This window comes from Vicia villosa, linkage group LG2, assembly GCF_029867415.1.
Source record: "Vicia villosa cultivar HV-30 ecotype Madison, WI linkage group LG2, Vvil1.0, whole genome shotgun sequence".
Lineage (NCBI taxonomy): Eukaryota > Viridiplantae > Streptophyta > Magnoliopsida > Fabales > Fabaceae > Vicia > Vicia villosa.
Genome location: NC_081181.1, coordinates 208,199,822 through 208,271,910, shown reverse-complemented (window position 1 = coordinate 208,271,910; position 72,089 = coordinate 208,199,822). Strand labels below are relative to the sequence as shown.

Below are 72,089 nucleotides of genomic sequence, written 5' to 3'. Positions count from 1 at the left end.
GATCCACGTCCACATCGTCTTTCACACGATCCCAATAATACATGTACGTGCCTTCAGGGTTATTATCCGTCAACGTAATGTATGGACATCGGTAATCTAGCTGTTTAACTTTTCTGGTTGGACCATCTAGTTGACGAAACCCAGTGTTGATGGCTCTAACAATTCTCTGGAAATTCCAGTGAGGGTTAAGGCAAACCCGCATGTGACTACCTTCCTCAAAGAAGACCACAGCCCAAACTGAGTTCATTTTTTAGTGTTTACAGTAAGAATGAAAGAAGAGTTAGTACTTCAACTCCACGCACACACTTCTATTTATAGCGGGTGAAAGACAGAGGGAAATTTTGTTGCTAACTATTAATAACTTAAATAATAATTGGAAACTTTGTAACAATAAAAAAACATTTCATTGAAATATGTTAACAACATTTAATTGAACGGTACAGATATGCTAAGAGCATTTAATTGAACGGTACAGAAGTTACTGAAATGATAAAGAAACTGTGGCGTCTAGGATATTACAACGGTTAAAACAATGTCTTCTCTGTCCTCCATCATTAGAGTGCATTGGATGTCGTCTTCCATAGTCTCCCACCGACGCTGCCTTTCGAGAAAAACACCTCCCCTTGTTCTAAGTCTCTTGATAGATCTGATTTGCTCGCATGGACTGTACTCACCGTCGAAAAACCTAAGGATGTTTCTCTTAAGCTGGTCCATGGTTTGGATATTCCAAAACATTACCTGCATGGGAGGTTTGACGGCAGAGAAGATAACGTATCCGTTCCTTCTACGAACGTCCGGTTGATAGTCCAAACGCCTCACAGGTGGTGGAGGCTCAGAAGTCCGGTGCGAGCTATCTGGCCTTATTCGAGATCTCATTTTTGAGTGTGTGTACTAATGCACACACGAAACCCTAATTTATAGAGGCATGGACGCCTTGCCTTAGGTCTGTATCACAATTAGGGTTTCATCTAGGGTTTTACATACAAGTAAAAAACGTAAACCCTAATTTTTGAAAAAAAAAGGGTCCTACTAATGAGCCAAATGAAATGGCGCATTAGTGCATTTATTTAACAGGAATGCGCCAAATGGTTTGGCGCAAAAGAAGGATTTTTTAAAAAATAGCCAAATCATTTGGCGCATATGTATTGAATGTGGTCCCCTCCTGGCCCCACATGGTCCCCACCTGCATGCGTCCGAAACGAGTTACTGTAACCTAGCATGCGTCTGAAACAATTTCTGAAACGATTCCTGATAAGATTCCTAATAAGATTCATGCCACGATTCCTCCTACTACTGCATGCATGCTACCCGAGCTGTCACCTAGTTATGAGCTGCATGCATGTCTTGTCACCGAAAATTAGCTTGCATGCATGCCAACAATTTCTGCAGGAGCAACACCTAGCAATTATGGCTGTGTTGACATGTCCAGCATGCAGCTTGTTACCGTTTTTTGCCTCATGAATGTATAAACCACTTAGAACTCTGCAGAATCTGCACCACTTTCACTCATCTACTCTCACAAGAATCCTTTTGCAATCAACTTCCAAATTTTCATCCTTCAACCATGTCTCTCCTAACAATGGGCGAAACACACAGAGGAACCCCCCAGAACATCGCTACCTTCGTAAGTATATTAGTATTACTTTAACAACATGCAACTGTCCGTGATCAACTAACTAAATTTTTTTGGCATACATACTATTTTCAGAACGCTCAACGTTTTCGCACTCGTAGTCACTCTACCATCGCTCCGGACGACCGCATTAGACCATACCTGGACGTTGCTGGTTTCGGTCCGATTAGCAGAATCGCCGAGTCTTCTATTGACCACATGTTTGTTCTTGCGTTGCTAGAACGCTGGAGGCCCGAGACACACACCTTCCATCTTCCAACAGGGGAGTGCACCATCACCCTTGAAGATGTTCATATGTTACTAGGCCTTTCAGTTGACGGTAAGGCAATTAATGGCTGTGTAATGCAGGCGAATTCCTTATGCTTTCAGGCAATTGGGATAGACTTGATAGATGGAGCAGTTGGTGCTAGGGGGCAAGGTGTTAACCTTAAGAGGTTAAAGACTTATTATGACAATTTTCACTTGAATGACGCGTCTCCCCAAGAGACCATACTCCAGAAAACTAGGTGTTACCTACTCTTGCTTATTGGAAACGTTTTGTTCCCAGATAGCACTGGTAACACTGTTAACTTTATGTATCTTCGTTTACTAATGGATTTTACTAGAGTTGGTCTATACAGCTGGGGGTCTGCAGTTCTGGCTACGGTGTACCAATCATTGTGCAAGAACTCAAGAGCTGATTCTTGCACATTCTATGGATGCGCCCTGCTGGTGCAGGTGTGGGGGTGGTGGAGGATGCCCATACTGGCCCCGGTTAACAATGGAAGTTGGGCCTTTCCGTATGCGCTGAGGTAAGTTTTTAGTATACCATTTTTTTCGTACACATTCTACTCCATTCTAACTAAATCATAATATTTTCGTTGTAGATTTTGTGTGAAAAAAATGGACTTCACACTTAATCCGCGGTCAAATATCACAATGTACCGCACGCTAATTGATCACCTTGGACCCCATCAAGTATTATCTCTAATCCTTTTCTTTCTTTTTTTTGAGTATTTTTTGTAAATAATTTTTCCCGAAGTAATGTATAACTCTCATGCATGCAGTTCATATGGCGACCGTATCTCGAATGCGAGTATGAGCCTAGAGCTCAGGATGCAGAAATTTGGACGACAAAGTGTTGCCTAATCCGGTACAACATCATAGAAATGCATCAAAGTGACCGGGTAATGCTTCAGTTTGGGATGCGTCAACGGATACCCGACCCTCCAGTTGACTTGGGAGTGTGGCACCTCAGAAGAGTTAACCATCAATGGACACACCAAAACTGGAAGGATTTTGCACCCGATCACCGCCAGATGTGGAAGGACCGTCGCCAGTATGTCCTGAACTTCCCCGTCAGTGACCATGAAATGAAACCTTCTCCTGAATACATGAGTTGGTATCGTACAGCTACATCCCCTAACTTGTTTATTGCAGCTCCGTTCTATTTAATTGATCCCCGTGCACAAAACTACATCTTGCCACAACAACAACAACCGGAAGAGGAACAACAACAACAACAACAACTACGGCAACAACAACGACAACAACAACGCCTACAACAACGCCAACAACTACAGCAACAACAACTCCAACAACAGCAACAACAACAACAACTCCAGCAACAACAACAACTCCAGCAATAACAACAAAATCTTTTCAGTACTCCATCTCGTTCGACACACAACTACCGACAATCAAATATTTTCCAATCCCAGTCTCAACCATTACAAGAATATGAAGACCACCATCATTCCTCGGACCAATATCAGACCCAATCACAACCATTCGGATTTGCAGCATTTGCAGGGTCCACAAGGGGATTCGGCCAAAACCTTACTCCCGGTTCATCTAGCCTTCATCTTAGTCCCGACGATGGTCCTCATGGTGAATCCTCTTACCGTGGCACCCCCTCCGGCTACGCAACACCTTCAAACCAATTCGGCTTTAATCAGGGTAGTTCTAGTGCTGCTGGATGCTACGAACCTGAAGTCTTTTCCCAACCCACTCCACCACCACGACTTAACACGTTTGAGGGGATGGGTAACCGACTTTACAACAGCGGTTTTCCGGATAATTATGGGGTCGTCGACGAATTCATAGACAGCGATCCACGAGACATCCCAATTCCAGGCCCAGTGACACAAACCCAGCAAGAAGCACAAAGGGGCAGAGGTAGGGGTAGAGCTAGGGAAAGGGGTGGTGCCAATATTCGCGGTGGGATCAACGATCGCGGCAAACGTGTCATAACAAGACGAAATTGCAGAACGGATGGCTATCTTGGCAATGGACGCCATTGATCATTTTGTTGTATTTTCTTTAATCAATTGTATCGTTTCTCTAATTATTTGTAATCGATGTTTCGTTTCTTTATTATATTGAAATCGATGTTACATTTTCGGTTTACAAAATGTCAATTTGCATTTTGTGCACTACATTTTTTAGGCTAAAAAAATATTTTGAAAACTTATTTATACATATATCTTAACAAATAAAATAAAAAAGGATTTTTAAAAATAAAAATATTAACAAATGTTAACTAAAATAAATAAAAAAAATAAAAAAAAAGGATTTGGCCTTATACGCCAAATGGTTTGGCAATTAGGGCAAAACCCTAAACTTATGCGCCATTCCATTTGGCGCAAACACCCTCAATTTTAGGGTTAGCCAATTGGTTTGGCGTATGCACCAGAATCCAACACTTATACGCCATTTCAAATGGCGTATTCACTTAACCGGTGCCCCAAACCTAGACAGTTTGGTAAATACTCCGAAAAGCTGGTTTTTTCTGTATTATTTTTATTAAACATGGTTATTTTAATTTTTTTTCACTATTTTTTCTCCAATGATAATTATAAATAAACAATATATTAGGCCCCACCAATTTTTATTATTATATTTGTACTATAATTGACAACCAAATTTCATTATGATTTCAATTGAATTGTCTAAAAAATAATAATATTTAATGTTAAATTCTCAACTTTTCAAGTTGCTTCATGAAGTTTTATCCCTTATATTTAAGCAATCAATGGTACCACATCATCACACTCCAATGATAAAAAATGCTAAGGAATAGAACTTAAAAGTTAAGCAATATTTAAGTTCCCACCATTGCTGATGCTGATTTTAACTAACCGGCATTTCCAAATAATTAAAACCCTATAACGATTTATTGTCCATTGCTCCAAAGTTCAACATCGTACATAGGACTAAAGTATTCATGTTCATATCCCACAGTTAATAAGCTAGCTTCTTCATTTGGAGGAACATATGAATTGTCTATCATATATGGTTCTGTCCAGAAACTATCACTCAAAACATCCATGTATAAAGGAAGCTCATAGTCATCAAGAAATGAACTTTCATATGATATTGTGGCTGCTGCAATGTCCATTGTTATGGAAGAGAATCCACTTGAAGATGGGGTTGAAGACAATGTATTTGTAATATTTGGAAAAATATTGTTTTCTAATGCTCCTTCAAGTTTATTGGCTTCTTCCATTGCAGGGTGTTTGATAGAGAGTATTTAGTTATATTTTAATATTTTTAGTTTAATTAGAATTATTAATTTAAGGTTTTATATTAGTTGGTATTTTAGTTCAATTGTTATTGAATTGGGCTTCCACTAGTATTTGGGCATTTTAGTTATTGGCCCATTAGTAACATTATATATGTAGTGTCATTGACACATTACAAGGCAATCAATGAAAATCAAAGTTATCTTTTAATTCTATTTCCTTAGTTTGTTTACTTGTTCATCTTAGAATCCTCCCTCTCTGAAGCCGACAACGAAGAGAAAGTTTCAGGTTTGGAATCTTGTTCGGAGTTGGATTCTAATTCGGATAATGAAGATGATGATATTGAGAAGAAAGCTATGGACGAAACAAGGGAGAGAGAGAAAGAGGATGCCGAAGCTGAAATTGTTGACATTCCACATCCCGTTTCAGATCCAGTGCCAACACAAGAGGAACTCTATCATCTTCCCGTTCATTTTGCTGGAAACAATGCATCGCAAGAATTTTTCGAATCGGAGTACAAATTTCTCGTTCAGGATATTTGCAAGGAATATTGTGAATTGAATTCGGAAGATAAAGATCTCGTTAAGGATCTTTGCAAGAAAGCGAAGCTTGACGAAGGTGACCTCACTTGTGCTACGGCGAAGGATCTTTGCACGAGAGGAGTTTCTGATTTAGATGAGGAATTAGAAGAGGTTGCAGAAGCAGATCTGAAATCACAACTTTCTGATTCGCTACGGGATCTGCCACCATTCAAACAAACAAAAGCTGAATCGTTAAAGTCCATAAAGGTATCTTCTTTCCTTGATAACTCTGAAAAGAGTAACTCTGTTATTGTTGAGGAAAACCCAGAAGAACAAATGGAACTGATATGTTTTTCATACAAAACGTTTCCTGCTTTTGGTTGTTCACTCCATTTTAGAGCCATGGTTGAAACCCATAACCTCATTCTCCTGTACACAGTAGAACCATATGCATCTCAACAATCTTCACCAAACATATTAATTGGAAGTCAACCTCATTTCATTATCTATTTTGCAATTTCATTTGACTCTCAAATGATGACCTTGTTGAAAAATATTTCGGATATTGTTGCTCAATCCAAGAACAGGAGTTTTAAAGATGAAGTCAAATTTGTGATTCCACCAAAACCTCAAGATTTGCAAGTGACTACTGATAACTCTTGAGAATCGCCATATGTTTTGTTGATTTCATCTATAATTCATGCCTCAGAACAACTACTAGGAGTTTCTACAACCAAAACACACAACTTCTCTCCACTGTTGGATCTTCACCAAATTTCTTTGGATAAATCACAGCCATTAACAATGCTTGATTTTCCTGGAGGGAAAGTTAGATTCACTTCTGAGATAAGATTCATCTATGATACTTCAAACATAAGGGTTCCTTGCTATCGTATTCTTAACGACGATGGCGAGCTCATGAATCACACCAATCATGTTCCGGTTAGTAAAGAATTGGATGAGAGAATGCATTCTGAGATGGTCATTCTTCTAATAATGGATAGCATATTCTATGAGTTGCATAGGCAGGGAAGAATTTCCTTCTACCTCACTACATCAGGAGAAGAAGCTGTTCACATTGCGTCAGCACCTCCACTTTCTTTTCATAATGTCTTGCCTCAGTATTGGGAGCCTGGAGTTCTGTTATGGCGTGGTTACACACTGCAACAATTTCCTCACCAATGCTATGGGAATACAACTGATTGGAATAAAGGAAGACAAATACCAATACACTACGGCTCTAACAAACTCAATTACTTCATATTTTCATCGCCTATTGCAACACAGCTTCCTCATTTCATCGCTTATTCGCTTCAAATGAACAGAAAAAGTGCTTGTGCAGTCACTTTTTGCGGGGATGGAAGTACTAGTGAGGGAGATTTTCATGCTGCTATGAACTTTGCAGCAGTAGTAGGAGGTCACAAATACCTTTCTAGTGTCAACGGAGTTGTTCTCAAGAATATTGATGCTTGCAAACAACTTTCTACCATTACTGCAACTTCTCTTGGCCCAAAAGCTATAAATAAAATGGTTAAAATAAATTGGGACAAGTTTCTTTTCACACATGATGTGGTAACGATGATGAAGGCTTTTGAAATTCAGCATCATGCTGCCAAGATCTTGGTTTTGGCTAGTAAGTTTCAACAAGATGGAATTGAGGATGGAGAAATTTTGGTTATTTCTTTTGATAGACAATTTTTGCAACCAAAACCTTCAGCTTTCTTTATCTTGAAGGAATTGAGTATCAAATGTGGAACATGTACAATTTCCATTTTTTACTCATCTTTTTCCCTAGTCACACTAATTCCAGAACTTGAACTTAGTGTTCAAAGAGACTTTGCTGCAGGAGTGTTGATGCATGATCAAGGAAAGAGTAATGTAGCCACAACAATTATGCAGTTTAAGTGTTATTTTACAACTTTGAGGACAAGGTTGTTTTGAAGGGGTTGGCAATGATAGAGAGTATTTAGTTATATTTTAATATTTTTAGTTTAATTAGAATTATTAATTTAAGGTTTTATATTAGTTGGTATTTTAGTTCAATTGTTATTGAATTGGGCTTCCACTAGTATTTGGGCATTTTAGTTATTGGCCCATTAGTAACATTATATATGTAGTGTCATTGACACATTACAAGGCAATCAATGAAAATCAAAGTTATCTTTTAATTCTATTTCCTTAGTTTGTTTACTTGTTCATCTTAGTTTTGTAAACTTTGTTAGGGTTAGCATTTTGCATCCTAACAGTGTTTATTTGAATTTGAAGCTTTGGTTTTTTCTGTTTCACGTTTAGTGTCAGACTTATTATTCTTTATAAAACGCTTTTTTAAGTTGGTGTGCCAATGATTCTTTATCTCGTTATCTGTTCTCCCTGGTAAATTTGCAGCAATCACTCTCCATCTGCATTGCAAAATTTGTTTCATCCTCATAAAAAAAACCCTAAAACATTATGGCAAAACGTTTCATTCCATGTAGGAAATAAATAATGTAGAAGGTGATAGTGCATTGACATGTAAATGATACCTATTACCAAGTTTTTCATGAAGCTTGATGATAGTCTCTTCTTCTTGTTGAGAAAAGTTTCCTCTTTTGAGATCTGGTCTAAGATAGTTCAACCACCTTAGTCTGCAACTCTTTCCACATCTTTCAAGACCTAAAAACATTATTTCATTATAACACATAAACTAGAAGAAAAAAACTAACCGACACACATGAATACATAATTATTTGTACCTGCAAATTTAGGTATTTGTCGCCAATTCCAACAGCCATATCTAGTTACATAAGCAATCAACTTGTTGTCTTCTTCATGAGTCCACTTGCCTTTTCGCAATCTATTTTTGTCACCACAAGAGCTTCCATCCATGTTCTCTTACTACCAACAATTCTGAGTATGAGAGTGTGTTGCATGTGGTATCCTATATATTATGAAAATTAAAAAAAAAAAAAATTGTGAAGTATCCTAGAGTTTATTTGGGTTTTGATTTATCTACCAATCAACAATTTATTGTCCTGTTACACTCTATATTAATTTATCAATAACCTGCTCGTTTGAGCGAATTTGGAAAAGTAAATCTGTAAAAAAACACAAATTTTTCTTAGCTTTTGAAAAAATTTTCAGTCTAAACCCTCAATAAAATAAAATTAGTCAGCAAATCTAATGATGTGGCGCTACTACGTAATATTTTTATATATTTATTTATAAAAAGATTTAAAATGAGGAAATATGAGATATATGTATTTCTTTCATATAGGGATTTTTCAAAATTCTCTAAAATGAAGGGGACAAATAACTATTAATCTATAAATTATTTAATTAAAATTTCAAATATGATTTGTTTAGAGAGAACTCGTATTCAACTAAATTTGAAAGTAATTAAAATTTATATTTATTAATTTTGTAATAATCCTCCATAGATTTTAGTAATTTAAAATTCAGTTGATATATATAAATAATATCTGACTAACAATTATTTCACTTAAAATTTTAATTTAATTTTAAAAAGTTCACTTTAGATAAAATTTGTTAACAAGTTGAGCTAAAATGAGTTGAAAAAAAAACGTGTTGGTTTTAGAATAAAATTGTAGTACAGACTGATATAGACATGCATGTGATATAACTACTAGTTTATTTCCTTTGTGTCATAGTGACCATAAGTTTTGAATATCTATAACTACGGATGATATTAGAACATGGCTCAGGCTAGGCTAGGTGAGAGGACTCTTTAGGTCGGTTTTTTTTTTTTTGGGTAACCAATTTTTTTTTAAAATTTAGAAATAACCAACATTTTAAATTAATTACACAAATAGCCACTTTTTTACTAAAAATACACGTTGTCGGCAGGGGGTGGCGACAACACTTACCTTTCAAAGTAGTCGCCAATGGACTTGGCGAAGATGTACAAAAACTGGGTGTTGTCGCCACCCCCTGGCGACAACACCTCCCTTATATGTTGGTATTCCGACATGTTTTTTTTCTTCAAAATTTGTAGAAGTTTTTATTAAAAAAAATTTATAACGGGAGTTATTAATCTCGAAAAAATAAAAATTTCTGCAAAATAATGATGAACAAAATATTTTTTTTATGAATAGTGAAAATAAATAGCGGAGTTTTTTTGAGGGGATTCAAAACCCCCGCAATAATTTTGCAAATACACATAAAAAGATGTCTATCATGTGAGAGACCTATGAAGGTCATGCACCGTAGACGGCACCTTAGTACATTATATGTAGGGTCGGACAATAGGGCGATTTCGGGCTCAAAAGCCTCACCCATCCCAACCCGCAGTTGAGTCATATAAGCTCATTTCTGCCCATTTTCTTAATCGATTTGGACGGGTTGGATTGGGACGTATCGCGAGTTATTTCAAACAGTTTACAATAATACCCCTAAACCAAACTGCCGGGGCGAACGGCCCTAACCTTTACCTATTAGGCGTTACCTATAAGTCAAACTCAACAATCTCCACCTTAGTTAATGTCAAACCTCTATGAAGATTAAATGGATAATGTCATATCGTAGCAACTGGGATTGTGTAGTTCTTTCTTAACACTAAGAAACGTGTTACAACACTACAAAAAAAGCTTATTAGAGACGTGAAAATCACAACACAAAGTGAAAAAACACATCACAAACCAAAATTTGTGACGTGAAACATTACGCCGCAGGAGGCAAGGTGGAAACTCAGTAGTGACTTGATTTTCACTTCACTATTTAATGAAGTGAAAATCACGTCGCTAAATTTGGACCAGATATTCACACATCTTAAAAAAAATTCTAAAAAATGTTAATAAATAATTTAAGAAAACAGTTTAAAAAATAATAATAAGAAATTAGTACAAAAAAGTTAAAAATTAAATAAAAAATTTAAGGAAAAAAAATTAATTAAAAATTTTGAGAATTCCATGTGGCTCTACAAAAAAAAATTAGAATCTGGACAGAAATAGTGTAGTCAGGGCTATAACGATGGAATCTAAATCTAAATATATTAGAATAAATAGTGTAGTCAGGGGCTACGATGGAATCTAAATATTACGAGAAAGGTTTTAAAAGAAAAAACTTTACGAGGGGCTAAAATCAAATCTCGCTAACATTACTGGAAAAATTTATATATTTAACCCTAAAAAAAATACTACATTACATGGTATTGTTCTTAACTAACAAAACATTCTTTTAATAAATATAACATATAATTATATGTTATACTTTTAATATATATTTTAATTTAAGAAATATAACATATAATCATATTATATTTTATTTTATTTTAAATATATATATTTAATATATATTCTACTTTTAATATATATTTTAATTTTAAAGAAATGTATTTTCAATTTAATAACAATAACATATATTTTAATTTAAGAAAGATAACATATAATCATATTATATTATATTTTATTTTAAATATACATGTATAATATATATATTCTACTTTTAATATATATTTTAATTTTAAAAAAATGTATTTTCAATTTAATAACCATAACATATATTTTAATTTAAGGAATATAACATATAATCATATTATATTTTATTTTATTTAAAATATACATATAAAATATATATTCTACTTTTAATATATTTTTTAATTTAAAAAAAAATTTATTTTCAATTTAATAACAATAACATATATTTTAATTTAAGAAATATAACATATAATCATATTATATTTTATTTCAATTTAAGAAATATAACATATAATCATATTATATTTTATTTTATTTTAAATATACATATATAATATATATTCTACTTTTAATATATATTTTAATTTAAAAAATTGTATTTTCAATTTAATAACAATAACATATATTTTAATTTAAGAAATATATTATATAATCATATTATATTTTATTTTATTTAAAATATACATATATATAATATATATTCTCCTTTTAATATATATTTTAATTTTAAAAAAATGTATTTTTAATTTAATAACAATAACATAACATTTATTCTATTTCTATTTAATATATACTGCACATAACAAAAAATTATTTTCAATTTAATATTTTTTGTTTTTAAGAACAATAACATAAAAAAAAAATTAATTAATATTTTCTATTTTTAAGAATAATATCATTTAATACATATATTTTGTTTAGAAAATAAAAAACAGATTATAAAAATAAATCTAAACATTTTTAACATTCTAAACTCCTCAACTCCTAAACTCAAAATTAACATTTACATCATATACATTTTTATCATTCTAACAATTTAATCTACTAATTTTGAAGGAAAAAAGCAAAAATACCTCTTCTTCAATCTCCTTCTCCTTGAATCCTCTTATTCTTCAATCTTCTTCAAAACCTAACAAAAATATTAAAATTTAAGTTAACAAATATATTTAAAAATTCAAGTAATTAAAAAACGAAATTATACTAATTTGTGTATGAAACTTACCTTTGATACAATAATGGAAGAAATTTGTAGTTGAAATTTATGAATAAGAGGTATAGAAAATATGGGTATGAGATGAATATGTATAAGTTTGGAAGAGAGAAAGAGTGAAATGGGGAAGAAACGCAGCTGGGTCCGAAAGGAAAACGAAACACGCTTACATATAAGACAATCAGCGACGTGAATTTCACGTCGCAACCTGCCACGTGTAATTCACGTCGCAACGCACCCAACGGTCATGAATTAGATTCCTTCACTACAAAGGCCTGTAACGTGTTTGTCCTATAAGTCAATCGGCAACGTGAATTTCACGTCGCAACACAACCACGTGTAATTCACGTCGCAACCAATGCCAACGGTCAATAACTTTAATGCCTCCCTTAATTCATGTTTGCACCACGTCAAATTCGTTCAAGTTCTTTTTATCTTTAATTGTTGCGACGTGTATAACATGTCACAATTTTTTTTTTCAAATTTCAAACTTCCAACTCTCTGAAAGTTGCGCCTTTTTAAATTTTTTTTTACTTTTACTTTAGAGACGTGTTTTACACTTCGCAAATATTTTTGTTTTAAAAAATTCTGACACCCAACTAATGTGATGTTATTTTCATTATTTTATTAATAAAAAAATGGTGACGTGATTATCACGTCGCAACTGCCTTATTTTAGCCACATGATAATCACGTCACTACTTCGCGTGGCTAATGACCACTTTTCTTGTAGTGCAAGTCCAAAAAATGTTTTAACTTGTCATTAGTGATTGGCTTTGTGAACATATCAGTTGCATTCTCTAAAGTGTGAACCTTCTGAAGTAATATTTTTTCGGAAGCCTCCAACTCATTGATCTTGTGGAACCTCACATCAAAATGCTTGATCCGAACATAATACACCAGATTGTTTGCCAAATAGATAGCACTCTGACTATCACAATACAACTGATCTACATCTTGCTCAACACTCAACTCTTTCACTAACCCTATAAGCCACAATACTTTCCTGGCAATTTCAGCTACTACCATGTATCCTGCCTCAATTGTAGACACAGTTACTATAAATTGAACTAATGATTTGCAGTATAAAGTCCCCCCCCCCCCCCCCCCCCCCGCGCTCAAGATTAAAGATATACCCTATTATAAACATCATATCATCCAGATCAACTGCATAATTGGAATCCACATATCCTGCAATTGATGAAATACCATGCTCCATGATGAAAATGATACCACGATCCGTTATTCCCTTCAAGTACCTTAGAATCCACTTGACTACTTCGAAATGGTGTTTCCCAAGCTTGGATATGAACTTGCTCACTTAACTAATTGCTTGTGCCAAATCCAATACAGTACAATCCATAGCATATATCAAATAACTAATTGTACTGGAATAAGAATCTTAGAAATGCCTTCAATCCAGTACTACAATAATACATTTCATGACAAAGCTTTCACCTCAGGAAAAATAAAACTAGGTATAATGCCAAGGCGCATCATATTTTATTTTTTAAAAAATAAAAACAACATATTCCCTCAGTTTTTATTATAACCGAGGGGAAAAACAACTCAGGAAATGCTTCAAATCCCAGCTATTGAAGTTTATGTTTTTATTTGTTTATAAGTGTAAACTAAATAACTCATCCCTTCAGTTTCCGTAATAACCGAGGGATAAAATAATTAGACTTTACTATAAAAGTACTGATTAAATAGATTTTACCCTAATCCATACTTATATGTAGCCTCCCTAACTCGTATGCATCATTCTTTAGGATGGATTGTAAGACAGAAAATTCTTCAATGTTTTTCTATTCTTGAACAAAATATTTTTTCTACCCTTGCAATCTATCTCACATAATTGTGTTGATGTTGTTGGTGTATTTTTGGAACAACACTCAATTAAAGAAGGTTGAAAAAGTTCTATGTGATAGATTGCAAGTGCAGAAAATCATTCTTGCTTCAAGTTAAATAAAGAAGGGAGTTCAACCTTTTAAAAGATTAGATGTTGGATGCATACAAGATATGCCATAAAATCTTAAATTACAACGACGATGATGAATTTGAAATTTTTTAATATTCTATGTAAACAATGTAATGTTTTAAAAATAAGATTATTCACCTCAATTTTCTTCTAAAATCGAGGGGTGAACATATTTTACCTCAGTTTGTGTCAAAATTGAGGGAATAATATTGGCGTGATTATTGAGGAATTTGATCATTGTCCTTAAGTAAATCATTGTAGTCCATTTCATTACTATCAACACTTAAGACACTACCATTAGTGATCCACGTGAAACATTATAAACTTCCATTATAAAAAAATTATGAATTTCAAAAAGAGCATTCTTATTACCATTGTGAAGCATCATGAAATACTTGAAACTATCTACATCCACCACTTTAAGGTTTGCCATGAAAAGATCTCTATGATGGATTGCAATGGCAGAAAAGTATTTGGGTTTAAGGTTCGTGTTCTTATATATCTATTCGAGCAGAAAATCATTTGTTTATCAAACACTTTTTTTGTTTTATTTCAAAAATAAATGCATACAAAAGAAATTGAATTGATCATGCACCCAATATTTTCTCTTCTCCAAAATTCTTTGATTTAAAGATAAAATCGAGATCTTTAGAAAAATTAATTTTTGTGTGTAAACAATGTAATATTTTGGGTAAACAATGTAGCTTGTAAATAAATAAATTTATTAATATTATGTGTAAACAATGTGATGAGTTTTAAAAAAATCTATATTACCCTTAATTTTAGACTAAAATCGAGAGGTATGATGCACTAATTTTAAAAATAATTAAAATGCAAATACTGGAGTTCGAACCCATGTGCATATAACTTAAGCCTTCAGTTTTATATTAATAGGGGGGTAATGTGAAAGCTTTTTATGACACGATTCGTTACCTCGCTTTTGTAGTCAAGGTTAATTTCATTTCACGTCTGAGGTGAAACATGTTATTTGTAGTAGTGATCTCTGAATCTGTATTCGGACACTGCCTTTGGAGACTACTTTAAGCCATACAAAGACATATTCAGTTTGCAAACAAGTTTGCCATGTCCAGTGTCATTAAGACCCTCTGGCTGCTCCATCTAGATTTTCTCATCTAGATTACCATGGAGGAAAGTTATTTTGACATTATCTGCTCTAAATACATATCTTTGTTGGCTATCAGGGTTAATACTTCCCTGATAGAAATGTGTCTAACCACTGGACTAAAAATCTCATTATTATCAATCTCCTTCAGTAGTGAATACCCCTTTGCAATTAGGTGGGCTTTGAAATTTTCCCCATCTTTTTTTGTTATTGCTGAATTTTTCTTGTACACCCACTTGCAACCTGTAGGTCTTTTTCCTTATGGCAGATAAAAAAGATCCCATGTTTCAATATTTTCCAAGGACTCAATCTCCTCCACCATAGCACCCATCCACTTATCTTTCTCTTGGCTAGCCATATCCTTTCGAAAAGTATAAGGGTCTCCTGAACTGGTAAGAAGAGCGTATGTTGCTAAGTCTTCAAACCCATATCTTATGAGGGCACAAATCCTTTGACAAAACTCTTTGAGCCTTACAATAATTTTATTTGTTCTTTTAACATTACAACCTTTAGCCAATTTAAAAGAAAAACAATGTTCACCACCTTATCTTAAGGATAGGAGAGCACATGAAAGCAAGGGTATTGAAAAATCAAAAGTTGGGGAGAAAAATAAAAAGGATATGTTTTGAAACAAAAACTTAAGTAATAATGGTGCAATAAAAGAAAAAGAAAATTACTTTGTGATAAAACAATTCAAAAATAAAAAGTCAACCATACAAAAGAAAAGACATTAAAAAGAAAAGACTTAATTACAACTTTAGTCCCTCTATTTTATCTTTTTCTTGACTTTGATCCCTCTATTTTAAAAACAACTATTTTAGTCCCCTTTTAAGGTTTTTTGTGCAATTTTCGTCCCCCAGATTTTTTTCTGTAAAATTAGTCCCTATTTTTGTCTATTTTTCAACAGAAGACTCAAAAGGGGGACCACAATCGTGATTTTAAAAATGGGGGGACCAAAATCGAAAAACAGACAAAATAGAGGGACCAAAGTTGCAACTAAGCCAAAATAAAAAGGTTGTAAGAAAGTGATTCAAAGTGAATTATACAACGAAATTTATTGTTTAACTCACTTTTACATAAGTGTATCCAAACATAAATCTATTCTACTAAACTCGATTTTGTAAAAAATCAATTCTCTCAAACTCAATTCTGGTAGAATTAATTTTGTCTACCGTCAATCCAAACACACTTAGTGGAATCCAAACACACTTAGTGGGATTTGGTTCCTTCATTTATTAAGAAGGAGTTTTTTAAGAATAAATTAGTTTCCTCTTCTCACTAGTGCAGAAAAGACATTTTACATCAGGCGAAAAACACATTTTACATCGGATCTGAGTCCGTTGTAAAGACAGGTGATGTAGTAAATCAAAGACATTTTACATCGGGCAATAGTCCGATGTGAAAAATGCACTTACCGCATCAGTTGACTGTTTTGTCTGATGTAAAATATGGGTTTAACTTTTTTTAAATAAATGCAATATTTAACATTGGTTTCCTTTCATACCCGATGTAAAATGATGGTTTTTACATCGGTCGCAAGTCTAACCCGTTGTAATATGTATGTTATCTTTTTTAAAAAATTAGACTATTTTTTAGCGAAATCGAGGTGGAATCCCTGTAATTTTGTTTGATATCTAATTTTTCATATTTTTCCAACATCACACATACCACATTTAAGTCTCCATTTGATATCTAATTGTTCATATTTTTTCAACCAACCAGTTAATTTCATTGCACCAAATAGGAAGAATGCAAATGATCTTTAAAATAAACCATTGAATTACAAAAGTTATAATCTAGGAAAAGTGTACAAAATTACACTGTGTAAGCATTTGTGCCAACATAATGAATTGAGTTGTTACAAAGATATTTATATAGATGAGAAACAAAAAAATGACACGATATTGTTCCAATCCCCATATATCATTGAAGAACTTGAAGAAAGGAATCCTACAATATCAAACATGATATCAATCCAACAAGAGCAAGCAGAATCTTATACCTGCAAACATCAAGGACAAAACACACTTTTATGAAACATCATCAAGTACTAATAAATAATTGGGATAATTGACATTTACCCCCTGCCATATAGGCGAGGTTCGGATTACCCCCTATTAAATTATTTTTTTTTTGGATTACCCTCTTGAAATATAAAAAGTTCTATAATTTACCCTCCTAGGACCCCCCTTAAACTTTTTTTTTTTATTTACCCCCTGGGTTTTCACTGTTTTTTACACGCTTAGGGGGTACCCTTAAAATACAGGGGGATAATCCAAAAAAAAATTAATAGGGGGTAATCCGAACCTCACCTATATGGCAGGGGGTAAATGTCAATTATCCCTAAATAATTATAATGTAAGTAATACATCTATTAAAGAAAAATAAAAACATAGCCACATAATTTAAATCTCAAATTTTAGTATATTGAATTATAAATTAATGTGATTATGTTCTTTAAGATAGAAATAATTAATCTTATGACAAGAAAGAATGTTGGTTGCAATAAAACAATCAAGTAAATAAAAATATTATCGAACTTACTGCAGCTTCAACATTTGCAGGAGATTCGTCATTAGGACCGGAAAGCATTGAGATGATACTCAATACTATACTCTCTACCTGCCAGATAATAACAGATGATTATTTAGTACATAAAAGATTTTAATAAGTTTAGTTTCACAAGTAGAGAGTACATGAAATCACAATTGGCAAACATAAAGTGGCATGGCATTTTCCTAGGACATACAACAAGTAAAATGGGAAGCCAGTGTAATTTTCAACACTCCAATTTAGTTTTAGGAAATTGAATATGTCAAATATATTGCTAGTTTGTCGGAGTAGTATTTTATTTGTCAAAGTTTAAAGTAAATAAAAACACTATCTCTATCATAGGATCCTTAAAACACATAAGTTCAGGAGGAATAAAGTCTAGCTCCTGATCCATAAAGTAACCTTTTCTAAAATTTGGTGAATTCAACTCAGAACATTATTTTTCAACGTTAGTAATAAATTAGAATTTGTAACATGAACTGTATCCATTATTCATGCAATGAAAGGATAGAAAATGAGTTTTATAGTACTTCCTCGCAGAATCTGCAACTCCCAAATTACACTTTATTTGACATTAAGGAATTATGAAACAATAACACATTCAAACTAAAGGTATTCAAACTAAAGGTATTGAAGATAAACTTACTATACTAACAGGTTTAACAATGTAGAGTAAAATTCAAGAAAAGATATAATTGTATAGTATCACTTACCGTATGAACAGGTATCCAGCGCGTACTTGCAAGCTCGTAATCATCAGGATATACTGCAAATTAAACAGAAAAACTTCAGTTTCGCAGTTTCGTGTGGTTAATAAAATCAAACCAAAATCACATTTTTTTTAAAAAAAACCAACCATTAGGGAACCATATCTCTGAGGTGAATTTCACTGATGGTGGATTATTTGGTTAATTGGAAGAAAAGCTCATTGTAGCATTGAAAAACCCTCCCTCACTATGAGAAAAAATGAGAAAAAAATCCAATAAATCGAACAAACAAAACAACATAGAAAACAAAACCAAAAAAACTAGTAATTAGTAAAACCTATGCAAGTACATTTTCAGAAACCTAAGAATTAGTAGAATCAACAGAAACAATATCACAAATAGTTGGTGGGAAATGATATTGAAACCAAGATATAGATAGATCCAAATAGTTAACAACATAAACAAAACAGCAAACAAGTTAGGAAAACATCATATTCGCAAGAATCTCAACAACTAAATAACAAGATAAATTAATTTAGAGAAGGAATAATGAAATTAGAGATAGGCTTAGGGTGAACTAGCTCATGAACGAAAATGAATCTGAAAGTGCTTACCCACTTGCAAAAATAATGAAGGGTATTGTTGGATGGTGGTGATGATGACCGGATGGATGATGGTTGACGCGGTTGAGCGAAGATGGAAGCGAGGTCGCTGAGATGAAGGGCGGATGAAGGCAGTAGCGTCGTCAAATTAGTGCAGAGCGGCTGAGAAATCAAACAAAGGCGAAGCGTTGAAGGTTGAATGACGGAAGTGAGATGGAGGAAGATTCGGACGGACGAATCTTGATGGATCTGGAAAATGAAGATGAGGATCGTTCTCTCGTTTTTTTTATCTGACCCTCCAATTGGTTGAGAATAGGGTTTTAGCAAAACTAAAACATTTCAAATCAGATATAACAGGCCCGATGTAAAGGTCCATCTTTCACATCGAGTGCAAATTTAGGTCCGATGTAAAATTCGTTATAACAAAACTTCATCTTATTTACGAAACTGTCACCGCGTAATTTTTTTCATCAGTGGACTTTTCACATCGGTGCAAATCTAGGCCCGATGTGAAATCCTTTATAACAAAATTCATATTATTTACCAAACTGCCACCGTGTTATTTTTCAGTTCAGTGTAAATAAATGTTTGATGCAAAATCTCTAAATCAAATATTTTTCACATCAGTGAAAATAAATGTCTGATGTAAAATCCTTTGACAAATATTTTTCGCATCATATATTTTGAAACCTGATGTAAAATACTTTAATCAAATGTCTTATTTTTATTTTTAGTAGTGTCTTTTAGATTTTCTTAGTTTGTTTTTTTAATTTGATAAGAACTAGTTCTCTTGTAAAAAAAACGCTAGAAACATAGGATTGGAGAGTGTTCTGGACTGGGCCGGCTCGGCCCAGCTCTTCCTTCTAGCCGAGCAGACCCAAAGCATTTGGGCCCATTTACTTGGTAGCCGTTACGGATTGCCCAAACACGAAGACCATGCGTCACGCTACAGCGAAGGATTCGGTCAACCTCCTCCGAATCCTGCGCTACACTCATCCAGGACGTGGGTCACCTGCTGACTCAGCCCTAGCACAAGGGTGTTCTGGCAGTTTCCTAGCACGTGGGCCTCCAACTGGATTTGGCCCAATTAGGAAACATTGGCTCAGCGCTGGGGGCTATAAATACCCTCTTTCACTAGAGGGTCAGGTATCATATTCTTCACTCTCTAAACCTTCATTCTCTGATAGCTACTGACTTTAGCATCGGAGGACCTTGCAGGTACCCCCCATCTTGCTCTTCAAGCCAGATTCTGCCGCTTTGACGACTCTCCTGATCAGGTACGATCAGAGAGCATAAAAGTGCCAAGATGATCTTAATTTAGCCACACAAAAAATTATATACATTTTTAATTAAAGACTAGATGATAGTGAAAAAGAGATTGACATTGACATGAGTTAGTTCACAACAACAAAAATAGTACAGTAGAGAGAAATATACGCTAAATAATTTCTCATATTGGTTCAAAGTACTACAACATTACACCGCATAGGAAAAACAGGACAAAGTAGTAATCACATGTTGTTATTATTATTTGCCGGCATTTCCAAAAAAAGTAAACCCACACGTTACTGCAACAATTTATTGTTCATGGCTCCAAAGTTGTTCATCGTACACAGGACCGAAGTAATCATGTTCACACCAGACAGGTAATAATGTAACTTCTTCACTTGGAGGGACATATGAACTGTCTATCATATATGGTTCGGTCCAGAAATTATCATTCAAAACATCCATGTATGCATCCATTAAAGGAAGCTCATCAAGAACATAATTTTCATATGATATTTCTGTAGTTGTTGGAGTATCCATTGTTCCACTTGAAGATGGGATTGAAGACAATGGACTTGTAATATCGAGGCCATTATTGTTCTCTAACACTCCTTCAAGTGTGTTGTCTTCTTCTATTGTAGGGTTATCTGAATTTGTATCTTTGGAGTTTCCTGTTCCATTATTATTGTCTGACTTATTATTCTTCACCGATCGTTTTTTCAAGTTGGTATGCCAATGATTTTTTATCTCATTATCTGTTCTTCCTGGTAAGTTTGAAGCAATCACAATCCATCTGTATAGTAAAATTTGTATGATCATCATAAAAAAAAAAAACTTAATACTAATTAATACAGAAAATAAATTCTCTTGAAAAAAATTTAAATATTAATAAGTAAAAAACATTAAAATCTATGTCGGACTCGATTCAGACTGCATTAGCAGTATGATTTAACATAACATGTGACCGTATCATGAAGTGCATCTGACAATTTCAACCACCTTCATTTTCAAAATTTTCGACTTAAAATTAAAATGTAGAACTCTAAATTTCAACCTTCTTATATCTCTCATATGAGCATTTCATATATCTCTTAATCGATATTGATGCCACAATAGTCGTAATATACATCATAACACGCAACATGCAAAACTGCATATGGGACCTAATCACAATTTAGAATAATGAAAGAAAAAAAAAAACTACTTTCCATTCTATCTTAGATTAACGAGAATTGACTATCTCCATTCTTGAAAAATAAGTGGTGATACTCGAGAATTGAATATATATATATATATATATATATATATATATATATATATATATATATATATATATATATATATATATATATATATATATATATATATATATATATATATATAGCATATCAAGTGAGAGTATTTTTAAATGAGAGATGAGAGGAAGACAATAAAAGTTTTTAAGAAACACTCGAATCAAAAAGAAGAGCATATATAAAAGTTTTTAAGAGATGAGAGATGAGAGCATATATAAAAGTTTTTAAGAAACACTCGAATCAAAAAGGAGAAAAACCCTAGAAAAAACTCCATAGTTATGGGTGACAAACAAGCATCTCCTCCCATTTTAGTTCAATCCTGTAAAAAACATTTAAATAAATGTAGCATAGAAAAAACTCCATAGTTATGGGTGACAAACAAGCATCTCCTCCCATTTTAGCTCAATCCTGTAAAAAAAATTTAAATAAATGTAGCGGGCGAGCTAACATAGTTGAGGAGTTTGCAAAAAAAAAAAAAAAAAAAAGAGGATGCAAAAATTTATGATAATGTTTGAGTTTGCAAAATCCCGCAAAAAATAGACAAAATAAGCATGCTAGACAAACCTAGTTGTTTTGTCACCAATATCCGCAACCCAAATAAAACCCCATCAAAACCAATCATAGATCTCGAGCATCGAGAAAAGGGAAAGAGAACTCCTAGAAGAAACAAGTCGAGTGAAGAAAAAAATAACACCTACAAAACAAAATAGGCTTCCGGCTAAACAGTACACCACCATAAGGTCAAGCTTAAGAGTAGGTCTTTCTCCCAATTCCAAAGAGAAAGGTTGCTCGTAGGAAAACAATAGTGAACTCACTTCTAAGAGAGAAAAATAACGGTTATCACTAAGTGATTGATCGATAATTGAGATAGTTCATAACACATAATTGAGATAGTTCAGACCACAACATGTCAGATCGTCTAAACCTAAACTCACCCTTTTACCTCTTCCTAGCACCTGAAACATTTCAAACAACAATAAGATTGACGACAGAAGAGGTAAAGTCCTACGCACCGACGAAAAAATATTATACCACACAGCACCATAACATCGAACAAATAGATGATCCACTGATTCGACCTGCCTCAGGCACACATCCCACCACAGCGCACTACGTAACTGAATAATACCACGTCTACTAAGATTAAGCCTAGTAGACATTCTATCCTACAAAAAATGGTCAAGAAAAAACAACACCTTTAGAAGGCACTCAACTTTTCCAAAAGCTCACGAGCCCATGGACAACTCAAGCAAACATACACTCTTCTTCCATTTGATATGTGAAATGTATCTTTCTTTCTTTTTTTTAATGGCAAATATAATATATAGTAAAGAAAAAAAAACTTAAAATTCCCTCCAAAAATAAAAGATAGTACAAATCAATGATATAGCACAAGATGTATTTGTCTGATACCGCTGAGAAGAAAGGAAAAGTAAATAGGCAAAAAGAAAAGGACTCAAAAACTGAAGGCTATAACTCCAAAAACAAAAGATACAAACAAACAAACAAAAAAATAACCCCAACCAAGACAAAAAAATCAAAGCAATAAAATCTCTCCCCTAAATAAAGGTGCATAGGCTAGATCTTAGCATACAAGAATTCACTGTCAACATAGACAACAAACATGGAGAAAAAAGTCAAGAATACTCCACCACATTACAAGAATTTCTAGGCAAGTTAGAGAATTACAAGAATTGGCCACAGACCTAATATTACATCATTTCTAAGTTGTAAAATGCTCTTTTATTTTGCATATTTCACATTAGTTGATGCTAGAAAAAATAATATCATTATTGGAAATCTAAATCAACCAAACAAAAGAATGTCAGATAATGACAAGTTCACTCATAATCCTATACCTATCATCCAAATAAATAAATAACTCTAAAAGCTTGGAGCCAAAGATCCTTAGATAAAACCAATTTACAACCAAATCACTAAAAAAATTATATACCACACTATTGAAGCTACTTCATAAGTAACCAACAAATAAGAAACTCCACACACATAGCACATGAAATTCTACATGGATCAAATAAAATCTTAAAGTTAACTCTTGAATAAGTGTATGGTAGTATCATCCACAATTTAGGGCTGAGTTGCAATCATATATAAATCCAAGATAAATAATAGTTTTATTCGAGATAAATAATATAGACATGTTATTTCAACATTATAAATAAATACCATATATCAAAACTTATAAAATACTCTCTCAATAATAACATATAAATAAAAAATAACTTAATAAGAAAACCAATTAATAATCATTTTTTAATCTTTTAATAAGATTTAAGCAAAAATTTAAAAATAATTAATTAATTGTTGATTATGAAAAAAATTACATTTCTAAACAAAAACAACTAAATTGATTAGATTGAATAAAGTTTTTTTTTTTTTAAATTATTTGTGACCAAAATTGGGTGCTTTTTTGTTTAAAACTAGTACACACTATGACACTAATAAACCTTTGTCTTAATTCAAAAAGTAGAAAGTAATAATTAAAAACTGAAAACCATACTTATGTACAGTATAGATGTAGAAAAGTGTCGATTTAACTTTTCTGAGAACAAAATACTATGTAATAATGTTTCCTTAAATATAGGAAAGAGAGTTTCAACCAGACAATGATTTATATTATTTTATTCAATCTCTTTAAAATAAATGTGTCGAATTTATATGCTACATTAGGAAGTGATAGAGCATTGACAAGTTCATGATACCTACCTGTTACCAAGTTTTTCATGAAGTTTGATGATAGTATCTTCTTCTTGTTGTGTAAAGTTCCCTCTTTTGAGATCTGGTCTTAGATAGTTCAACCACCTTAATCTACAACTCTTTCCACACCTTTCAAGACCTGAAAACATTAATCCAAGATAACACATTAACTAGGATAAAAACCTACTGACACACATGAATAAAATAACTATTTACATATACCTGCAAATTTAGGTAGTTGTCGCCAATTCCAAGAGCCATATCTAGTTACATAAGCAATTAACTTGTTGTCTTCTTCAGGAGTCCACGTACCTTTTCTCATTCCAGTTTTGTCACAACAAGGGCTTCTCACCATCTTCTCTAACTAACTTCTACTGATTCCTCGTATGAATGTGTTGTTGGGTATGTTGTCCTATATAAATAAAAAATATTTTTTATTTTTTATAAGTTAACTCTTTCGTTTTTCGTGGAAGGTCGCTTTTATAAATTAAAATATTATTTGAAATTCAAAGTCAGACTTTTTTAAATTGTTTAATTTTAAATGAAATAACTTCTACTGATTCCTCGTATGAATGTGTTGTTGGGTATGTTGTCCTATATAAAGAAAAAATATTTTTTATTCTTTATAAGTTAACTCTTTCGTTTTTCGTGGAAGGTCGCTTTTATAAATTAAAATATTATTTAAAATTCAAAGTCAGACTTTTTTTAAATTGTCTAATTTTAAATGAAATTTATTTTCCATTTGAACTATATTTGTTTTGGTTATAATTGAAGGATGGACTGATATAGACAGACATACATGTGATGTGTTTACTAGTTTATTTTCTCATGTTTTAAGGACCACACGTTATGAATATCCACCTTAAAAGAAACCAACGTGAAAAGGCTAATTTCGTGTTACACGAGATCCTAATTTTCAATATTCCGAATTGGTTGGAATGTAATAATAACTATTGGACAAATTACTTTCATATTTAATATGCAATCATTCATTTATTTCAAAGCATTTTACTTTTAGTTATACTCCGTACCAATTTATTGTTATTGAATTGATTGAATGAATCACAAACCACTTACAACGCTTAATATATAGCAAACCAAGTAATGTGGCAGTTATGACAGTTTAAATTGTCTTATGGAAGAATTAAAAGAAGGGTCTTGCTAACCATTGTTCTCAGGATAATGGTTAAGCATTCCTTAAAAAAACTATTTTATAGAAATTTTAGTATTTCAATTTTCAAGACATTAAATATGCAGATTACCGAGATAAAGTTACTATTTTAAAGTTTTAACCATTGCCTTGAGAGCACTGGTTAGCATTTCCCTTAAAAGAAAGGCTTGATTAACTTAGATTTAGTTAATTAATCATTAAGACTTCTTATATTCACATCTATTACACCCTGTTACAAACTCATGAGAGAGAAGACTTGACTTCTCTCTAAAAAATTCAAACACCAAAGGCGAGATAAGAGAGGGAAGAGGTTCGGCTTGCACGTTTCAATAACCTGGGGAATGTAAGGTAGCAGCGATTAAGTTGGATAATATCATCCTACTTGAGCTTAACGAATCTGATTGGCTTTGGTAGTAAAAAAAATGTAAGTCCTAACAACAAGAATATGACAAGGCCAAAGTGATAATGGGGGTGCATATAGCAGAAGATCACTAAAGGGGTTAATGACATCAGTAGAAGGGGTGTGGGTGTAATCAATCTTGAAGAAATTGCAACAACATTGAAGGTCAACAACAAGATCTATCGAACTAATAACCAATGCATAGTTATATGTTGCGATTCTCAATCTGATTTCAATATTAGGAGAGGAAGTATGAGGTATTTGGAGGATGTTGACAAAGGTGTTACGGTAAAGGTGTAGAATAACATCAATGAACTGGGGATCTCAGGTGATGACACAGATGAAGCCTATGTGGAAGCGATCAAAAGTATGAAGCAAAGAGACAAAGGTAGGAAGAAGGCGCAGGGTGAGAAGATCAGAAATACTCAATGAGTATAATGTCTTTCAACATTAAAAGGGGTGGCAATCTTTTGAAAAGAAAAAAACTCAACTGGATAATTTAGAAAGGAAAAGCAAACATAGTATTCATACAGGAAACAAAATTGCAGATTATGAATGACGATATTATGGCTAGCCTATGGGGAAGTAAAGATAAAGAATGGACTGCTAAAATTTTTGAAGGTGCTTCAGGAGGAATCATCCTAATATGGAGAAAGTGAGCGATAAAACCATTATACAGCTTCAAAAGGGAAGGGTGTGTGTGACTATGTGCGGAATTTAGAAGCCAGGAATATGCTTTCATCAATATATACTCCTCTTGTCTGTTAGAGGAAAAAAGAGATATGGTATAAATTAGTAAGGTTCAAAAATTCGGAGGGGGGAGGGGAATAGATTGTTGGTGCTTAGGAGGGGACTTCAATTCCATTAGAGAAAAAAATTAAAGAAATGGAAGAATAGTGGGGTTAGTGGGCGGGGAGATTCGAGAGTTCACTGAATTCATTGACAAAATGGAGTTATTAGATGTCCAAACACTAGGAAGCAAGTTTACTTGGGCCAACAAGTCTGACAATGCCAGAAATAAGATATATACATTTCTATTTTCTTAAAAATATGGTGGATAGTTGGAAGATTGTTAGACAGGTTATTGTGAACAGAGACATCTCAGGTAATGCGCCTTTATGGGTGAAGTCAAATGACATTGATTCGGGGCCAAAACCTTTTAGAATCAACAATGGTTGGTTCCAACACAAGGACTTCTTGAATTTTGTGAAAGAGAAGTGGAGGCATCTCAAAATTGAAGGGAGGAAAGCTTATGTTTTGAAGGAAAATAACAAGAAGCTGAGAGGTTGTTTGAGGGAGTGGAACAAGGAGGTTTTTGGGTGGTTGGACCTAAAGTTTGAGGAGATTAGATGATTCTTTCAGTATCGAGGCATTAGAAGAAATTTGGAGGAAATTACATCTTAAAGAAATCTTGCTAAGGCAGAAATCAAGATAAAAGTGGTTGAGTGAAGGTGACAAGAGCTCCATTTTTTTCATAACGTCATTAAGGATAGAAGAAGAAGGAAAAACGTTAATAAAATTAGCAATGGGAATGGTGTTTTGTGTGAGGATGTTAACTCAATCAAGGAGGAGGTGGTAAGGGTTTTTAAGGGAAGATTCAAAGAAATGCATAGGAGTAGACATGAAATGAGGAGGATAGAATTCAAGAAATTAACATAAGTGGGTAGGGATATGTTGGAATTGGAGTTTACAAGAGGAGAGGTTAGGAAGGCTGTGTCGGAATTTGATGGAGAGAAATGTCCAGGACTAGATTGGTTGAATTTCAAATTTATTCAGGGGAGCTGGGATATTTTTGGAAGAAGATTTGTTAAAATATGTGGCGGAATTTAATGAATTCTCAACAATACCTAAAGCCATCATTTCTTCATTCATAGCTCTCATACCAAAAAAGAACAATCCACAAGATTTGAAGGAATACAAACCAATTTGTTTGATTGGATACTAATACAACATTTTGGCTAAGATCCTAGAAAATAGATTGAAGGACACCTTAAAGGGAATCTTATCACCGTGCCAGACAGGTTTTGTTCCAAGTAGACAGATATTGGATGAGGTGGTGGTCCTTAATGATATTATTGACCTAGAAACAAAAGAGAAAAGGGAGTGCTTAATTTTGAAAGTTGATTTTGAACATGCATATGATTGTGTTAGTTGGAGTTTCTTAAGGAAGATCTTACAATCATTTGGATTTGGGGTGAAATGGGGGCATTGGATGAAAGTATGTGTCTTCAATAGTAGCATGTCAAGGCTTTCCAATAGAAGTCCAACAAGAGATTTTAAGGTGGAGAGGGGTCTTAGACAAGGTGATCCATTATCACCATTCCTATTTACTGTGGTAACATAGGGTCTGACTGGATTGATCAATGAGGCTGCAGAAAATGGTGACTTCAGAGGATTTAAAGTGAACAGTCTTGTTGAGTATAGATCTTTATAGTTTGCAGATGATACAATAATTGTAGGGGCAAGGACTTGGCAAAATTTGTGGGGTATTAAGTCAATTCTAAGAGGCTTTGATATGGTGTCATGGTTAAAGGTGAACTTCTATAAGAGAAAGTTGTGTATGGCATCAATATTGATCAATATTTTATGGAAGCAACATCACAGTTTCTTTCATGTTGCATAGATATTGTTCCATTTAAGTTTTTAGGTATTCAAGTGGGAGCCAATCCTAGGAGATGTTGCACTTGGAAGAACATTCTTGAAGGTTTGAGGAAAAAGTTGTCAAGCTGGAAGGCTATAAGTCTTTCTATTCGAGGAAGAGTGACCTTGTTAAATGCAGTGTTATCTAATGTACCAATATATGATATTTCTTTCTTCAAAGCTCCCTAGAAGATCATTCAACAAATCATACAAATTCAAATTAGGTTCTTATGGAATGGAAAGGAGGAAAAAAGAGGAATAAGTTGGGTCAAACGGGAAAAATGTGTAAACCAAAGGAAGTAAGGGGTTTAGGGGTTAAACACATTGGTGTTTTCAATATGACACTACTATGAAAATGGAGGTGGAGGATGATGTTTAAAGGGAATTCAATTTGGAAGGATTTAATTCAAGCAAATATATGGAGACTCAATTATTCAAAATCATAAGGGGTTAGCGGCTAGTAAGAACAAGAAGGCTTCTATTTTGTGGAGAGATATTTTATCTGCAGGTAGGCTCACACTGGAGGATGAATCTATAGTGGATGCATTCATAGACAATGTGGGATTTAAGGTAGGAATGGGAAACACAGTACCATTTTGGTTGGGGAGACGGATTGGAGACAAAACCTTAAGAAAAGCAATTTCATCCATATTCTAACTTTTAGAACATCAAGAAGGTAAAATGGCTAAGGTGATAGTCTTTGTGCAAGGTGGGTGGAGATGGAATATGGGGAAATGGCTAAGGATGCACTTAATTGAACATGTGTGCTATGTTTTGATGCAGAGGAGGATCTATTCCATATGTTCTTTTAGTGCAGTAAGAGTAGAGAGTGTGGGAGAAAATTTTTAATTCGTTGGGGATGGCGAATGTTGTGGAAATAAATACACGCATTTGTGAAATAAATACACGCATTTGTGAAATAAAAAAGCGGACATACGGTTACGGGAGTTAGGTGAGTTTAGACGAATTTATCTTAGTTTAAACACATTTGGTGATTAAAAAAAATGCAAGTAATTAACTCATCTTTAATACCTATTTATTTGGCTCATTTTCAAGTGATGTTATTATAGAATTTATCTATTTTATTTTTAATTTTTATTACAAAATTTATTTAATAAATATGTTAAATTAAAATTAAAATAAACATTTGTGTTTTGACGCTGTGCACATTTAAAAAAGCGGACAAACGGACACGGGAGTGCCCGTTTGAACGCTAGTTTGCAATAAAGAAGATAAGCGGGGTGCGGGAAGATTTGCTGTTATGATTGAGGTGCTTTGGAAGAACCATAATATATAACATTGTGTGGAATAATGATAGGGGAGACATACCAAGGATAGAATTGCAAGCCTATTTCAATTGGCATGATTGGTTTGCTGCCCGTGAGGTTCATGATAGTATCAATGGTGATCAGAATCCCTTAACCTGGAGCCCCCCGGAGGTGGGTTGGATAAAGTACAATGAAGATGCGGGGTTCAACACTTCTCATAAATCTACAAACAGGGGTTGGTGCTTCCGGAATAATATTGGAAGTTTCATTATTGCAGGTATTGCTTGGGATTTTGGCACTATGTCCACGGTCGAAGCGGAAGCCATGCTTTGAAAGAAGCGACGCAACATGCTATTAGTTTAAATATAGATTGTATGATCTTTGAAAGCGACTCTCAAGTGATGGTTCAAGCTGTTAACTCAAATGCTACAGGTTGTCCGGAGTTAAGTTTCTGTAAAACGCCAAGTAAATATGGTTGTCCACTCGTTAGTGAAGGCAACCAATTCATGGGCTAGGCGTAGTTCCTTAAGTGTTATCCCTTCTTGTATCGATTTTCATTTGTTTAATGACATGAGTTAACTTGGTTTTTGTCAAAAAAAAAGTTTTGCCACATTGCATTTAAGAAATCCATAAGCAATTTAAACTATTTTTGCTCCAATGGTAATTATAAATAAGCAATATATTAGGCCCCACCAATTTTTATTATTATATTTGTACTATAATTGACAACTAAATTTCATTACGATTTCAATTGAATTGTCTAAAAAATTAAAATATTTAATATTAAATTCTCAACTTTTCAAGTTGTTTCATGAAGTTCTAATCAATGGTGTCACATCATCACACTCCATTGATAAAAAAGGTTAAGGAATAGAACTTAAAAGTTAAGCAATATTTAAGTTCCCACCATTGGAGATGCTGATCTTAACAAACCGGCATTTAAATAATTAAAACCCTATAACGATTTATTGTCCATTGCTCCAAAGTTCAACATCGTACATAAGACTAAAGTATTCATGTTCATATCCCACAGTTAATAAGCTAGCTTCTCCATTTGGAGGAACATGTGAATTGTCTATCATATATGGTTCTGTCCAGAAACTATCACTCAAAACATCCATGTATGCATCCATAAAAGGAAGCTCGTAGTCATCAAGAATTGAACTTTCATATGATATTGTGGCTGCTGCAGTGTCCATTGTTATGGAAGAGAATCCACTTGAAGATGGGGTTGAAGACAATGTATTCGTAATATTTGGAACAATATTGTTTTCTAATGCTCCTTCAAGTTTATTGGCTTCTTCCATTGCAGGGTGTTTATTTGAATTTGAAGTTTTGGTTTTTTCTGTTTCACGTTTAGTGTCAGACTTATTATTCTTTATAAAACGCTTTTTCAAGTTGGTGTGCCAATGATTCTTTATCTCGTTATCTGTTCTCCCTGGTAAATTTGCAGCAATCTCTCTCCATCTGCATTGTAAAATTTGTTTCATCATCATAAAAAAAGCCCTAACACATTCCATATGTAGGAAATAAATATATACATTATGTCAAAACATTTGAAATAAATAATATCTTAATTAACTATATTATTTTATTCTCTTTAGCACTGTGTTGTTTGTTAATAAAAAAACCTGGGCTTGTAGATAATGTAGAAGGTGATAGTGCATTGACATGTAGATGATACCTATTACCAAGTTTTTCATGAAGCTTTATGATAGTGTCTTCTTCTTGTTGAGAAAAGTTTCCTCTTTTGATATCTGGTCTTAGATAGTTCAACCACCTTAATCTACAACTCTTTCCACATCTTTCAAGACCTGAAAACATTATTTCATTATAACAGATAAACTAGAAGAAAAAACCAACCGACACACATGAATAAATAATTATTTGTACCTGCAAATTTAGGTAGTTGTCGCCAATTCCAACAGCCATATCTAGTTACATAAGCAATCAACTTGTTGTCTTCTTCATGAGTCCACTTGCCTTTTCGCACTCTATTTTTGTCACCACAAGAGCTTCCATCCATGTTCTCTTACTACCAAAAATTCTTAGTATGAGAGTGGATTGCATGTGGTATCCTATATATTATGAAAATTAAAAAAAAAAAAATTGTGAAGTATCCTAGAGTTTATTTGGGTTTTGATTTATCTACCAATCAACAATTTATTGTCCTGTTACACTCTATATTAATTTATCAATAACCTGCTCGTTTGAGCGAATTTGGAAAAGTAATTCTGTAAAAAAACACAAATTTTTCTTAGCTTTTGAAATTTTTTTCAGTCTAAACCCTCAATAAAATAAAATTAGTCAGCAAATCTAATGATGTGGCGCTACTACGTAATATTTTTATATATTTATTTATAAAAAGATTTAAAATGAGGAAATATGAGATATATGTATTTCTTTCATATAGGGATTTTTCAAAATTCTCTAAAATGAAGGGGACAAATAACTATTAATCTATAAATTATTTAATTAAAATTTCAAATATGATTTGTTTAGAGAGAACTCGTATTCAACTAAATTTGAAAGTAATTAAAATTTATATTTATTAATTTTGTAATAATCCTCCATAGATTTTAGTAATTTAAAATTCAGTTGATATATATATATATATATATATATATATATATATATATATATATATATATATATATATATATATATATATATATATATATATATATATATATATATATATATATATATATATAAATAATATCTGACTAACAATTATTTCACTTAAAATTTTAATTTAATTTTAAAAAGTTCACTTTAGATAAAATTTGTTAACAAGTTGAGCTAAAATGAGTTGAAAAAAAAAACGTGTTGGTTTTAGAATAAAATTGTAGTACAGACTGATATAGACATGCATGTGATATAACTACTAGTTTATTTCCTTTGTGTCATAGTGACCATAAGTTTTGAATATCTATAACTACGGATGATATTAGAAGATGGCTCAGGCTAGGTGAGAGGACTCTTTAGGTCGGAATTTAGAAATAACCAACATTTCAAATTAATTACACAAATAGCCATTTTTTACTAAAAATACACGTTGTTGTCAGGGGGTGGCGACAACACTTACCTTTCAAAGTAGTCGCCAATGGACTTGGCGAAGATGTACAAAAACTGGGTGTTGTCGCCACCCTCTGGCGACAACACCTCCCTTATATGTTGGTAATCCGACATGTTTTTTTTCTTCAAAATTTGTAGTGGTTTTTTAAAAAAAATTTATAACGGGAGTTATTAATCTCGAAAAAATAAAAATTTCTGCAAAATAATGATGAACAATATATTTTTTTATGAATAGTGAAAATAAATAGCGGAGTTTTTTGAGGGGATTCAAAACCCCTGCAATAAGTTTGCAAATACACACATAAAAAGATGTCTATCATGTGAGAGACCTATGAAGGTCATGCACCGTAGACGGCACCTTAGAACATTATATGTAGGGTCGGACAATAGGGTGATTTCGGGCTCAAAAGCCTCACCCATCCCAACCCGCAGTTGAGTCATATAAGCTCATTTCTGCCCATTTTCTTAATCGATTTGGACGAGTTGGATTGGGACGTATCGCGAGTTATTTCAAACGGTTTACAATAATACCCCTAAACCAAACTGTCGGGGCGAACAGCCCCAACCTTTACCTATTAGGCGTTACCTATAAGTCAAACTCAACAATCTCCACCTTAGTCAATATCAAACCTCTATGAAAATTAAATGGATAATGCCATATCGTAGCAACTGGGATTGTGTAGTTCTTTCTTAACACTAAGAAACGTGTTACAACACTACAAAAAAAAAAAGCTTATTAGAGACGTGAAAATCACGCCACAAAGTGAAAAAAACACATCACAAACCAAAATTTGCGACGTGAAACATTACGCCGTAGGAGGCAAGGTGGAAACTCAGTAGTGACGTGATTTTCACTTCACTATTTAGTGAAGTGAAAATCACGTCGCTAAATTTGGACCAGATATTCACACAGCTTAAAAAAAATTCTAAAAAATGTTAATAAATAATTTAAGAAAACAGTTTAAAAAAATAATAATAAGAAATTAATACAAAAAAGTTAAAAATTAAATAAAAAATTTAAGGAAAAAAACTAATTAAAAATTTTGAGAATTCCAACTGGCTCTACAAAAAAAATTAGAATCTGGAATGAAATAGTGTAGTCCGATGGAATCTAAATCTAAATATATTAGAATAAATAGTGTAGTCATGGGGCTACGATGGAATCTAAATATTACGAGAAAGGTTTTAAAAGAAAAAACTTTACGAGGGGCTAAAATCAAATCTCGCTAACATTACAGGAAAAGTTTATATATTTAACCCTAAAAAAAAATACTACATGTTCTTAACTAACAAAACATTCTTTTAATAAATATAACATATAATTATATGTTATCCTTTTAATATATATTTTAATTTAAGAAATATAACATATAATCATATTATATTTTATTTTATTTTAAATATATATATTTAATATATATTTTAATTTTAAAGAAATGTATTTTCAATTTAATAACAATAACATATATTTTAATTTAAGAAAGATAACATATAATCATGTTATATTTTATTTTAATTTAAATATACATGTATAATATATATTCTACTTTTAATATATATTTTAATTTTAAAAAAATGTATTTTCAATTTAATAACAACAACATATATTTTAATTTAAGGAATATAACATATAATCATATTATATTTTATTTTATTTAAAATATACATATAAAATATATATTCTACTTTTAATATATTTTTTAATTTAAAAAAAAATTATTTTCAATTTAATAACAATAACATATATTTTAATTTAAGAAATATAACATATAATCATATTATATTTTATTTCAATTTAAGAAATATAACATATAATCATATTATATTTTATTTTATTTTAAATATACATATATAATATATATTCTACTTTTAATATATATTTTAATTTAAAAAAATGTATTTTCAATTTAATAACAATAACATATATTTTGATTTAAGAAATTTATTATATAATCATATTATATTTTATTTTATTTAAAATATACATATATATATATAATATATATTCTCCTTTTAATATATATTTTAATTTTAAAAAAATGTATTTTTAATTTAATAACAATAACATAACATTTATTCTATTTCTATTTAATATATACTGCACATAAAAAAATTATTTTCAATTTAAAATTTTCTGTTTTTAAGAACAATAACATAAAAAAAAATTTATTAATATTTTCTATTTTTAAGAATAATATCATTAAATACATATATTTTGTTTAGAAAATAAAAAACAGATTATAAAAATAAATCTAAACATTTTTAACATTCTAAACTCCTCAACTCCTAAACTCAAAATTAACATTTACATCATATACATTTTTATCATTCTAATAATTTAATCTACTAATTTTGAAGGAAAAAAGCAAAAATACCTCTTCTTCAATATCCTTCTCCTTGAATCCTCTTATTCTTCAATCTTCTTCAAAACCTAACAAAAATATTAAAATTTAAGTTAACAAATATATTTAAAAATTCAAGTAATTAAAAAACGAAATTATACTAATTTGTGTATGAAACTTACCTTTGATACAATAATGGAAGAAATTTGTAGTTGAAATTTATGAATAAGAGGTATAGAAAATATGGGTATGAGATGAATAGGTATAAGTTTGGTAGAGAGAAAGAGTGAAATGGGGAAGAAACGCAGCTGGGTCCGAAAGGAAAACGAAACGCGCTTACATATAAGACAATCAGCGACGTGAATTTCACGTCGCAACCTGCCACGTGTAATTCACGTCGCAACGCACCCAACGGTCATGAATTAGATTCCTTCACTACAAAAGCCTGTAACGTGTTTGTCCTATAAGCCAATCGGCGACGTGAATTTCACGTCGCAACACAACCACGTGTAATTCACGTCGCAACCAATGCCAACGGTCAATAACTTTAATGCCTCCCTTATTTCATGTTTGCACCACGTCAAATTCGTTCAGGTTCTTTTTATCTTTAATTGTTGCGACGTGTATAACATGTCACAATTTTATTTTTCAAATTTCAAACTTCCCACTCTCTGAAAGTTGCGCCTTTTTAAATTTTTTTTTACTTTTACTTTAGCGACGTGTTTTACACTTCGCAAATATTTTTGTTTTAAAAAATTCTGACACCCAACTAATGTGATGTTATTTTCATTATTTTATTAATAAAAAAATGGTGACGTGATTATCACGTCGCAACTGCCTTATTTTAGCCACGTGATAATCACGTCACTACTTCGCGTGGCTAATGACCACTTTTCTTGTAGTGCAAGTCCAAAAAATGTTTTAACTTGTCATTAGTGATTGGCTTTGTGAACATATCAGTTGCATTCTCTGAAGTGTGAACCTTCTGAAGTAATATTTGTTCGGAAGCCTCCAACTCATTGATCTTGTGGAACCTCACATCAAAATGCTTGATCCGAACATAATACGCCAGATTGTTTGCCAAATAGATAGCACTCTGACTATCACAATGCAACTGATCTACATCTTGGTCAACACTCAACTCTTTCACTAACCCTATAAGCCACAATGTTTTCCTGACAATTTCAGCTACTACCATGTATCCTGCCTCAATGGTAGACACAGTTACTATAAATTGAAATAATGATTTGCAGTATAAAGTCCCCCCCCCCCCCCGCGCTCAAGATTAAAGATATACCCTATTATAAACATCATATCATCCAGATCAACTGCATAATCGGAATCCACATATCCTGCAATTGATGAAATACCATGCTCCATGATGAAAATGATACCACGATACGTTATTCCCTTCAAGTACCTTAGAATCCACTTGACTACTTCGAAATGGTGTTTCCCAAGCTTGGATATGAACTTGCTCACTTAACTAATTGCTTGTGCCAAATCCAATACAGTATAATCCATAGCATATATCAAATAACTAATTGTACTGGAATAAGAATCTTAGAAATGCCTTCAATCCAGTACTACAATAATACATTTCATGACAAAGCTTTCACCTCAGGAAAAATAAAACTAGGTATAATGCCAAGGCGCACCATATTTTATTTTTTAAAAAATAAAAACAACATATTCCCTCAGTTTTTATTATAACCGAGGGGAAAAACAACTCAGGAAATGCTTCAAATCCCAGCTATTGATGTTTATGTTTTTATTTGTTTATAAGTGTAAACTAAATAACTCATCCCTTCAGTTTCCGTAATAACCGAGGGATAAAATAATTAGACTTTACTATAAAAGTACTCGTTAAATAGATTTTACCCTAATCCATACTTATATGTAGCCTCCCTAACTCGTATGCATCATTCTTTAGGATGGATTGTAAGACAGAAAATTCTTCAATGTTTTTCTATTCTTGAACAAAATATTTTTTCTACCCTTGCAATCTATCTCACATAATTGTGTTGATGTTGTTGGTGTATTTTTGGAACAACACTCAATTAAAGAAGGTTGAAAAAGTTCTATGTGATAGATTGCAAGTGCAGAAAATCATTCTTGCTTCAAGTTAAATAAAGAAGGGAGTTCAACCTTTTAAAAGATTAGATGTTGGATGCATACAAGATATGCCATAAAATCTTAAATTACAACGACGGTGATGAATTTGGAATTTTTTAATATTCTATGTAAACAATGTAATGTTTTAAAAATAAGATTATTCACCTCAATTTTCTTCTAAAATCGAGGGGTGAACATATTTTACCTCAGTTTGTGACAAAATTGAGGGAATAATATTGACGTGATTATTGAGGATTTTGATCATTGTCCTTAAATAAATCATTGTAGTCCATTTCATGACTATCAACACTTAAGACACTACCATTAGTGATCCACGTGAAACATTATAAACTTCCATTATAAAAAAATTAAGAATTTCAAAAAGAGCATTCTTATTACCATTGTGAAGCATCATGAAATACTTGAAACTATCTACATCCACCACTTTAAGGTTTGCTATGAAAAGATCTCTATGATGGATTGCAATAGCAGAAAAGTATTTGGGTTTAAGGTTCGTGTTCTTATATATCTATTCGAGCAGAAAATCATTTGTTTATCAAACACTTTTTTTGTTTTATTTCAAAAATAAATGCATACAAAAGAAATTGAATTGATCATGCACCCAATATTTTCTCTTCTCCAAAATTCTTTGATTTAAAGATAAAATCGAGATCTTTAGAAAAATTAATTTTTGTGTGTAAACAATGTAATATTTTGGGTAAACAATATAGCTTGTAAATAAATAAATTTATTAATATTATGTGTAAGCAATGTGATGAGTTTTAAAAAAATCTATATTACCCTCAATTTTAGACTAAAATCGAGAGGTATGATGCACTAATTTTAAAAATAATTAAAATGCAGATACTGGGGTTCGAACCCATGTGCATATAACTTAAGCCTTCAGTTTTATATTAATAGAGGGGTAATGTGAAAGCTTTTTATGACACGATTCGTTACCTCGCTTTTGTAGTCAAGGTTAATTTCATTTCACGTCTGAGGTAAAACATGTTATTTGTAGTAGTGATCTCTGAATCTGTATTCGGACACTGCCTTTGGAGACTACTTTAAGCCATACAAAGACATATTCAGTTTGCAAACAAGTTTTCCATGTCCAGTGTCATTGAGACCCTCTGGCTGCTCCATCTAGATTTTCTCATCTAGATTACCATGGAGGGAAGTTATTTTGACATTATATGCTCTAAATACATATCTTTGTTGGCTATCAGGGTTAATACTTCCCTGATAGAAGTGTGTCTAACCACTGGACTAAAAATCTCATTATTATCAATCTCCTTCAGTAGTGAATACCCCTTTGCAATTAGGTGGGCTTTGAAATTTTCCCCATCTTTTTTTGTTATTGCTGGATTTTTCTTGTACACCCACTTGCAACCTGTAGGTCTTTTTCCTTATGGCAGATAAAGAAGATCCCATGTTTCAATATTTTCCAAGGACTCAATCTCCTCCACCATAGCACTCATCCACTTATCTTTCTCTTGGTTAGCCATATCCTTTCGAAAAGTATAAGGATCTCCTAAACTGGTAAGAAGAGCGTATGTTGCTAAGTCTTCAAACCCATATCTTGTGAGGGCACAAATCCTTTGACAAAACTCTTTTAGCCTTACAATAATTTTATTTGTTCTTTTAACATTACAACCTTTAGCCAATTTAAAAGAAAAACAATGTTCAAAATACTTTAATCAAATGACTTATTTTTATTTGTAGTAGTGTCTTTTAGATTTTCTTAGTTTGTTTTTTTAATTTGATAAGAACTAGTTCTCTTGTAAAAAAAAACGCTAGAAACATAGGATTGGAGAGCATAGAAGTGCCAAGATGATCTTAATTTAGCCACACAAAAAATTATATACATTTTTAATTAAAGACTAGATGATAGTGAAAAAGAGATTGACATTGACATGAGTTAGTTCACAACAACAAAAATAGTACAGTAGAGAGAAATATACGCTAAATAATTTCTCATATTGGTTCAAAGTACTACAACATTACACCGCATAGGAAAAACAGGACAAAGTAGTAATCACATGTTGTTCTTGTCATCTGCCGGCATTTCCAAAAAAACTAAACCCACACAATACTGCAACAATTTATTTCCCATGGCTCCAAAGTTGTTCATCGTACACAGGACTGAAGTAATCATGTTCACACCAGACAGGTAATAATGTAACTTCTTCACTTGGAGAGACATATGAATTGTCTATCATATATGGTTCGGTCCAGAAATTATCATTCAAAACATCCATGTATGCATCCATTAAAGGAAGCTCATCAAGAACATAATTTTCATAAGATATTTCTGTAGTTGTTGGGGTATCCATTGTTCCACTTGAAGATGGGATTGAAGACAATGGACTGGTAATATTAGGAACACTATTGTTTTCTAGCACTCCTTCAAGTGTGTTGTCTTCTTCAACTGTAACGTTATCTGAATTTGTATCTTTGGAGTTTCGTGTTCCATTATTATTGTCTGACTTATTATTCTTCACCGATCGTTTTTTCAAGTTGGTATGCCAATGATTCTTTATCTCATTATCTGTTCTTCCTGGAAAGTTTGAAGCAATCACAATCCATCTGTATAGTAAAATTTGTATGATCATCATAAAAAAAAACTTAATACTATAATAAATACAGAAAATAAATTCTCTTGAAAAAAATTTAAATATTAATAAGTAAAAAACATTAAAATCTATGTCGGACTCGATTCAGACTGCATTAGCAGTATGATTTAACATAACATGTGACCGTATCATGAAGTGCATCTGACAATTTCAACCACCTTCATTTTCAAAATTTTCGACTTAAAATTAAAATGTAGAACTCTAAATTTCAACCTTCTTATATCTCTCATATGAGCATTTCATATATCTCTTAATCGATATTGATGCCACAATAGTCGTAATATACATCATAACACGCAACATGCAAAACTGCATATGGGACCTAATCACAATTTAGAATAATGAAAGAAAAAAAAAAACTACTTTCCATTCTATCTTAGATTAACGAGAATTGACTATCTCCATTCTTGAAAAATAAGTGGTGATACTCGAGAATTGAATATATATATATATATATATATATATATATATATATATATATATATATATATATATATATATATATATATATATATATATATATATATATATATATATATATATATATATATATATATATATATATATATATATATAGCATATCAAGTGAGAGTATTTTTAAATGAGAGATGAGAGAAAGACAATAAAAGTTTTTAAGAAACACTCGAATCAAAAAGAAGAGCATATATAAAAGTTTTTAAGAGATGAGAGATGAGAGCATATATAAAAGTTTTTAAGAAACACTCGAATCAAAAAGGAGAAAAACCATAGAAAAAACTCCATAGTTATGGGTGACAAACAAGCATCTCCTCACATTTTAGTTCAATCCTGTAAAAAACATTTAAATAAATGTAGCATAGAAAAAACTCCATAGTTATGGGTGACAAACAAGCATCTCCTCCCATTTTAGCTCAATCCTGTAAAAAAAATTTAAATAAATGTAGCGGGCGAGCTAAAATAGTTGAGGATGCGAGCCTAAAATTTTAATTTAGTTTGCAAAAAAAAAAAAAAAAGAGGATGAGGCAGGACAGACCCATGGGCACTATAATTTTTAAGTCTAAGAATACAAAAATTTATGATAATGTTTGAGTTTGCAAAATCCCGCAAAAAATAGACAAAATAAGCATGCTAGACAAACCTAGTTGTTTTGTCACCAATATCCGCAACCCAAATAAAACCCCACCAAAACCAATCATAGATCTCGAGCATCGAGAAAAGGGAAAGAGAACTCCTAGAAGAAACAAGTCGAGTGAAGAAAAAAATAACACCTACAAAACAAAATAGGCATCCGGCTAAACAGTACACCACCATAAGGTCAAGCTTAAGAGTAGGTCTTTCTCCCAATTCCAAAGAGAAAGGTTGCTCGTAGGAAAACAATAGTGAACTCACTTCTAAGAGAGAAAAATAACGGTTATCACTAAGTGATTGATCGATAATTGAGATAGTTCATAACTCATAATTGAGATAGTTCAGACCACAACATGTCAGATCGTCTAAACCTAAACTCACCCTTTTACCTCTTCCTAGCACCTGAAACATTTCAAACAACAATAAGATTGACGACAGAAGAGGTAAAGTCCTACCCACCGACGAAAAAATATTATACCACACAGCACCATAACATCGAACAAATAGATGATCCACTGATTCGACCTGCCTCAGGCACACATCCCACCACAGCGCACTACGTAACTGAATAATACCACGTCTACTAAGATTAAGCCTAGTAGACATTCTATCCTACAAAAAATGGTCAAGAAAAAACAACACCTTTAGAAGGCACTCAACTTTTCCAAAAGCTCACGAGCCCATGGACAACTCAAGCAAACATACACTCTTCTTCCATTTGATATGTGAAATGTATCTTTCTTTCTTTTTTTTAATGGCAAATATAATATATAGTAAAGAAAAAAAAACTTAAAATTCCCTCCAAAAATAAAAGATAGTACAAATCAATGATATAGCACAAGATGTATTTGTCTGATACCGCTGAGAAGAAAGGAAAAGTAAATAGGCAAAAAGAAAAGGACTCAAAAACTGAAGGCTATAACTCCAAAAACAAAAGATACAAACAAACAAACAAAAAAATAACCCCAACCAAGACAAAAAAATCAAAGCAATAAAATCTCTCCCCTAAATAAAGGTGCATAGGCTAGATCTTAGCATACAAGAATTCACTGTCAACATAGACAACAAACATGGAGAAAAAAGTCAAGAATACTCCACCACATTACAAGAATTTCTAGGCAAGTTAGAGAATTACAAGAATTGGCCACAGACCTAATATTACATCATTTCTAAGTTGTAAAATGCTCTTTTATTTTGCATATTTCACATTAGTTGATGCTAGAAAAAATAATATCATTATTGGAAATCTAAATCAACCAAACAAAAGAATGTCAGATAATGACAAGTTCACTCATAATCCTATACCTATCATCCAAATAAATAAATAACTCTAAAAGCTTGGAGCCAAAGATCCTTAGATAAAACCAATTTACAACCAAATCACTAAAAAAATTATATACCACACTATTGAAGCTACTTCATAAGTAACCAACAAATAAGAAACTCCACACACATAGCACATGAAATTCTACATGGATCAAATAAAATCTTAAAGTTAACTCTTGAGTAAGTGTATGGTAGTATCATCCACAATTTAGGGCTGAGTTGCAATCATATATAAATCCAAGATAAATAATAGTTTTATTCGAGATAAATAATATAGACATGTTATTTCAACATTATAAATAAATACCATATATCAAAACTTATAAAATACTCTCTCAATAATAACATATAAATAAAAAATAACTTAATAAGAAAACCAATTAATAATCATTTTTTAATCTTTTAATAAGATTTAAGCAAAAATTTAAAAATAATTAATTAATTGTTGATTATGAAAAAATTACATTTCTAAACAAAAACAACTAAATTGATTAGATTGAATAAAGTTGTTTTTTTTTTTTTTTAAATTATTTGTGACCAAAATTGGGTACTTTTTTGTTTAAAATTAGTACACACTATTAGGGGTGATCGTATCCGAACCAATCCAAAAGGAAAACCGCAAACCGAACCAATCCAAACCAAAAACCGCAAAAACCGCGTTTGGTTTGGATGGTTTTGGATGATTTTTTGGATGAACCGCACGGTTTGGTTCGGTTTGCGGTTTTCATTTCACAAAACCGAACCAAACCGAACCAGACCGCATATTTAACTAAACTTTTGAATTTCTATAATTAATTTATTATATTTCCAATTCAATTGCAATATTGTACACTCACGTCACGTGACTCACAATTTCTTCATTCTTTCTTCCTATTCAACATTTCAACTTCATTCTCTGATTTCTCTCTCACTCATTCTAGAGAAGCATTTGGTGTATATGTAGTACTGATAATATTTAGTCCTGAAGTTGTAATGTTGTATTAATATTTAGAACTGAAGTTATCTGATACTTGTATATGTAGTATGTAGTTTATTAGTATGAAAAATTGTATATAGTATGTAGTATGAAAAACTGAAGTTATATTAGTAATTTAGTATGTAGTATATGTAAAATACATGGTATGGTACTGTAAAATACATCATACACTTATATGGTAGTAATTTTGGTGTAAAATACATGTATGGAAGAATGAATTATTTTGGTGTAATTAGTATGAAAAACTTCTTTTTTATGGTACTGTAATATATGTAATATATGTACGGAAGAATGAATTATTATTTTTTTTTAAATTTCAATACAATTTTATTTTATGGTGTAAACCGCAGCCCACCGAACCGATCCTAACCGCATTGGTTTGGTTTGGTTTGGTTTGGATGACTTTTTAAAAATTAACCGAACCAAACCGAACCGCATGCATTTTTATCTCGCGGTTAGGATAACTTTTATGCTCAAAACCGAACCAAACCGCACCGCGAACACCCCTACACACTATGACACTAATAAACCTTTGTCTTAATTCAAAAAGTAGAAAGTAATAATTAAAAACTGAAAACCATACTTATGTACAGTATAGATGTAGAAAAGTGTCGATTTAACTTTTCTGAGAATAAAATACTATGTAAAAATGTTTCCTTAAATATAGAAAAGAGAGTTCCAACCAGACAATGATTTATATTATTTTATTCAATCTCTTTGAAATAAATGTGTTGAGTTTATGCTACATTAGGAAGTGATAGAGCATTGACAAGTTCATGATACCTATTACCCAGTTTTTCATGAAGCTTGATGATAGTATCTTCTTCTTGTTGTGTAAAGTTCCCTCTTTTGAGATCTGGTCTTAGATAGTTCAACCACCTTAGTCTACAACTCTTTCCACACCTTTCAAGACCTGAAAACATTATTCCAATATACACATAAACTAGAAGAAAAAAACCAACCGACACATATGAAGAAATTATTATTCATATATACCTGCAAATTTAGGTAGTTGTCGCCAATTCCAAGAGCCATATCTAGTTACATAAGCAATTAACTTGTTGTCTTCTTCAGGAGTCCACGCACCTTTTCTCATTCCAGTTTTGTCACAACAAGGGCTTCTCACCATTTTCTCTAACTACTACTGATTCCTCGTATGAATGCGTTGCTGGATATGTTGTCCTATATAAAGAAAAATATTTTTTATTTTGTATAAGTTAACTCTTCCTTTTTTCGTGGAAGGTCACTTTTATAAATTAAAATATTATTTGAAATTCAAAGTCAGACTTTTTTAAATTGTTTAATTTTAAATGAAATTATTTGCCATTTGAACTTAATTTGTTTTGGTTATAATGAAGGATAGGCTGATATAGACAGACAGACATGTGATGTGTTTACTAGTTTATTTTCTTATGTTTTAAGGACCACACGTTTTGAATATCCACCTTAAAAGAAACCAATATGAAAAGGCTAATTTCGTGTTACACGAGATCCTAATTTTCATAATTCCGAATTGGTTGGAATGTGATAATAATTATTGGACAAAGTACTTTCATATTAAATATGCAATCATTCATTTATTTCAAAGCATTTTACTTTAAGTTAGTTATACCAATTTATTGTTATTGAATTGACTGAATGAATTACAAACCACTTACAACTAGGGGTGGCAAAACGGGCCGCCCGCCGCCCGTCCCGCCTTATGCCCGCCAAAAAATGAGCGGGACGGGCATGCCCGCCAAGTAAAATAGGCATAAAAGTCATGCCTGCCCCGCCAAGATGGCGGATTGGCGGGCGGTGGGCTTACCCGCCTATTTTTATTTATTTATTTATTTTAATAAATTAATAGACTTTTTTTTATTTTTTAATTAAACTTTTTCACTTATTTTTTAAAATAATTTTTTATAAAAGCAACTTTTTAACAAATTTACTTAAAAAAATATTACATATATTTATAAATAAATGTATAAAATAAACCATCAAGAATTGCAATTACTATAATTAACTAAAAAAAAAGTGAGTTTTGGAGGAGGGGCGGGCTTTGGCGGGCGGCGAGTTTTGGCGGCGGCGGGCTTTGGCAAGCGGCGGGCCTAAAATCCCAACTCAACCCACCATTTTTTGGCGGGTGCGCGGGCCGGCCCGGCGGGCCACGCCCCGTTTTTCCACCCCTACTTACAACGCTTAATATATAGCAAACCAAGTAATGTGGCAGTTATGACAGTTCAAATTGTCTTCTGCAAGAATTAAAAGAAGGGTCTTGCTAACCTGTGCTCTCAGGGAAATGATTAAGCATTCCTAAAAAAAACTATTTTATAGAAATTTTAATATTTCAATTTTCAAGACATTAAATACGCAGATTACCGAGATAAAGTTACTATTTTAAAGTTTTAACCATTGCCTTGAGGGCACTGGTTAGCATTTCCCTTAAAAGAAAGGCTTGATTAACTTAGATTTAGTCAATTAATCATTAAGACTTCTTATATTCACATCTATTACACCCCGTTACAAACTCATGAGAGAGAAGACTTGACTTCTCTCTACAAAATTCAAACACCAAAGGAGAGATAAGAGAGGGAAGAGGTTCGACTTGCACATTTCAACAACCTAGGGAATGTAAGGTAGTAGCGATTAAGTTGGATAATATCATCCTACTTGAGCTTAACGAATTTGATTGGCTTTGGTAGTAAAAAAAATGTAACAACAAGAATATGACAAGGCCCAAAGTGATAATAGGGGTGCATATAGCAGAAGATCACTAAAGGGGTTAATAACATCAGTAGAAGGGGTGCGGGTGTAATCAATCTCAAAGAAATTGCAACAATATTGTAGGTCAACAACAAGAACAATCGAACTAATAACCAAGGGATAGTTTTATGTTGCGATTCTCAATCTGATTTCGATATTAGGAGAGGAAGTGTGAGGTATTTGGAGGATGTTGACAAAGGCGTTACGGTAAAGGTGTAGAATAACATCAATGAATTGGGGATCTCAGGTGATGACACGGATGAAGCCTATGTGAAAGCGATCAAAAGTATGGAGCAGAGAGACAAAGGTGGGAAGAAGGCGCGGGGGGGGGAGATCAAAAATATGCAATGAGTATAATGTCTTTCAACATTAAAAGGGGTGGCAGTATTTTGAAAAGAAAAAGACTCAACTGGATAATTTAGAAAGGAAAAGAAAACATAGTATTCATACAGGAAACAAAATTGCAGATTATGAATGACGATATTATGGCTAGCCTATGGGGAAGTAAAGATATAGAATGGACTGCTAAAAATTTTGAAGGTGCTTCAGGAGGAATCATCCTAATATAGAGAAAGTGAGCGATAAAACCATTATAGAACTTCAAAAGGGAAGGGTGTGTGTGTCTATGTGCGGAGTTTAGTGGTCAGGTATATGCTTTCATCAATATATACTCTTGTTGTCTGTTAGAGGAAAAAAGAGATATGGTCTGAATTAGTAAGGTTCAAAAATTCGGAGGGGGCGAAATAGATTGTTGGTGCTTAGGAGGGGACTTCAATTCCATTAAAGAAAAAAATTAAAGAAATGGAAGAACAGTGGGGTTAGTGGGCGGGGAGATTCGAGAGTTCACTGAATTCATTGACAAAATGGAGTTATTAGATGTCCAAACACTAGGAAGCAAGTTTACTTGGGCCAACAAGTCTGGCAATGCCAGAAATAGGATATATAGATTTCTATTTTCTTAAAAATATGGTGGATAGTTGGAAGATTGTTGGACAGGTTTTTGTGAACAGAGACATCTCAGGTCATGCGCCTTTATGGGTGAAATCAAATGACATTGATTGGGGCCAAAACCTTTTAGAATCAACAATGGTTGGTTCCAACACTGGGACTTCTTAAATTTTGTGAAAGAGAAGTGGAGGCATCTCAAAATTGAAGGGAGGAAAGCTTATGTTTTGAAGGAAAAATTCAAGAAGCTGAGAGGTTGTTTGAGGGAGTGGAACAAGGAGGTTTTTTGGTGGTTGGACCTAAAGTTTGAGGAGGCTTCTAAAGATTACAACAGATTAGATGATTCTTTCAGTACCGAGGCATTAGAAGAAATTTAAAGGAAATTACATCTTAAAGAAATCTTGCTAAGGCAGAAATCAAGATAAAAGTGGTTGAGTGAAGGTGACAAGAACTCCATACTTTTTCATAATATCATTAAGGATAGAAGAAGAAGGAAAAACGTTAATAAAATTACCAATGGGAATGGTGTTTTGTGTGAGGATGTTAACTCAATCAAGGAGGAGGTGGTAAGGGTTTTTAAGGGAAGATTCAAAGAAATGCATAGGAGTAGACATGAAATGAGGAGGATAGAATTCAAGAAATTAACATAAGTGGGTAGGGATATGTTGGAAGTGGAGTTTACAAGAGGAGAGGTTAGGAAGGCTGTGTGGGAATTTGATGGAGAGAAATGTCCAGGACTAGATTGGTTGAATTTCAAATTTATTCAGGGGAGTTGGGATTTTTTTGGAAGAAGATTTGTTGAAATATGTGATGAAATTTAACGAATTATCAACAATACCTAAAGCCATCATTGCTTCATTCATAGCTCTCATACCAAAAAAGAACAATCCACAAAATTTGAAGGAATACAGAACAATTTGTTTGATTGGATACTAATACAACATTTTGGCTAAGATCATAGAAAATATATTGAAAGACACCTTAGAGGGAATCATATCACCGTGCCAAACAGATTTTGTTCCAAGTAGACAAATATTGGATGAAGTGGTGGTCCTTAATGATATTATTGACCTAGAAACAAAAGAGAAAAGGGAGTGCTTAATTTGGGAAGTTGATTTTGAACAAGCATATGATTGTGTTAGTTGGAGTTTCTTAAGGAAGATCTTACAATCATTTGGATTTGGGGTGAAATGGGGGCACTGGATGAAAGTATGTGTCTTAAATAGTAGCATGTCAAGGCTTTCCAATAGAAGTCCAGCAAGAGATTTTAAGGTGGGGAGGGGTCTTAGACAAGGTGATCCATTATCACCATTCCTATTTACTTTGGTAACAGAGGGTCTGACTGGATTGATTAATAAGGCCGCAGAAAATGGTGACTTCAGAGGATTTAAAGTGAACAGTCTTGCTGAGTATAGATCTTTATAGTTTGCAGATGATACAGTAATTTTAGGGGCAAGGACTTGGCAGAATTTGTGGAGTATTAAGTCAATTCTAAGAGGCTTTGATATGGTGTCATGGTTAAAGGTGAACTTCTATAAGAGAAAGTTGTGTATGGCGTCAATATTAATCAATATTTTATGGAAGCAACATCACATTTTCTTTCATGTTGCATAGATGTTGTTCCATTTAAGTTTTTAGGTATTCAAGTGGGAGCCAATCCTAGGAGATGTTGCACTTGGAAGAACGTTCTTGAAGGTTTGAGGAAAAAGTTGTCAAGCTGGAAGGCTATAACTCTTTCTATTCGAGGAAGACTGACCTTGTTAAATGTAGTGTTATCTAATGTACCAATATATGATATTTCTTTCTTCAAAGCTCCCAAGAATATCATTCAACAAATCATACAAATTCAAATTAGGTTCTTATGGAATGGAAAGGAGGAAAAAAGAGGAATAAGTTGGGTCAAACGGGAAAAAATGTGTAAACCAAAGGAAGTAAGGGGTTTAGGGGTTAAACACATTGGTGTTTTCAATATGACACTACTATGAAAATGGAGGTGGAGGATGATGTTTAAAGGGAATTCAATTTGGAAGGATTTAATTCAAGCAATATATGGAGACTCAATTATTCAAAATCATAAGGGGTTAGCGGCTAGTAAGAACAAGAAGGCTTCTATTTTGTGGAGAGATATTTTATCTGCAGGTAGGCTCACACTGGAGGATGAATCTATGGTGGATGCATTCATAAACAATGTGGCATTTAAGGTAGGAACGGGAAACACAGTACTATTTTGGTTGGGGAGATGGATTGGAGACAAAACTTTAAGACTAGCAATTTCATCGATATTCTAACTTTTAGAACATCAAGAAGGTAAAATGGCTAAGGTGAGATTCTTTGTGCAAGGTGGGTGGAGATGGAATATGGGGGTCATTAGTAATATCATACACAATTTGAATGTTTGTGATGCGGGGCATTTAAAGGATCTCGAAGACATATTGAAAGAAATCGTACTATCACAACAGAGCGGTGATAGAGTCAAATGGTAGCCACAACAAGACGTAATTTTCACAATGAAATGATGTTATTATTTTTTGAGAGAAATTTTTATTTCAGAGCCACTGCAGGTCGAATAAGTCAAATCTTTAAACAAATTATGTAAATCTAGCACAACGTCAAAGATTAAGATCTTAGGTTGGAGGATAATGATCGATAGGTTTCCTACAAGGGACCAATTGGTTAGGAGAAATATTATCCAGGATGCACATAATTGAACATGTGTGCTATGTTTTGATGCAGAGGGGGATCTATTCCATATGTTCTTTCAGTGCAGTAAGAGTATAGAGGTATGGGAGAATATTTTTAATTGGTTGGGGATGGCGAATGTTGTGGCAAACTCGTCACAACAACACCTCACCAGTTTCCTGCTACATATGAAAGGAGATATGAAGATGAAGAATAGCAGTGGATGTTAGCTGGTGGTGGTTTCGAGAATTTGGAAAATAAGAAACAATTTCATGTTCAACGACTTGGTACACAATTCAGAGGAGAATATTAATAGAAGCAAATTGCTGGACTGGTATTGGCGAAATTCGAAGACAAAAAATAACAACTTTGTAATGTTTTATGATTGGTTTTATTATACTAACTAAGTCAAGAGAATGTTTACTTGCATGTGGTATTGTTTGAATGGGCAAGAGTACTCCTTGTACTCTAATTAATACACTTTTTGCTTATCAAAAAAATATGTAAAGAATTGTGAAATTTGATGTGGTTCTAGACGTGAGAAATATTGAGATAGATGTTGATATAGTGAAAATATCAATTGTTAGATTAGTAGATGGTATATGAAGGACTTTGACAGCTTTGAATTGAATCTTATTTTTGATGAAGTAAGTGGTATGAGAATGAAGAATAGGATTTGAAACAAGTAAGATTGCACAAATATTGTCATAATAAATTATAGTTGGTTGACATGGTTTGAGACTTACATTACTATGAAAAAAACACATAACAATGCTTATGAAAGATCTATAATCCCTTTTGATGGTCTGTTATTATGTATTGTGTGATTATAAGTGGGTTATTTATAATCACGGTCTATTGTATGTGGTAGTAAACTGGATAGCGCGCTAAATACAACCACAGTTGTATTAAACAACCGTTGTTGCATGTCTATTAATAAAGTAAAAAATACAATAGTAGAACAAGAAGAAGAAGAAGAAGAAGAAGAACAACAACAACAACAACAACAACAACAACAAACATAACAATAAGGATAACAACAAGGTTAACAACAACAACAACAACAAATAAATAAATAAATAAATAAATAAAACCGTTAAACATTAAATCTCAACAGAAACAATAACAACAATAACAAAAACAACAATAATAAGAACAACAACAATAAGAACAACAACAACAACAATAAGAACAACAACAACAACAAAATAAATCAATAAAATCGTTAAACATTAAATATCAACAGAAACAATAACAACAACAAAAAAACAAAATCAATAAAATGGTCAAATATTAAATCTCAACAACAACAACAACAACAAAAACATTAAATATTTTATCTAACACAACAACAACTAACATTGCTAACTTGAATCCATGCTTTCCTTGTCTTATTTAAGTTGGAAAAGAGGTGATGGAGTTCTGAAATTTGTTAACGAAAGAAATGATATTTTCGAGTTTTGTTTATGTAAGAAATGATATTTTCGAGTTTGGTTTAGGGGAAAATAGAGTCTCATAAATTGAAGGTGACGTTTGGAGGCAGATGATGAAGTTCGTCTAACTTTATCTAGGATGCGACTCATGACTAAGCGCCACTTTTCACCATGGTTGGAAGTTCCAACTATGGTAAAAAGTGGCTTAAAATGAAAATAAAAGGTAAACGCCTAATTAAAGAGATTCTACCATGGTGGATACTTTGGCCGAGGTGAAATGGGGTTATGAAAGATATTTTTTGTAGTTGTGTTAGTTCATGTAAAAGACATTGAAGCCATAATAATTATAATGAAATTATTGCAAGGCTTCGATATTCGGCTTTTGTACTAGATCTTGAGACCACATGTTGATTTTTAGATAATTAGGAAAAAAATCTAAAAGGCAAATGACTAGGAAACTATATGTTTGGCCAAGTAAACATAGTTCTTTGTAATGGATCGTATGTCATAAGGGTTTGGGCCCTCAATCTATATCACAAAGGGTTGAGATATTGAGGGTTTTTGATTATGGAAGAGTTAATCCATAAGTTGATATGGCTTGAAGGTTTCTAAGAATGTATTTGACAACTTTCTAATGCGATTCTTTTGGTGAGTGCATGAATTGACAAAAAAATTTACTACAAAGGCCAATTCATATTTGTTTAAGATAACATACTAAAGGTCATCAACAGTTGATATGTAAAGTGAAAGATCATCAAAATCTGGAGTATCATGTAATGATACTTTTGTATTAACGACCATGGGTGTAGGCATGAGGCAAACATTGATTATATTGTATTTGTAGGTGAAGAATGTAACTAATATATTTGTTTTAAGTTAGGTAAAGATATTTTAGGAGAGTGTTTTAACATAAATACCAAGGAAGTAATGAATATTACACTTATCTTTTTGAGAGAAATGTTCATGAAGAGAATGAATTAGAGTGTTTATGACTGGAGATGAGTTGCCTATAAAGATGAATGAATTAAATTGTCACTTTTAGTGGACTGAAAACCTAATTTTGTGAGGAAAGATTGAAGCTTTTGAAAACAAACTCTAAGAGCTTGTTTTATGCCATGGAGAGATTTTTGAAATTTGTGAACTGTAATTTACGTTTATGCTTCGATGAAGCCTATAGCTTGTACCATACAAATGAACTAATCTAATTCACCATTCAAAAGGCATTGTTAATGTCAATTTGTTTGATTAGCCAATTTTTGGAAAGAGGAATGGTCTGAATTTAGGAATTTTTATAGGTTTAATGGCATGGATGAAAGTTAATATAAAGCTAATCACTTCCTGACACAAATGCCAATGAAGTAAATAAATAGAAAGCTACTTCATCTTCTTGAAAATAATTATCAAATTTTGATCTTTAGGTTTGTCGATGATGAAGGATATGATACTTTTTAGCATTCCATGTAAGAATCAGATTGGTTTAGGAGTAATACTTTTTTATAATGAAAGATAATCCTTATGGTCACGCCAAAGGTCTTTAAATACAAATAACAAAGAAACTTTAATGGGCCTTATGATCATTTAATCTAAAATAAGATTAAATAAATTAAACAAATAAAACATAAATTTCCAAAATTATGGAAAATAGTAAAATGCTATTTTCGGGCCTAATACTAGTCATTCTGACATCGGGGGCCAAACTTGCGCAAATCCTGCCGAACGGTTCTGACATGCGGTTTCTTCTTCGATGCATGCAGCCATCCCTCTTACATCGGTTTCCTTCACTTCTGAAAAACTCAACCCCGAGTTCTCTTCTTTATAAAGATATTTATCTGGTTTCATCTTGATGTAAGTACCAATTGGAAACCTTTCCTTACGTAGAAATACCATCCCATCTTCTCCAACATTGAAAATTTTAACTTCTATGTGTTTATCTCGCATATGAGGTAAATCATTTAGTAGCTCATTTGTGGTCAACTCCTTTAAATCTTTTAGGACCCCTAGCACTTCTTTTGAATTTTTTTTCTCCTTTATAGCACTCATCACCTCTTTAGTCAATAATGGACATAAAAATTCAGTTCCTTTAATAGTCTCATCAAGCTCCTTTTTACTTTGCGTCATCACCAATAAATTAGACTTCTTTCCTCCTGAATTCTTATCAATGTTCCAAATAGGAGCCATAGCAATTTCATGTGTGTCCCATATAAACATCATCATGCTATCTCATCCTTGATAAGTGATATCATTATCAAACTGCCAAGATCTACCGAGTAAAATATGACAAACATCCATATCAAGATTTATATCTTTTACATCGTTGATTTGTAAATGTTCCACCTTTTCATCCATGTCATGATTTCCACCCTTACTTACAGGCATATCAGAAGCTAGTAGCTTTGAATTTTCATATAAAAGACATTTCTCCTTAGATTCAAAGCAACTCCAATTATAAAAGGATTTTCAATCACTTCAGTACAAGAATCAAGTTGAGCCGAAATACCATTACTATTGAGCTGGTTTTCACAATAGATTGTGAGACTCTCATTCCATGAAATCCCTTCTGTATCTCCTTTATATATACCAAATTCATCATCACCATAATTTACTTCAGTATTCGTTGCTGCCCCTTTAACAATTTTATACCTTGCCTCTTTAAGAGACAATGTCTCCAACTTCTTTAGTTTATGAATGTTACTCTCTGGTTTGCAAGGTATATAGCTTTTTTGCAAGCTGTGTGAACTGGGAGATTTTACTTGAGAAAAAAAATCAATGAAAGGAGATGGCTTCCGTAGGTCTGATGATTTTATTATCCTTATTTGATGCATTGTTTGATTCATTTCTTGATGGTGAATGTAGAATGGAAATTGAGTTATCCGGAAGTTTTCCGCCCTAACCTGTTCTCCTCTCGTGTTTCTTCGCTAACTTCTATTGTTTTTGACCTTGTTCACCTGATTTGCTATATTCGTCATCTGTTCAGTCAAAGCAACTAGAGTCACGATAAAAGTCGAGGTAATTCCCTCAAGACCTGCTTTGATCACCAGTTGACCCGCCATTATTATCAAGCTACAAAAAGAACATGAGAAAACATGCTCTGATGTGTTTACGGTGATTTCCGGTAAACAACCGCTAGTCCTCCAAACTATAATTTATACTTTGGTTACTCGCAGGATCAACTAGATTGATCCTAGGACATAGTCAAACAATTGTCTTTTGATATGATTTGATTCATATTTATTGGTTCTTGCTTCAAAAACTTGTTTGTGATATGATCAAATGACTAATCATGTGAAATAAACTTGTTACACACGTAAATACAACTTCGACAAAAATGTAGAAAGCATGTAAATTGCAGAAATATGAAATACAAGAATATAACGTGCAAGAATGTAAATGCGGGAACGTAAAATGCTTCGAATGAAAGTTAAACAAAAGATAAAGGAATTGAAAAGATGCTTGAATAAAGAAAAATACAAATGTATTTAAAGTGGTGTTGGTGTCATACGTACATTTCTCAGCGAACTCGTTCTCTTAACACTTGGTACTTGAGTAATTTGTGAGTGATTTGTACAAAATGAACACACTGGATCCTAACACTAAAATCCTTATTTATACTAATTCGACCCTAATGGTCCTACGCTAATGAAATGCCACGTTGCTTCACATGCATACATTTCGAATCCTCGGGCGCCATCTGTCCTCATGCAGTAATTCAGAGTCTTTCGAATTTCAAATCCTCCCGTCTGGATTCTAGTATGATACGTGGCAACGTGATCTAAAACCGAGAATGCTACGAAAACACGCCAAGCTTCAGTACCCTTCGTATTTCGCAAAAACGCTTAAGTCTTAAGACAATTCACTTCGAATTAGCTTCAATTCCCATCATCTTTATTTCAACTTAAACAACATTCTCGAATCATGGCCATCAGTAGCCATTTTTATTCTCAGAAATGGTCATCAGTAACCATTCCTCTTTGAACTCTAATCCTTCAAAGAATATTTTCTTCAAACGAAATCTCCAACCAACATGATGTCAACTGATGCAGTCAGAAACTCAAAAGAAATAGCAAGCGCTAAACCTATAATAAAATACAGGGTTGCAAGCATAAAACCTCTCAGATAAGCTGATAATGACCAGAATAAGAAAACTTTGGATTTTATTATGATGAAAGGTAATCTTTAAGGTCGCGTCAAAGGTCTTTAAATACAGAAAACAATGAAACCCTAATGGACCTTTAATCTAACACAAAATTAAATAAAAAATAAAACTAAAATTGATAAGTTGTTAAAAATAGTAAAATGCTATTTTCGGGCCTAAAACTAGCTCGTGGGTCAATTCCCTTTCTAAAAAGGTATAATAAAAGTCATTTTGACATCACACGTCAAACTTGCGTAATTCTCGTTAAACCGTATCGACACACAGTTTCTCCTTCGTACGCGCAGTCACCCCTCTTACATCATTTTCTCTCAAACCAAACATTTGAAAACCTCCAATTTTACTTTTAATAACATTTTAATACTTTTGTTAAAATAAAACAATCTCAGTGAATACATATTTATTTTGTTCCTTCGATAACAATTAGGATACATGCTTGAAGTCTATCATAAACCTTTGGATTTAGATATTCTGCAGCACATTTGTTGTTGCTTCCATTAAGCTCCTACCTCAACCACTCATCTAAACTTTTCTCATATTTCAAAAAAAAAATTCATTTATTTATTTTTTATCAGTTCTGAGCCACTAGAATTGGAGCCAGAAATTTTAAGGAGCCTGGGCAAAAAGTTTACACCTTGTTTTTACTAATTTTACATCATGTCTCTACTAATTTTGCTCTTGATATTATCTAAAAAAAATCTCTTGTTTTTGTCCAAAAATTTCACACCATATTTTTACTGATTTTGTCCTTAATTTTGTCTAAAAATTACTAATTTTGCCCCTGGTATTGTCTAAAAATCAACTATTAAGTGGGGAATATACAACGAAAGGAGGGGTTGAGCGCGAGCGCGTGTCCGGGTTTGCTGGGCTGTAGCTCCGTCCATGATTTCGAGTACCTTGCCTTTTCTAACTTGTACTCTAAAAAAAGATGATAAAAAAAAATAAAGAGTGTTCCAATTGTCTTTAGTTTTTGTTAGATCTATTTACAGTGAACAATAGTAAATGTTCAATTGTAAACGTGTGTGCCCAAACTAAAAAACTCTAAAAATTCAAATAGTTTTTTTTTTCACTTTAGTTTCTATATTGGTTTATTATAATATTTGTAATTGAGTTGAAATTTTAAATTATTAGACATTTATTTTATTTTATAACTATAAATTTATTTATACATTAGTTTTAATATTATTTTTATTAAAGATAATTTATTTAATAAAAAAAATAAAAAAATGAGGGACATAAAATATAATCCCTCAAAAGCTAACAAAGTAGTAGTTGAACATTTTAAACTTATTTCTTAAAAAAAAAACCAAAATTTTTAATGTTATTTATTATGTGGAAAACTTAGATAATTTCTCATATTGACAAATTAATTTTGCTTGAACTCTCTAATTTGACCACATAGTAAAACTCATCATTTTCATACATTTCAATTTGTATTACTCTTATCTTTTAATTAAATTTAAACGCCCATGATTTCTTGTTTGATTTTATAATATATGAAAAATTATAATGTCGCTATAAAATTATAATAGAAAAGAAGTTAAAAAAATTATAAAATTAGGGAAGGTCTAATCAATTATAAATTTTTGAAAGCATAAATTGCAAGAAGACTAAAAAAATAAAAATGGTATCATTCAAGAAAAAAAGACTAGAAGATAATTAGTTGATTGGAGTTTATCAACAATATAAAACTCTTATTATTATAATATTTAATAATAATAATTAAATATGTATATCTTGAAGCACCAACCGTCAAAGATAAAGAGGAGAAAGATGAAACACCAGCCGGTCTATAACACTGTAGCATAATTAATCTTTTTTAAATTTTTTTTGTTATAATTTATATATAATTAATTGGGTTGGGCCTGTCTGGACTATTGGATAGTCATCTATTTTAATTTTTCACACCCTTATTTTTATTAATTTTGCCCATAATTTCGTCTAGAATTCGACTATTAAATTGGGGGAAATACAAAGAAAATAAGAGTTGAGCCCGGGCGCGTGCCCGGGCTCGCCGGGCTATAGAACCGCCACTGTATATATTAATATATATATTATAAATTAATATAAAATGTATTATAAGATATTTATAATATTGTATTCTAATAAATAATGGGTTGTGTTTTGCATGTTGGGTTTTAATAATTATAAATATGTATCTCTGTAGTGTGTTACATGGTGACAATTTTAAAGTTTATAACAAAAAGGTAGCGCAAATGATTTAGAGTCTCCTCAAGGAAAAACTCAGATAGTTTAGAGTTTTAGAAAACTTTGGAGATATTTAAGGGAATTGAGAAATACTTTTAAAACTTTGAGTTTGAGTGATTCATATATTGAGAGTTGAAGAGGTTAGAAAATAATTGGATAGAAAATATGGTTTTTTTTTTAGGCACCTTTAAGGTTTATTCTTGAAAATTCTAAAGGCGAAAACTATTTCCTTGTAACTCATTTGTCATCTCTTGTAACAACTTTAAGAGTATAGTGAATTTGAAAGTTACTTTCTCCCATAGGAATAGATCTTTTGATCAAACTAATTAAACAATTTTTTGCCTTTTTTTAATTATTAATTATTATTATTATTGAATGCTATTTATTTTAGTTGATATTGTTCTTTATCTCGACATATTATTGAATGAAATTAAACCTTATCATTGGATTTTTCAATCTGGATAAATGGCTTGCTACGTTTGTTGTCTTTAATCTCTAAGTTCAATTCCTATAAAAGTAAAATCTAACTAATGAGATGGGGCTTTTACTCATCTTTCGTTAGTAGATATTTTAATACATTATGGTTACTAAAAACTATGAATTTGGAGCGAAAAAAATTTCATTGCAAATACTAAAGCTAATAGAATTTTCTTTATGGTCATATAGATGACTTATTTTTTCATTTAGAATCTTCCTAGCATATTAAGTAACATGATTATCGAATCTAAAACAGTTGAATAAGCGAAACTATTTTAATTCAACATTCACTTTTTTAAAATCTAAACTATTTTACTAAAAGAAGTAATGATTCATTTTTTAATTCTTTTATTGAGGTTATTTAAAAATTACTTTTCAGTATTTATTGACACGTAGCTAACTTGTCTCAGTATTTTGGTGTCAGCTGTAAAACATAGACAAGAAGAAGAAGAAAACAGCACGAAAAAAGTTGTATAAAATATATTCTAAAATGTATGTTTATGCTAAAATTTAGGTTTCATTTGTCCCATCAATTTAGATAAATTGGATGCAAATGAGTTAATTGACGAATCTGTTTTAAAATACTTTAGAAACCTTAACATGAATTACACATTCACATTAAGCATATCGATCATACATATATCAATCAATAAGGTTTTACCGAATAAAATTCTCTTATTTTTTTTCATGCACTAAAAAATAAAAGAATGACTTAGATATAATTTTTGACACTTGAAATATGGTGATTTTTTTTTGCATGTGTTTAAGTCTACAAATCTCTATTTATAAAGAAATCTATGCCACGAAAAACAACCATTTAAAAGATTTTGTGCATGAATGATTGATTACATGACTTCAATTGTAAAATATTACACATTTTATCTTAAAAAAAAAAAAAACTTTTTTTAATCATTACAATTTTTCAAATATATTTTAGAAATTATCCGACAAATATCGGTGTGGTTGTGTAGATGTGTACGTGTGTTAATTTCTTACGTAATTTGTTCAAATGTAACATTGTGCTCACAACTAAAACGTGTTCCGTGGAATTAGCGATAATAACTTCGCACCCGGTTTAGATGCTTTATGTTCTCATTTGTCGATACTCAATAGGATGATTTAAGGTAGGTTGGTCCATTTCCCAGACCTCCGTAAACATGTTTCTAATAATAGGATGTAAGGTAGCTAGAATAATTTTCATATACAATCTCCGTATTATATTATAAATTATAAATCTTTTTGTACATTCTTACACATATTAATAAATTTGTTGGTGCACAAAGAATAAAGATGATGACAAAGAGAATAACGGCGCAAAGATTAATGAGAGAGAATAAAGTTGTTGATTGTATTAAATGATAGCTATGACAAGGCTATTTATATAAAAGAAAATTTGCCACCTAAGCCCTAACAGACTAAACTTAGTGAACAAGTTTAAGGTACAAATAGTACAGTACTACAAAATACTAAAGTACCCTTATTACTAAACAGCTAAGTTAATGGACCCCAAAAGATAACATCTTCTGGTCAACAACATCTTCTGAGTAACCATCAGAAGATCAGGCCACATCAGAACTTCTGATGCTAATCTTTTGAATATTGAATTACTCTTTAATACCATCCCTTAATTCATATTCTTCAATCAAAGCTGACAACGCCAATTCCATCCCTCAAGAGCAGAAATTGATCCGTCTTGATCGCCTTCGTCAGAACATCTGCCATCTGCTTCTGAGTGCTACAGTGCACAACTTCTAATGTTCCATTCTGGACTTGGTTTCTCAAGAAATGATACTTAGTCTCAATATGCTTGCTTCAGATTCTTGGCAAGATTGATTGCAGACTTGTTATCAATCATCAGCTTCAGAGACTTCTTCACTTTAATCTTCAGATCTTCTAATAAGTTCAGAAGCCACACGGCTTGACATGCAGCTACAGCGCCTGCGATGTAATCAGCTTCACAGGTTGATAGAGCAACAACAGACTGCTTCTTGGAACTCCAAGAAATAGGACCTCCTAGAAACATAAACAAATATCCAGAAGTACTCCTTCTATCAACTTTGTCTCCACACCAATCAGAATCAGAATAACTCAATAACTCTGATTCTTCCTTTCTCCCAGAAGGAAACAATATGCCAAACTTCAGAGTTCCCTTGACATATCACAAGATTCTGACAGCAGCTTGATAATGGGACCACTTAGGTTTACTCATGAACCTACTAACCAATCCAACTGCATAGCATATATCAGGCCTAGTATTACACAAATACCTCAGAGAACCCACCAGCTGTTTGAAGATCGTAGCATCAACATCTTCACCTTCAGAATCAGAGTCCAACTTCTGATTCGTTTCTGATGGTGTAACAGCAGCTTTGCAATTCTCCAGCTTGAATTTTTTCAGAAGTTCTAATTCATATTTCAGCTGATGCAGAATGATACCATCTTCTGAGTACAAAATCTCCATCCCTAGAAAATATGACATTTTCCCAAGGTCTGTAATCTCAAACTCATTCATCAGCACCTTCTTGAACTTCATCAGATCTTCTAAACAACTCCCTGTAAGCAATATGTCATCAACATAAAGACACAACAGAATCATATTGCTTCCAGAATGTTGCACGTAAACTCCATATTCCATCTCACACTTCTGAAACCCTTGCTTCTTGAAAAATGAATCAATCTTCAAATTCCAAGCTCTGGGCGCTTGCTTCAATCCATACAGAGCTTTTTGTAATTTGTACACCATCCCTTCCTTATTCTTTTTCACAAAGCCAGGGGGTTGTGACATGTATACCTCCTCTTGTAATGGACCGTTCAGAAATGCAGACTTTACATCCAGATGCATCAAGGACCAACCTCTGTTTGCAGCTAACGCAATCACCAATCTGATTGTTTCATGTCTAGCTACAGGAGCAAACACCTCAAAGTAATCTAGCCCAGGTTTATGAAGAAAACCTCTTGCCACTAGCCTCGCTTTGTGTTTACCAACTGATCCATCTGGCTTCAACTTTACCTTGAAAACCCATTTGACGCTGATGGCTTTCTTCTTCTTTGGAAGTTCTGTCAGCTTCCAAGTCTTGTTTCATTCTATAGCCTCAAGTTCTTCTTTCATGCATTCAGCCAGACCTTCTTCTTTTAGCGCTTCTTCTATACTCACTGGTTCAGAATCTACTAACATGGCACACTGAATGACCTCTCCTTCTAAGTCAACTTCTGTGTCTTGCAACATGTCAAAATCTGCAAACCTTCTTGGTATAGTTCTGACTCTTTGTGGCCTTTGAGCTACGTCAGATTCAACTACTCCAGAGTCACCACCTCTAGAGTTTCCACCTTCATGATCGTCACCAGAAGCTTGTCCTCCAGACTCTACGTCTTCAGAGTTTTCCCTTCCAGAATCATGACTACCACCAGATTCTGGATCATCATCAGAATCTGGATCAGAATCAGATTCACCATCTGACTCATCTTTAGAAGATTCTTCATCTTCTAACTCTAACTCTTCTTCAAAAGTTATCTCTACATCAGAAGTTGGTTGAGACTCTCTCCAATTCCAAACTTTTGATTCTTTCACAATGACGTCTCTGCTGACTTCAACTTTGTTAGTCTCTGGACAATAGAGCTTGTATGCACCCGTACTGTGGTACCCCATCAATAACATCACTTTGCTCCTATCATCCATCTTCTTCCTTCTAGCTTCTGGAACATGTTTGTAACATACAGAACCAAAAACCTTCAAATGACTAACACTTTGCTTCTCCTTAGTCCACTTCTCTAAAGGAACAATTTCCTTCAGCCTCTTCGTTGGACACCTGTTGAGCACATATGTTGCAGTAGCAACAACTTCTCCCCATAGATTATGAGGAAGCTTCTTCTCTTTTAGCATACTTCTCGTCATATCAAGCGAAGTATGGTTTCTTCGTTCAGCAAGACCATTGTGTTGAGGAGTATAAAGAGAAGTAACCTCATGCTCAATTCCATTATCATCTCAGAACTTCTGGAATTCTGTAGAGTTATACTCGCCTCCACCATCCGTTCTGAGAATCTTTATCTTCTGACCACTCTGCTTCTCAGCCTTCACCTTGAACTTCTGGAATTCTGTGAACACCTCAGTCTTAAACTTGATAAGTGTTACCCACGTCATTCTTGTGAACTCATCCACAAAAGACATAAAATACCTATTTCCTCCAAGTGAAGGTTCTGGAAATGGTCCACACACATCAGAGTGCACTACTCCCAGAGCATGCTTTGCTCTTGGAGCAACTTCTGATACAAATGGCAATCTGGGTTGCTTGCCTTTCATGCATACCTCACATGACTTCTCAGGATTCACAATCTTTGGAGTGCCATGTACAAGCTTCTTAGAACTTAGATGTCCCAGACATCTATAGTACAAGTGCCCCAACCTCTTGTGCCATAGCTTACTATCATCTTCTGAGCCTTCAGCACTCAAACATTTTGTTTCAACTGTTTCTACATTCACCTTGAATGTTCTGTTGCTTCCCTGTTCAGATTGCATAATCAACTTCTGATTGGAATCATACAACTTCAAGAGGTTGTTCTTCATAACAACTGAGAAACCTTTCTCAATGAGCTGACCTACAATCATCAGATTGCTTCTAATTCCAGGAACATACCAAACGTCTTTGATCAAAACAGTCTTTCCATTCTTCACTTTGAATTTGACATTTCCCATACCTTCTGCATAAAGGTACTTATCATCAACACATCTGATCTTTGTCCTCCTTTCAGAGTCAAAGTTTATCAGCCATTGTTTGTTTCCAGTCAAGTGATTTGAACACCCAGTGTCCATATACCACCACTCTGACGAACATCTTCCGTCAGTCTCTGAAGCCATCTGTAATACGGTGAACTGACTTTATTTGAAATGTGCAGATAGCAAGAGTCGCCACCGACTTTTATTTTATCCAATTTTAGAAAAGGCTAAAAGAACAGAAAAAGACCTTTTAAAAAGATTTTGAGTTCGGGGGGTAAGTTATACAAAGGGAAGGTGTAAGGCACCCCTTGCATCCATGGTTATCCATGGGCTCTTAATTGCTTAGCTCACTTTGTTTGAATTGTTTGAAAGAGTGTCGTGTGTGAATAGTAAAAAAACTTCGTTAAGGACTTTAGCTTGTAAATAAGCGTAGCCTTGTTTTGAATAGTTTTGAAAGGAGGTGTGAAAAGTATTTTGAATTTTTGAATTTGAAAAGAAGAGCAAGCAATTAACAGCAACTACTCTAAGTCAGAAAAATTGTTCTTTTAGCCTTTCGGGCGAAAGGGTCTATCCATACCATGAGATGGCAGGAAGTCTTTCAATTGGATGTTAAGGGTCATCGAGAACTTATCGTTCGCCATAAGACTGTCCCTTGCCATAAAGAGGACAGGTAGTCTAAGGGAAGGATATAATAGTCATTAATCTTTTTAGGCATCATGCGAGGATACCTTAGCAATTGGGACAATCATCTTTTACTGAGGCAACTTCGAGGGACTAGATGATTTTCAATCTCTTTAGGCAACCTTGCTTTAGGTATCCTCGAAATCGAGGGACTTGACTATTTAGTACAATTAGAGGCAACAAGGCAACAATATAAGGCAATAGGCAACAAGAAGGGTTACCCTAAAGGTGTGTGGGTGCACAATCATGTGGTTAACTTCGATGACATTTATCTTGTAATTAGGTGATCTACGTTCAATTCATGATTATCACTCCCTAAATTACTAACCATGCAATAATAAAATAAAAGCAGAAATAAAAATTTCCTACTGTTAGGGACCAAATTGTAGTGTAATTCATATCTTTTTATTGGTCCCTTTAATAACTTTTATTTGCAAATCACACGCTTTACTCACACAAAGTGCAAGAAATTGAAGTTAGTCTCGTTATTATGTGATTTGAGTAGATATTTCACTTTCTTCTCTAGTTTTGCAGAATGTTACATCATGAAGTGATCAAAGAGGATACGAGCGGAGAGAACACAAGGGAGCTGCCAAGTAAACAAGGAAGAAGTCATCATCAAGCCAGTTCGCGCCGCGTCCTCTAGTTGGCGCCGCGAACTGAGTAAAAATCAGAGATGTCCAAGTCAGCTCAGTTGGCGCCGCGTCCTCCTGTTGGCGCCGCGAACTGAGCGAATCCTGCCAGCGTGTTAAGTGAAGAGTCTGACTTTTATGGAGGCATGTGAAGTGGTGGCGTGGTAGACAACAAAAGAGCACTTTTTGGGGCTATTCATTTCTATTGGTCACTTAGGGAGGCAATAAGAGACTAGCAATCATTTCTTTTTGTCTTATTGGAAAGATAAACTTTGTGTAAGAGATTAATATCTCAAAACTTAGGTTTTTAACATTATTATTCAGTTTTGGAAGAAAGAATAGAGAGAGAAAAAGAGAGCAAAAGCCAAAAACGAAATTGATAATCTTTGTGAGCTTGCAACCATGGTGATGAGGAACTAAACCCTATTTCTTTGTCAAGATTAGAGGTAGCTATTCTTCATAACTCTATGTATCTCTCTTAAACCTTCATGTATGTGAATCTCTCATTGAATGAATATAGTATGAATCTCTTGTTTTGAAATCTTATCTTTGATTTATATTATTGTTGAAAAAGATAATATAAATGTTGTTTTAGAGATTTATTCAAACAATGCATAAGTTGTAGAAATATTTATGAATTGTTTATCATGTGTATTGCTAAATAATGATGGTTAGATGTATGTTTAGGTGAAGAAATTGCCTAAAGTGTTATTTAACAATTGTTACAATATTACTTAGACATAAGTATTATTGAGGCAATACTAGATTGTATTCATGAAGTGAGAATTCATATACTTGGTTTGAGGGAATGCATGAGTTTGGAATAGTGAAACACTAATCTTGGCAAAGCACTTTTTAAATTTGAGAAAACCATATTTTACTATCTTAGTTTTTTGTACTAATATTCAAGATAAACTCCAAACATAAACCAACTTCATTTTTACTTATCAACTTAAAACAATTGTAACTATAGAACGGCGGTAATATCACCCAATCTCTGTGGATACGATATAAAAATATTTGCCGAAAGTATACTTTTCAACACCTACGCTATTACAATAAACACCTGTGGGGACGGGGGAATTAAAGCAAAGAATAAGAGGGAACAATAATTAGTTTTAAACATCTTCGAATGCCTTGATCTTCCTTGAACCTTCGATTGACTCTGAACATCTGAGAATTAAACAGAAAATAATAGGGGTGAGTGTAGGAATAATTCATTGACTATCCGTGGCAAACCCTATTTTAGGCAAAGAGGCCAAACAAAAATTAAAATGCTAATTAAACAAAGAGAGAGTTAGAAACTTAGCTCTTTGATTGATGGCGCGTGGCTGAAGGATTTTTGATTAACCCTGAAAATTTGGCACAAAGAAGAGAAAGAGAAGTGTTAGTGCATTGACTGATTACAACTCTGGTTTATCGGGATAAATTAGGGTTAGTACAAATTAAACAAAACTAATTTGAATAAACATTAAGGGTTGAGAAAACCGAAAGTTCGGTCAAGTGTAACCATAAAAAATTTGTTGGATTAAATCCCAATTTTTAATTGATTAAAAGCATTTGTAAAAAAAAAAGGAATTGAATAAAAAAACAATTATTAGTAAAATCGTAAAAAGTCGAGTTTTTGATAAAAAAATAATTATGATTTTACTAGAAAGCAAAAGTTATTAGTATAAATCAAAATATAAAATAAAAATTATAATAAAAAAAAGAAGAAAAGGGAATAAAAAAACATTTACATAATTAAAAAGAAAAAAAGATTTAAGGGATCCTTAGCTTCGATTCAATGTGATGAAGCCTATGAGGTCTATGGTGGACCTCCATGTTCTGATACGTTGGATCTGGAGATGGCATAATCCGGAGGCTGATGACACGAGGGTGCACCGTGTACACATGATTTCTAACGTACTGGATCAAGAAGTTTTGCTTCATATTAAAAATATGATGGAAAGAGGGATCGAACCCTGTCCCTGATAGTCTTTGGGACGCCTCCCTTGCCATTGGATCACCTTCTACTCGCTGCAAATAAAGCCACACGCAAAGAAAATATAACGTAAAACCAAGCATTTAAAAAAATTTGAAAACGCGCGCCCAGCCATTGTCTTCTTCCTTCGCTCTTCTGCAAATAAAGCAACACTTTTACCTACGGTTTCCTTGCATGGTCGTAGGCTTTTTGCCATCAAACCTGCAAACCGTCATGAATAAACACCAAAAAGTTGTCCAGATCGACCCTAAATCGTATCACGAATCTAAGTGGATGATCAATTCAATCTGAAATCGGTTATGGCTCAGCTTCCCCAAAATCACAAACGTGAACCCTAACAATGGCGTTTCGCCATACCTGCATCAATCTTCAAAACAAGCAAACTAGAAACGATCTATGCAATCATATGAACAAGAATACAGCATTAAATCATATCCAGGATGCGTAAATTGTAACGATTGGACTAAAAAAAAGTTTCTGCAAACCGTGATATGTAGAGGGGTTTTCTGAGTGTTCCAACTGATGGTGATGGTTAGTATCGCTTCAGAGAAGGCCGATGATGCTTGTTTAATGCTTGGAATGGCTTGAATTCGTCTCAAACTTCTTCTGCTCACTCCTTTGAATTCACGATTTTTTGGCTTTTGGAATGTGGCTCTACCTCCGATTTCTTGCGTCCCCTTAAGTCTGAATCTCTTCCATATATATGTGTGATGGATTTAGGTTAACAATTTGGATCAGAATCAAGGTAAATGGAATGATTGAAATTTGATTTTCAATCATTCATAAATCCCTCTAAATTTGCTCAATCTTCTTCAATTACTTGCTTAGTTCACAAATACTCAATCCTTGATTGATTGTGATTGAGAAATCACGTTTATTGCACCTCCTTCCAATTATTTGATTTTTAAGTGATTTATTTTGATTTAATTTGAACTTAAATGGATGAAAATTCAAAATAAATAAAATAAATATTGAAAAAAATATGGATGGGCCTAGAGGTCATGGACCAGATTAGAAACACATTCCAAGCATAAAAATATAGGCCCATTTAGAAGAAAATCAATTTTGATCAATATTCACTTTATGCATTTTCTCAAAAATCACCCAACTGGTGCAAGTCATAACTCACTCAATATTTATCACATGAATATGATCTAGTACTTTTTGGAAAGCCCAATATGTCCTCTACAAGCCACTTTGGAACATATTTTCCATTTGGAGATTTTATCTTGATGATATTGCTCCTGACGAAAAACAGCTTTTTGCGATCTTCCAGAAGGACCTGTAATGTTTTGGCTCATATCTCTTATGCGGAAGCATTTCTTGGCCTTGGGCCCAACATCAAAGTTGTAGAGGATGAAATTTCCTTGAGAATAGGCTTTGGCTGAAGAATTTATAAGAAAGTATGAGAGAGATATGGCTGGTCAAAGTTCAGTTGACTTTTAGTCCAAAAACTCTAATTTAGAAACTTTGTGTTTTGTTGATTTCTGAACTTTCCTTGATGAATCATGATCAACCCTTGATCAAATGATGAATGACACTTCAAAATGAGAATGTCGACAAAAAATCAGGAACTTTGACTGTGATTTGACCATAGTTTGACTTTTATGTCAACCGGTCAATTGTTGATTATTTGGGCCATTGAGTGAGCAATCTTATGAACCAGGGCTTGAAAATTGGCATGAGGATATTTTGAAGCATATAGGAAACCATGAAGTCCACTTGAGATATCAGAAGTTCAAATTCCTTGATTAAATTAGAAACCCTAATTTGGAGGCTGTTGTTTAGGAGAGAGACTGCATGCTTTCTTCTTGTATATCTTTGAGCATTTGAAAGTCAGATGGACTGAAATATGAATAAATATGTTGGGAAAATTTTGGGGTATGACAACTACCCCTGTTCAATCTTCTTATACCTGAGGATTTAGATTGGCTTGTGTGCCTGTCGGAATCTGAGGGTAGAAGAGGATTGAACACTAGAATACCCAGGAATTTGCCCTAGCTGAAGCAGGGACTTTTGCCGGAGACGGGCTTAAGGACGTCGTCCAAGTGTTAGAAAAGATGTATAAGACGGGCTTAAAGATGCCATATGATATGGATAAATACGAAAGTCAGGATAAGTCGTACGTTAGACTATATCTGAGCTTGAAGTATTGAAAGGCGTTTGTCGGAGATGGGCTTGAAGACGCCATCAGATGTTTGAAGAGTTGTTTGTCTAAAGCAGATGCTTTTCAGACTGGATCATATGAATTGATTGTATCTGAAGGAGAGATGAAGTAATGTCTTACAGAAGACTACCTGGAGAGGTTCCTGAATAGATAGATCATTGAATGATGTAAAAGAGATTAGGCTTTAAACAAAGCTCGGGAAGAAGTGTCTTGTAGAAGATTAACTGAGAAACTCCTTGAAAGGGAAGTAGATGTCTTAGAACATGTTGGATAAATATGTTAAAGAAGATTACCTAGAAAGGTTGAGATATGTCTTAAATAAGATTAACTTAGAAAGGTATGATATGTCTTAAACAAGACTACCTAGAAAGGCTCCTAGAAAGGATATGATACGTCTTAAACAAGACTAACTAGAAAGGATCCTAGAAAGGATATGATATGTTTTAAACAAGACTACCTAGAAAGGATATGATACGTCTTAAACAAGACTACCTAGAAAGACTCCTAGAAAGGATATGAATCATCTTAGAAAAGATTACCTAGAAAGGTTCCTAGAATGGATATGAATCATCTTAGAAAATATTACCTAGAAAGGTTCCTAGAAAGGATATGATATGTCTTAAAAAGATTACCTAGAAAAGCTCCTAGAAAGGATATGATACGTCTTAAACAAGACTACCTAGAAAGGCTCCTAGAAAGGATATGAATCATCTTAGAAAAGATTACCTAGAAAGGTTCCTAGAAATGATATGAATCATCTTAGAAAAGATTACCTAGAAAGGTTCCTAGAAAGGAGGATAAATGTCTTAGAAAAGATTACCTAGAAAGATTGTGATATGCCTTAAACAAGACCGACCTAGAAAGGCTCCTAGAAAGGATATGAAGTTCTTTGATTGTTTCTGAATTATCTGTGAAGAATAACCCGGAGTTAAGTATCAAAGTTGTATTTGTCTTGAGTGTTGAGATTGAATCATTGATACGATTGTATTTGCACCGCACTTGGATGATAATATTCTTTTGATTATGAAGTGACATGAAAAGGGAAGATTAGTTTTATGCAATATCATGATGCATGTATTGGGATTCTCGAAATAAACGAGAGTACTATATGTTATGCATGTATTTATGAATGATGTAGGGATGGACTATATAGTCGAAGCATATTGATAACTCTTGTATAGCAACAGCTGATTGAGAAAATAAATCCCTGTATGCTGTTGGAGATAATGACAAGAGAATTCCTGTCTTTCGTTCGATGATATCCAGCTGGGGATTCTTGATATTCGCTTGGGGATGAGAGTGACTTGAGTGATCTGATCCTGATGTATCCTGGGGACAAGAGAGATGAGTATACTATCCGACCAGATTTCTGAGCGGCAACTTTAATGGAAATAGCGAGTTTGAATAAACCATGTTTAGAGAAGAAGATTGTGTCGGAAAACCGGCAATGTCGGAGGTAAAAAATCCGTTGGGGAACCAAGTCTCTGTTAGGAAGAGATTGCTTGAAGATAACTTCTTAAGGAATGCTATGTGGGGATATATTATTAAAACTGCTCTGTGGGGAAGGTTCCCAGAGATTTTCAATTTTTCATTGCCCCTTGTCTTTGAGTACTTGCTGTTGAAAAACACTTGCGAGAGTATACCTGCCCCTGGAATCAATAGCTTGGTATGCTTGATACTTGAATTTGGAATTAGAACTTCAAAGAAGAGACAGATACTGACATCATCTGATGCTAGTAGCTGTCGCACGCTCGCGAAAAATGAACAGAGTCGCCACCAATATATTTATCCCATAAGGGAAAGGAATATCAGAAAACCTAACAAAGGAAGGAACAGGGTCTTGCGACCAGAGAATCAAGGTACGGGAGTCGGTTACGCGAGGGGAAGGTATTAGCACCCCTCGCGCCCATCGTACTCGATGGTATCCACCTATGTTTGTTTCTATCTAAAGGGTGTATAACTATGTCTATGTCTAAATGCGAAATGAATGCAAAATGTAGGGAAAATAAAGAATTGTACTCGCACGGGCCCTACCCCGCTGCCTACGTATCCTTTTCAGGAATCAGAGTTACCGTAGCTCGGCTCACGATTTTCTGTTTGTTTTTGTGTTTTTTAGTTGGGCGGAGTCAACGTTCGCACTCTTGCATAAGGGATCGACCTACGATGCGTACGAGTGGAAATGACATTGCCCTTAGGTGCCAACGAGGCAAAAGAAAAAGAAATGATTGGTTTGTGTCTTTTAGGATAGATGAGTGGTGAACAGTTCCCAATACCGGGCCACTCACCACTTTCTCTACTTTGCTTTAGTCTGAACCATTGTTAGATGTTTTAAAGTGTTTTTGGTTGTGTATTTTTTAAGGGAATTTACTTCACGATTCGAATCACATAAAATGTATAATGATCGAGAAGCAGATTAGGGAATGAATCCCACTCACTTCCATCCCATTATGTAATGTTTGAGAAACAGATTAGAGAATGAATCCCACTCGTTTCTCTCCCATTAAGTAGTGACCGAGAAACAGATTAGGGAATGAATCCCACTCGTTTCTATGCCACTAAGTGATTGAGAAATAGATTAGGGAATGAATCCCACTCATTTCTCTATCACTTGCTTAATGTGATTCGCATCTTCCTTTTATTAATGTTTTAAAGAGTTGAAAAGGAAAAAGAATGCAAGAGGGAACTAATCCTAAATTCTAATCTAAGTTGTTCTAACTCCTATTGTTAACATGGGATAAATTCTAAGAGAAGCATATAAGTGGTATTAACAACATAGGCCAAAGATATGGCCAAAAACAAGTAATAAAGTCACACAACATTTATACAAAACGAACATGGAAATAGTACAAAACGGTTCAAGCATTAGTACAAAGATGAAACTAAAAATACTACTATTTTTTCATGATCTTTTTATGAAGGAGTTTAAATGCCAAAATCAACCTAAAAGGTTCTACTATTTTTATATGGTTTTTCTAATGTCAATGATCACCTAAAAATCTAACAAAATGCTAAAGGTTTTATCATGTTTTTATCAACTAAAAGTAATAAAAAAAACTATTGTCGATTGAACCTAAAATCTACACATTTTAATGGAGTCAGGGGGGTGTGAAATCAGACATAGTGTATGGCCTAGGTAAATCGCTCAGGGCCCAGGGAATTAGCCCATCAGAGTTTTATTGCCAATCAGAAAAAACGCAGGAGTTTGGTGGGCTCCCAGAGGGTGTTAGCAGCAATTATTCGTGTGAGGCCCATAGGAGCTTGTGTTCAGATTTTCAACAAAGCAAAAAAAGTGTTACACGGGCCAAGGGGGGTGAGAATGGCAGTTTCGGTCAAGGCCCAAGAGGATTAACCCATGAGCACGTTTCAGATTTGATTCCACACAAATTTTTAGATTTTGGGTTCAACTTCAATAATTCCATCAGATTCATGTACATTTAAACACCATTAACACTAGTTAATCCTAATTAATCACACTTATATCTAATCAACATCAAACTTTATGCTAATCGAATATTCAAATCATATGCTAATTAAATTAAACATTAAATTGAAGAAAATAAAAGGGGATTAGGGTTGTTACTTGTGGCTATCGGTCTTCCTCTTCACTCGTGAACTCACACTGACGATGGTGCGGCGGTGGAACCAACGTCTCCGGCCAAAGCCTCTCCATCCTCTCCCTCACACTATTCCGTCTCAGTCTCTCTCGCGATCTCGATTAATGAAAACGGCGGCGACCCTCCTCTCCTCCGATTGTATTACAATGGTGGCGCGGCGGAGCTCCTTCTCCGTTCTATTCCGATCTCAGTTCTCTCCCTCGCTTCGAAGTCCCACCTCTCTTGATAACTTCTCCGGATCCATTTCTCTCCACATCGATCTCACTCAGTTCGTCTCCGATTCACACCTCTCGTTGAT

General features: G+C 33.2%; 5 protein-coding genes and 1 pseudogene across 5 annotated transcripts; 1 reads left to right on the top strand and 5 right to left on the bottom strand.

The window, feature by feature from the left end:
• Positions 1–4,787: 4,787 nt before the first annotated feature.
• LOC131648082 (transcription factor MYB4-like) lies at positions 4,788–8,522 on the bottom strand. The gene is made up of 4 exons (XM_058917874.1): positions 8,390–8,522; positions 8,180–8,309; positions 7,910–8,056; positions 4,788–5,133 (listed from the first exon to the last, which is right to left on the bottom strand). Exons 1-4 carry the CDS (start codon positions 8,520–8,522, stop codon positions 4,788–4,790), a joined length of 756 nt encoding a protein of 251 aa, XP_058773857.1.
• On the top strand, positions 6,462–7,598 carry LOC131645742 (2-oxoisovalerate dehydrogenase subunit alpha 1, mitochondrial-like). The gene has a single exon (XM_058915965.1). It carries the CDS (start codon positions 6,462–6,464, stop codon positions 7,596–7,598), a length of 1,137 nt encoding a protein of 378 aa, XP_058771948.1.
• Positions 8,523–17,025: 8,503 nt separating the features above from the next.
• On the bottom strand, positions 17,026–18,665 carry LOC131648083 (ubiquitin-conjugating enzyme E2 13-like; annotated as a pseudogene).
• Positions 18,666–20,488: 1,823 nt separating this feature from the next.
• LOC131648081 (transcription factor MYB14-like) lies at positions 20,489–24,695 on the bottom strand. The gene is made up of 3 exons (XM_058917873.1): positions 24,529–24,695; positions 24,316–24,445; positions 20,489–21,086 (listed from the first exon to the last, which is right to left on the bottom strand). The coding sequence occupies exons 1-3, from the start codon at positions 24,659–24,661 to the stop codon at positions 20,603–20,605; spliced, it is 747 nt and encodes a 248-aa protein (XP_058773856.1). The 5' UTR covers positions 24,662–24,695; the 3' UTR covers positions 20,489–20,602.
• A 6,055-nt stretch (positions 24,696–30,750) lies between these two features.
• On the bottom strand, positions 30,751–31,811 carry LOC131653729 (transcription factor MYB14-like). Its single transcript, XM_058924000.1, has 3 exons — positions 31,679–31,811; positions 31,470–31,599; positions 30,751–31,252 (listed from the first exon to the last, which is right to left on the bottom strand). Exons 1-3 carry the CDS (start codon positions 31,809–31,811, stop codon positions 30,751–30,753), a joined length of 765 nt encoding a protein of 254 aa, XP_058779983.1.
• Positions 31,812–39,241: 7,430 nt separating this feature from the next.
• On the bottom strand, positions 39,242–44,580 carry LOC131653728 (transcription factor MYB14-like). The gene is made up of 3 exons (XM_058923999.1): positions 44,362–44,580; positions 44,149–44,278; positions 39,242–39,909 (listed from the first exon to the last, which is right to left on the bottom strand). Exons 1-3 carry the CDS (start codon positions 44,492–44,494, stop codon positions 39,426–39,428), a joined length of 747 nt encoding a protein of 248 aa, XP_058779982.1. The 5' UTR covers positions 44,495–44,580; the 3' UTR covers positions 39,242–39,425.
• Between the last annotated feature and the right edge of the window lie 27,509 nt (positions 44,581–72,089).

Coding starts and splice junctions, on each gene's coding strand:
- LOC131653728 (XM_058923999.1), bottom strand. CDS start 44,494: ATGGTGAGAAGCCCTTGTTGTGACAAAACTGGAATGAGAAAAGGTGCG. Junction 44,279..44,361: donor ACAACTACCTAAATTTGCAG/GTATATATGAAT, acceptor TAATGTTTTCAG/GTCTTGAAAGGTGTGGAAAG. Junction 39,910..44,148: donor CATGAAAAACTGGGTAATAG/GTATCATGAACT, acceptor TTTACTATACAG/ATGGATTGTGATTGCTTCAA.
- LOC131653729 (XM_058924000.1), bottom strand. CDS start 31,811: ATGGATGGAAGCTCTTGTGGTGACAAAAATAGAGTGCGAAAAGGCAAG. Junction 31,600..31,678: donor ACAACTACCTAAATTTGCAG/GTACAAATAATT, acceptor TAATGTTTTCAG/GTCTTGAAAGATGTGGAAAG. Junction 31,253..31,469: donor CATGAAAAACTTGGTAATAG/GTATCATCTACA, acceptor TTTACAATGCAG/ATGGAGAGAGATTGCTGCAA.
- LOC131648081 (XM_058917873.1), bottom strand. CDS start 24,661: ATGGTGAGAAGCCCTTGTTGTGACAAAACTGGAATGAGAAAAGGTACG. Junction 24,446..24,528: donor ACAACTACCTAAATTTGCAG/GTATATGTAAAT, acceptor TAATGTTTTCAG/GTCTTGAAAGGTGTGGAAAG. Junction 21,087..24,315: donor CATGAAAAACTTGGTAACAG/GTAGGTATCATG, acceptor TTTACTATACAG/ATGGATTGTGATTGCTTCAA.
- LOC131648082 (XM_058917874.1), bottom strand. CDS start 8,522: ATGGATGGAAGCTCTTGTGGTGACAAAAATAGATTGCGAAAAGGCAAG. Junction 8,310..8,389: donor ACAAATACCTAAATTTGCAG/GTACAAATAATT, acceptor TAATGTTTTTAG/GTCTTGAAAGATGTGGAAAG. Junction 8,057..8,179: donor CATGAAAAACTTGGTAATAG/GTATCATTTACA, acceptor TTTGCAATGCAG/ATGGAGAGTGATTGCTGCAA.
- LOC131645742 (XM_058915965.1), top strand. CDS start 6,462: ATGCTTGATTTTCCTGGAGGGAAAGTTAGATTCACTTCTGAGATAAGA.